The following is a 72,089-nucleotide window of genomic DNA, read 5'->3' on the forward strand; positions in this document are numbered from 1 at the left end:
TCCTGAACAAAATGGGGCTTTTCCCAGTCTAGCTAGATTCCTATGAGGTAAGAATTTAAAGGAGACATAGGATCTATACATAGCTTCTCTGCTGCAAGGATCGATAGTTGAGAAATTTAAGCAGACAGTAAATAGCTCAGCTGGTTCATTTCTCTGATGTTCTTGCAATAAAGACTTGGCTGACTGCCTTTTAAAATTTTTTTAAGGCTTTGTTGCATTCAGTTTGATATGAAACAGTAGCTTTTACCAAAGGAAGGTGTGGGGTGATTTTTTTTTCATTCGTAAAATATAACCACTGTGTTAGCTGTCAAATTGTAAACAAGCTAATGTTTCCCTAGCTGCACTGTTAGAGGTTCTCCTCACACATTAGGTCATCTACTGGCTGCAGTTCTAATATCGCTCACTGAAGGTAGGGCAACTCAACAGACACACAGCTTTATGATCATCCTAAGGCTCTGATTCCATTATTATTTGACTAGGCTGGTGTGAAGAGATAATATAAAAATCTGAGGTACCTTTACAGACAACAGGGTGAGGAAAATGCTATTTTAAAAAGGCAAGAGAAAAGGAAAAAAAACAAACAGGTGCCATGTACTGAGCCCAGACACATAAATGCTCAGTAAGTATGCGATTTCATTGTTGACACTGTTACTGACTCTAACAGAAGTGTGCTACTACATTATAGACTCTACAAAAATCACTTTTTACAAATACGTGAAATAAGTACTATGGTTGGTTCCATTTACAGATTAAAAAAACTGAGTCTAAGAAAGACCAAATGATTTAAGTTCACTCAGCTAGTCAGCGATCCAAACAAAATGGGAACTCCAGTCTGATTCCAAAGCAAAACTCTAACCTGGATCAGGCTGCTATTGACAATGAGATACTAATTCAGTATAAGTTGTTAGTTTCTTGCATAGCATAGAAAGTCAATTTGCAGTCACTTTGGGGTTAAATAATACACCCAAGAAAATTAGAGATCCAATACATCCAAGAAAATTAGAGATACCAAGGGAACACTTCAAGCAAAGATGGGCACAGTAAAGGACAGAAATGGTACGGACCTAACAGAAGCAGAAGATATTAAGTAGAGGTGGCAAGAATACACAGAAGAACTGTACAAAAATATCTTCATGATCCAGATAACCATGATGGTGTGGTAACTCACCTAGAGCCAGACATCCAGGAATGCGAAGTCAAATGGGCCTTAGGAAGCATCACTATGAACAGAGCTAGTGGAGGTGATGGAATTCCAGTTAAGCTATTTCAAATCCTAAAAGATGGTGCTGTGAAAGTGATGCACTCAATATGCCAGCAAATTTGGAAAACTCAAAAATGGACCCAGGACTGGAAAAGGTCAGTTATCATTCCAATCCCAAAGAAAGGCAATGCCAAAGAATGCTCAAATTACCACACGATTGCACTCATCTCACAAAGTAATGCTCAAAATTCTCCAAGCTAGGATTCAACATTACATGAACTGTGAAACTCCAGATGTTCAGGTTGGATTTAGAGAAGGCAGAGAAACCAGAGATCAAATTGCCAACATCCACTGGATCATCGAAAAAGTGAGAGTTGCAGAAAAACATCTATTTCTGTTTTATTGCCTATACCAAAGCCTTTAACTGTGTGGATCACAACAAACTGTGGAAAATTCTAGAGACGGGAATACCAGACCACCTGACCTGCCTCCTGAGAAATCTGTATGCAGATCAAGAAGCAACAGTTAGAACTGGACATGGAACAACAGACTGGTTCCAAATTGGGAAAGGAGTAAGTCAAGGCTACATATTGTCACCCTGCTTATTTAATTTATATGCAGGGTACATCATGTGAAATGTCAGGCTGGATGGAGCATAGGCTGGAATCAAGATTGACAGGAGAAATATCAATAACCTCAGATATGCAGATGACATCACCCTTGTGGCAGAAAGTGAAGAAGAACTAAAGAGCCTCTTGATGAAAGTGAAAGAGGAGAGTGAAAAAGTTGGCTTAAAGCTCAACATTCAGAAAACTAAGAACATGGCATCCAGTGCCATCACTTCATGCTAAATAGATGGGGAAACAGTGGAAACAGTGACTAACTTTACTTTTAGGGCATCCAAAATCACTGCAGATGGTAACTGTAGCCAATAAATTAAAAGACGCTTGCTCCTTGGAAGAAATGCTATGACCAATCTAGTCAGCATATTAAAATGCAGAGACATTACTTTGTCAACAAAGGTCCGTCTAGTCAAAGCTATGGTTTTTCCTAGTCATGTATGGATGTAAGAGTAGGACTATAAAGAAAGCTGAGCACCAAAGAATAGATGCTTTTGAAATGTGGTGTTGGAAAAGACTCTTAAGAGTCCATTGGACTGCAAGGAGATCCAACCAGTCCATCCTAAAGGAGATCAGTCCTGAATATTCATTGGAAGGACTGATGCTGAAGCTGAAACTCCAATAGTTTGGCCACCTGATGCAAAGAACTGACTCATTGTAAAAGACCCTGATGCTGGGAAAGATTGAAGGCAGGAGGAGAAGGGGACAACAGAGTATAACATGGTTGGACGGCATCATCGACTAGATGGACATGAATTTGAGCAAGCTCCAGAAATTGGTGATGGACAAGGAATCCTGGCATGCTTCACTTGTGGGGTTGCAAAGAGTTGGACATGACTGAGTGACTAAACTGAACTGAATACACCCAAACCTTACTTGCCTATTGTGGCAGCTCACAATAAAGTAACTGTATGTGTGTATATATATATATATATAATTTTTTAAATAAAAATGGGGTCACTTTTTATATTACATATGTAATTTTTCTTCTTATAACAGCATTTCAGTGCATTCTTTCAAGTTAGCACATACTGATCCACGTATTTTTCTCATAACTTCATTGCACTTCGTAGTAGAATAAACTATTTGCATCTGAACATTCCTCTATTAGACAGCATCCAGGTTGTTTCCAGATTTTACTTTGACAAACAATGCTAGTATAAAGAGTCTCTATATGTGTATACAAGATACACATACACACACACAGACACATACATACATATATTTTTATTTATTTATATGTATATGTGTTTGTGTGTGTATGCATACACACATAGACAAATACATTCGAGACTGTATTCCCATTGATAGCTTCCAAATGTAGAATGACTGGCCAAATAGGTACAGTTTTTTCTGAACTGTTTAATTACGTTTTATATCCATCACAAATGCATGTATGTTTCTCCATTCCTTCTCTACATCTGACTTATTCCTATTTTGGGGTTTTGACAATCTGGTTGTTAAAAAGTGACTTCAATATTATTTTTATATTTCCTGATTAGTCAAGATGTTCCCAGGTGGCTCTGTGATAAAGAATCCTCCTGTCAACGCAGGAGAGGCAGGTTTGATCCCTAGGTCAGGAAAATCCACTGGAGGAGATAATGGCAATCCACTCCAATATTCTTGCCTGGGGAATCACATGCACAGAGGAGCCTGGTGGGCTACAGTCTATGGGGTCGCAAAGAATCAACTGACCAACTGAGCACACAAAGATATTAAAGTATAGTTACATTTTACTATTTTCTACTAAGTCTTCATTATAAAGTTGTCCAGTTTTCTATTCAGCTGTGTTTTTGTTAAGCTGTATAAACTCACAGTGTGGTACTGTTAAGGGCTGTGAAGATCTGAGATTTTGTCCTATTTACAAGCAAACAGGTAGTCTACTGTAGTTCTGTGGATGCTGGAAGAAGACACAAGATACCTGGATCAGAGACAAAGGGCACTGTTTCTCATATCACAGGAGGCCTCATGAGTGTCAGCATATTTGTGTCAGTCCCCTGCCTCCAAATCCCTTCAGGGTGCCAGATGATGCCTGCACATACAGTGGGTTGTACTACAGGAAAGAAACCCGGCCATAAGCATGCCTGTTCTTTGCCTTGGAGGGAGACACTATATCTTCCAAGGATATTTGCTAGTCATACATCTTTGAAAAAATTAGTCCTGAACAAAACACAGTTAATGCCTCGTTCATAAGACTGGCAGAAACACAAAAGACCCAAGGAAAATAGGCTCCCAGCTATTAGTGGAATCAGCCTTTGATCAAGTATATTGCACACTTTTTGTCTCAATCACTACCTATAATAGCATTTGTATTTTGTCGATGTCTCTCCTCCTTCCTGTGGTCCTTGGTCTGCTATGCATACTATTTTCATGTTAGATTTAGAAGTGTTGTTCTTGTTCAGTCACTCAGTTGTGTCCAAATCTTTGCAACCCCATGGACTGCAGCACACCAGGCTTTATGTCCTTCATCATCTCCCAGAGTTTGCTCAAACTCATGAACATTGGGTCAGTAATGCCATCTAACCATCTCATCCTCTGCTGTCCCCTTCTCTTCCTGCCTATAATGTTTCCCAGCATCAGAGTCTTTTCCAATGAGTCAGCTCTTTGCATCAGGCGACCAAAGTATTGAAGATGCAGCTTCACCATCAATCCTTCCAATGAATATTCAGGGTTGATTTCCTTTAGGATTGACTGGTTGGATCTCATTGCAGTCAAAGGGAGAAGATTCTCAAGAGTCTTCTCAACACCACAATTCAAAAGCATCAATTCTTTAGCACTTAGCCGTCTTTATGGTCCAACTCACATCCATAGATGACTACTGGAAAAACCATAGCTTTGATTATATGGACCTTTGTCAGCAAAGCAATGTCTCTGCTTTTTAATACCCTGTCTAGGTTTGTCATAGCTTTCTTTCAAGGAGCAAATGTCTTTTAATTTCATGGCTACCATTACCATCCACAGTGATTTTGAAGCCCAAGAATATAAAGTCTGTCACTGTTTCCATTGTTTCCCCATCTATTTGCCATGAAGTGATGGGACCTGATGCCATAATTTTAGTTTTTTGAATGTTGACTTTTAAGTCAGCTTTTTTACTCTCCTCTTTCACCTTCATCAGGAGGCTCTTTAGCTCCTCTTCACTTTCTGCCATTAAGGTGGTGTCATCTGCATATTGAAACGATATCCCTAATTTTGGTACAAATTATTGCTTTCTTCCTGGTTTAAATGAAAACAGGTTATTTTCTAATTGCCACTTTATGAAAGCTGCCAATTTACATGTCCGTTATTTCTGTTTTTGTACTGATAAATGTGGAATAAAAGGCATAGAAAGGGAAGCCCATGTGGACTTTTGCCCCATCAAAATAAGGACTTAAGGTTACTAACTCCTTTCTATCAACTAAACTGCCACAAATTCAAACGATTAGCAATATTAGAATCATGCACAGAAGAAGAAATAGATACTGAAGCAGATCAATGTTTTGTGACACTTGAAGTGGTATTTGAAGTACAAAAACACAAAATTACAAATACATCACTCTGGCCTGTACAAATGTGAAGTTCTGAAGTGTTAGCCAATCTCGTTCAGATTCACAGTAAATCTGCTCTATCTGGTAAAAGATATGAAAAAGAAAGTTGAAACCAATCACAAGATGAAGTTTTTGCTTTTCTGGGCCATAGTACTGCTTTATGGCTCAGCTAAGTATGTAGCTTTGATCCCTCATGGAAAACTTTCCACAGTCTCTGCCCTTTCTGCCCTCATATTATGGTGAACTTCAGTCCACGGTGAATGAGGTTTTGTGGAGTATATTCACTGGGTGCAAAATAATCACATCAGATCCAGCAGGATTACCTTAGTACTGGGGGGCAGGGGGGACAGGAGTGGATCCTAAAGCATTTCCTCCTACAGGTGCCTTCCTGTGACCTCTCAACAGTTTGTAAGTGTGCTAAAAGCTGTGCTAAATGGATTTGGAAGGCAAGCAGAGAGTTTCAGAAGTACCAGAATATACGGAGTGACCTTTAGGAATGTGCATGAAATGAACTGGGATGAAGTATTTTCAGACAAGCTTAGTTCTTCCTGTATGTCTTTATGTCTCCATATATATATATATATATATATATATATATATGTATATGTACATGTATATATCTTAATACAACAACAGTTGGCCTAGCTGTCTCTTTTTCTCTGAGTTGCTCCAGTCACTTGGTTCATGTTTTACAGTTAGCTGTAAAACATAAATAATATTGGTTGAATGCCTAATATGTACATGGTATTCTATAAACCATAAACACATAAAAATTATTATAACACTCCCAATGGCAACCCACTTCAGTATTCTTGCCTGGAGAATCCCATGGACAGAGGAACCTGACTGGCTACAGTCCATAGAGTTGCACAGGGTCAGACATGACTAAAGCAACTTAGCATGCATGCCCAAGTTTTATAAAGCTTACAGTCTTCTTATAGAAATAAGGGCTTCCATGGTGGCTCAGTTGGGAAAGAATCCATCTGCAATGCAGGAGACCTGGGTTCAATCCCTGGGTTGGAAATATCTTCTGGAGAAGGGAATGGATACCTACTCCAGTATCCTGGCCTGGAGAATTCCATGGACTATATAGTTCAGTTCAGTTCAGTTCAGTTGCTCAGTCGTGTCCGACTCTTTGTGACCCCATGAATCACAGCATGCCAGGCCTCCCTGTCCATCACCAACTCCCAGAGTTCACTCAGACTCATGTCCATCGAGTCAGTGATGCCATCCAGCCATCTCATCCTCTGTTGTCCCCTTCTCCTCCTGCCCCCAATCCCTCCCAGCATCAGTCTTTTCCAATGAGTCAACTCTTCGCATGAGGTGGCCAAAGTGCTGGAGTTTCAGCTTTAGCATCACTCCTTCCAAAGAAATCCCAGGGCTGATCTCCTTCAGAATGGACTGGTTGGATCTCCTTGCAGCCCAAGGGACTCTCAAGAGTCTTCTCCAACACCACAGTTCAAAAGCATCAATTCTTTGGTGCTCAGCTTTCTTCATAGTCCAACTCTCACATCCATACATGACCACAGGAAAAACCATAGCCTTGACTAGACGGACCTTTGTTGGCAAAGTAATGTCTCTGCTTTTGAATATGCTATCTAGGTTGGTCATAACTTTCCTTCCAAGGAGTAAGCGTCTTTTAATCTCATAGCTTCAGTCACCATCTGCAGTGATTTTGGAGCCCAAAAAAATAAAGTCTGACACTGTTTCCACTGTTTCCCCATCTATTTCCCATGAAGTGATGGGACCGGATGCCATGATCTTCGTTTTCTGAATGTTGAGCTTTAAGCCAACTTTTTCACTCTCCTCTTTCACTTTCATCAAGAGGCTTTTGAGTTCCTCTTCACTTTCTGCCATAATGGTGGTATCATCTGCATATTTGAGGTTATTGATATTTCTCCTGGCAATATTGATTTCAGCTTGTGCTTCTTCCAGTCCAGCGTTTCTCATGATGTACTCTGCATATAAATTAAATAAGCAGGGTGACAATATACAGCCTTGATGAACTCCTTTTCCTATTTGGAACCAGTCTGTTGTTTCATGTCCAGTTCTAACTGTTGCTCCCTGACCTGCATACAGATTTCTCAAGAGGCAGGTCAGGTGGTCTGGTATTCACATCTCTTTCAGAATTGTCCACAGTTTATTGTGATCCACACAGTCAATGGCTTTGGCATAGTCAATAAAGCAGAAACAGATGTTTTTCTGGAACTCTCTTGCTTTTTCCATGATCCAGTGCATGTTGGCAATTTGATCTCTGGTTCCTCTGCCTTTTCTAAAACCAGCTTGAACATCTGGAAGTTCACGGTTCACATATTGCTGAAGCCTGGCTTGGAGAATTTTGAGCATTACTTTACTAGCGTGTGAGATGAGTGCAATTGTGCGGTAGTTTGAGCATTCTTTGGCATTGCCTTTATTTGGGATCGGAATGAAAACTGACCTCTTCCAGTCCTGTGGCCACTGCTGAGTTTTCCAAATTTGCTGGCATATTGAGTGCAGCACTTTCACAGCATCATCTTTCAGGATTTGGAATAGCTCAAGTGGAATTCCATCACCTCCACTAGCTTTGTTCGTAGTGATAATTTCTAAGGCCCACTTGACTGGTAACAAAGAGTCAGACACAACTGAGTGACTTTCATTTCACTTCACTTATAGAAATAAAACTAGTACACAGATATCTCCAGTATTGGTTAGACTATGCCTAGTGGCATGAGAGAGCAACAGACAGTTATTTACGTTTAAAGTAGAAATGTTTCTTAGAGGGAGTAGCATTTAAGGTGATACCTGAACAATGAGGTTGCCTACATTGTAGACACAGGGAAAGTGTTCCAGGCAGATTGAAAGGGCAAAGCCCTGGAGAACAGAAACTTGCCACAAACAGAAAGTAGTCCAACTTTACTTGGAAGATACAGGAAAATTAAAGAGAGTGAGCAAGAAAAGTGGTGGCATGACATCACTGAGATCTTTGCACTCCTGCCAAGTGTAAAAACATTAAGGCAGTATAGTCAATGAGGAGACATTCTTCAGGGGAATAGACTGAACAGAGAAGTAATGTTGGGAAGTTACCCTGAAAGAAGTATGTAGAATAAGGGAAAGAGATGGGAAAGTACTTTGAGGCCAAGTTAGGACTTCAATAGAGTACACAAAGCATCCTGTTAGGTATGGAGGTGAAAACGTCACTTTCAGATCTCCTTACAGGATTTAATGTCATGACAGAAATGAGAGGTCCAGGGAGAAAGAAGATGACAAGTTTCTGGGAATCTTGCAGCTTTGAGATCCGAAAGGGCAAATTATTTTATTTGTAGGATGTTATCATGTTGACTTATACATTCTCTCTCTCTCTTTTTTTTTATCATATTATATTAACCACTGCCCTAGTGCTCTCTCTCCCCCCTTCTGTGACTTCACATGTCAAGTGTGTCTGCTAGCTTACTTAGCTTTGATAGTCCAGTTCAGTTCAGTTGCTCAGTCATGTCTGACTCTTTGTGACCCCCTGAACCACAGCACGCCAGCCCTCCCTGTCCATCACCAACTCCCAGAGTCCACCCAAACCCATGTTCATTGAGTCAGTGATGCCGTCCAACCACCTCATCCTCTGTCGTCCCTTCTCCTCCTGCCCTCAATCTTTCCCAGCATCAGGGGCTTTTCAAATGAGTCAGCTCTTTGCATCAGGTGGTCAAAGTATTGGAGTTTCACCTTCAACATCAGTCTTTCCAATGAACACCCAGAACTGATCTCCTTTAGGATGGACTGGTTGGATCTCCTTGCAGTCCAAGGGACTCTCAAGAGTCTTCTCCAACACTACAGTTCAAAAGCACCAATTCTTCGGCACTCAGCTTTCTTTATAATAGCAGGTGGATTAAAGCCCCATAAACTCATAGACACTCTACAATTTCACCAAAGCAAAGGAAAGTCAATTAATTTTAAGGGATATGCAACTTCCTTAAAATATCAAAATAAGGAAGTACAAGTGACAAAACATGCAAACAAAGTTACCACTAAGTACCTCCGTGTGTGTGTGTGTGTGTGTGTGTGTGTGTGTGTGTGTGTGTAAAGAGCACCAAGGGATAGCTCCCCAGAGAGTAAGGGGAAAAAATCACAAATGCGGAGAGAATGATGAGGTGGTTGATGTCAGGTGGTGATGCTGTGCAGTATCTTCATGCCCAAAGAGAGTCAAAAGGCTGCAGAATTACCATGAGGTTTGGGAAGATAGCAGGGTATTACAGACAGAGACCTTGGTAGGGAGCATGGTTTACTGAGGGGTTTCGTATCAACTATGAATTTCTTGATCCCCTACTTTCACTTCCATCTTGCTCTTATTGTCATAGTCATTCTTACTTAGAAGTGATGGATTCAACTGGAAAGATAATTTAGCATGAAATATTATTCAACGCCATATTCCCATATGTGCTCAGAAGCTCAGTCATGTTCAGCTCTTTTGCAACCCCATGGACTGTAGCCCTCTAGGCTCCTCTGTCCATTGGATTCTCCCAGCAAGAATCCTGGAGTAGGGTGCCATTTGCTCCTCCAGGGGATTTTCCCAACCCAGCGATCAAATTTGTGTCTCTTACATATTGTGTGTTGACAGGGGGATTCTTTACCACCGTGACAAGCTCTCATATCCCTATGAAGTATATCTTTTCATGCATTTTTCATACCTCTCAGTTCTTTAAGGAAGAATTGTGTAATTTTGATTTTGCCTACAAAATATAAACAGATTCAGTTATAATTAGAGATAGAATGTGAGTCAAGGGTTCACAGTAATTTGTTTTTGTGCCAGGAAAGTAGATCACACACTGAGAAGTAGGTCTACCTGAAATAATTTAGAAAGGATTTAATATTTTGCAACTAAAACTGGCACATTTGTTCAAAATTTCACTGTGCCCCTTACCAGATAATGTGGTGGGAATAATCACTTAGGCTAGAAATCAGGATTCTAGGAGTGGTCTCTATATTACTGAGTTTGTGATATCCTGCAGAAGTGTTTTGAATATATAGTGTAGCAAAGTAAATATTAATATCCATAAACTGCAAAGGCATATATAAATGAAAGCTCTTATACTATTATTACAAAAGATTCCATAATTTCCTATGGCACTTGAATTCTGGTGTTGGTGAACTTTGGAGAAGGATATTAGAAATGGCTGTAATGCCTGAGGCATCCAGATCTTCTCTATGACCCAGCCCCTATTTACCAACCGCAAGATGACCATCCAGGGGCCAGCAAGCAGTTTTCCCTCACAAGAAACTAAGTCTGAAAACTGTTAGAAAATATATCCAAAGGACACACACAGGTTTTATCTGACCTAATGCTTACAGTTTAATGACGTTTTATGGGAAAAATTAAAAAATCATAAATACATAATTTGGCAGAAAAGAATGAACATGCACTTAGAATAAGGAAAGAAACAACAATCACAAATTTTAAAAGACTGACAAATAGCTCAAAAATACAAATTCTAGGATAATAATAAATATTTAATAAACATATAACATGCAATCTAAAGAGATTTTTCATAAAATTTTCAGTTTATACTTTTATTACCTTTTCATATAACCATAATTTTGTGATACCATTTTCCATAGAGAAAGCAAAATGACAATTTAGTTTTTAATATAATAGATTGAAAACTATTTTTAATTATTGAAAATTGAAATGTATAAAATATGGTTCTTCACAGTTCAGTTCAGTTCAGTTCAGTCGCTCAGTCATGTCCTACTCTTTGTGACCCCATGAGTCACAGCACGCCAGGCCTCCCCATCCACCACCAACTTCCGGAGTTCGCTCAAACTCATGTTCATTGAGTCGGAGATGCCATCCAGCCATCTCATCCTCTGTCGTCCCCTTCTCCTCCTGCCCCCAATCCCTCCCAGCATCAGAGTCTTTTCCAATGAGTCAACTCTTCGTACGAGGTGGCCAAAGTACTGGAGTTTCAGCTTTACCATCATTCCTTCCAAAGAAATCCCAGGGCTGATCTCTTTCAGAATGGACTGGTTGGATCTCCTTGCAGTCCAAGGGACTCTCAAGAGTCTTCTCCAACACCACAGTTCAAAAGCATCAATTCTTCCGCGCTCAGCCTTCTTCGCAGTCCAACTCTCACATCCATACATGACCACAGGAAAAACCATAGCCTTGACTAGACGGACCTTTGTTGGCAAAGTAATGTCTCTGCTTTTGAATATGCTATCTAGGTTGGTCATAACTTTCCTTCCAAGGAGTAAGCGTCTTTTAATTTCATGGCTGCAGTCACCATCTGCAGTGATTTTGGAGCCCAGAAAAATAAAGTCTGACACTGTTTCCACTGTTTCCCCATCTATTTCCCATGAAGTAATGGGACTGGATGCCATGATCTTAGTTTTCTGAATGCTGAACTTTAAGCCAACTTTTTCACTCTCCTCTTTCACTTTCATCAAGAGGCTTTTTAGTTCTTCTTTGCTTTCTGCCATAAGGGTGGTATCATCTGCATATCTGAGGTTGTTGATATTTCTCCCAGGATTCTTGATTCCCGTTTGTGTTTCTTCCAGTCCAGCATTTCTCATGATGTACTCTGCATATAAGTTAAATAAGTAAGGTGACAATATACAGCCTTGACATACTCCTTTTCCTATTTGGAACCAGTCTGTTGTTCCATGTCCAGTTCTAACTGTTGCTGCCTGACCTGCATATAGGTTTCCCAAGAGACAGGTCAGGTGGTCTGGTATTCCCATCTCTTTCAGAATTGTCCAGAGTTTATTATGACCCACACAGTCAATGGCTTTGGCATAGTCAATAAAGCAGAAATAGATGTTTTTCTGGAACTCTCTTACTTTTTCGATGATCCAGCAGATGTTGGCAGTTTGAGCTCTGGTTCCTCTGCCTTTTCTAAATCCAGCTTGAACATCAGGAAGTTCACAGTTCACATATTGCTGAAGCCTGGCTTGAAGAATTTTGAGCATTACTTTACTAGCATGTGAGATGAGTGCAATTATGCAGTAGTTTGAGCATTCTTTGGCATTGCCTTTCTTTGGGATTGGAATGAAAACTGACCTTTTCCAGTCCTTTGGCCACTGCTGAGTTTTCCAAATTTGCTGGCATATTCAGTGCAGCACTTTCACAGCATCATCTTTCAGGATTTGAAATAGCTCAAGTGGAATTCCATCACCTCCACTAGCTTTGTTCATAGTGATGCTTTCTAAAGCCCACTTGACTTCACATTCCAGGATGTCTGGCTCTAGGTGAGTGATCACACCATCGTGATTATCTTATCTTCACATTTACATGTACGTTTTTTGATATCTCAGGTTTGTGCTTTCCATACTAGCAATTCTAATAAATTTAATGGTCTCTTTAAAATATTATATGCATGGCATGTATGTGCACGCTAAGTTGCTTTAGTTGTGTCCAACTCTTTGTGACTCCATGGACTATAGCCCACCAGGCTCTTCTGTCCATGGGATTCTTCAGGCAAGAATATTGGAATGGGTTGCCATGCCTACCTCCAGGGGACCTTCCCAATCAAAGGATCAAAGCTATACCACTTATGCCTCTTGCATTGGCAGGTGGATTCTTTATCTCTAAAGCCACCTGGGAAGGCCAATATGCATAGTACATTTGTAATTATTGATACTTATTATTGAAAATATTTATAATGGGAGAGAAGCTTCTATTTAGACCTGATATCAGTACGAGCTGTATCTTCTGCTTACAATTGCACACATCAGCTTTTTGGAAGGATTTACTACAGATAACTCTGACCCTGTACATTTCTACCCTTGTTTCTCTTGTCTTCCCATATATATCCCACAACAGGATCTCTGGGATGAGTTCATATCAAAATATGACCTCCAGTCCTGCACATTTCTGAGAAGACATCAGGTGAGGTAGTACGGTGGAAAACTTCTAGAAGCAAGCCCTACTTTGATTCACAGATGTGATAGCATACTTCATAAATATATCTCCTAAACTACAAACAGAAATATGTCCACCAAAACTAAATGTATCCCTGAGTTTACTTCCCGTGTCTACATCCTCAAAATTTCTATAGTCACACAAATCTTGTCATACAGGACAGGATAGATTTAGGATCCTAGTAGGAGATAGAATTCTTCACTGAGAATAGTCAAAATGCCTTTGTCTGAAAATATTTAAAAACCATATGCCATATGAATACACTGCTAATGTCATCTTGGTCCTTGGAAGCAACCCAAGCAAAAGAGGGCTCTGAGCTTAAGATCAATTAGCCTCATAGTAAGTCTGTCTCTGAATCAATGATGTATGAAACCAAGGAACAAATATTCACTTTGTTGGCCTTTTTCATGAGTATCACAGGAGAATAATGTCAGGTGTAGATTAGTGATAGTCAAATTATACTTCTTCAGGCTTGAGCAAGGATTAGGGTGTGAAATCAAGCAGATACAAAAAAGAAACTTTAGCAGGAAAATAGGATGACAGAGTTGAGATTCTAATGAAGAGGTAGGAAGTATCAGATGAAAGAGATGGGAATATGAAAATGAGTATCAGTGTTCAGGATTACCAAATGAAACCACAGAAGCCACTACACCCAGAGATGCCCTCTCCATTGAAACCTAGTTTTCTGGTAACACCTGGATACAGCCAAAGGCATTCAATATAAGAACTTGTCCACTCCCAGAATATGAAAGAGAAGGTGTTAGTCTAAGCGGTTAAACAGTGACGTACATCTCTAATCACCCTGATTTGGTTGACACTCTAGTGGTTTTCAGAGGAGTTTCTCTCAGATGCGTTACTCTGAATGACTAATTCAGCTGAGGAAATTAGTGCTTATATGGGTCTATTAGTAATGGCACTGACTTACGTTAAGAATTTATAAGCATTTTCTTTTAGGACTATCAGACATTTTTGAGCTTGGGAATTTACAGTCACTGGGTATGGAGGGTTAGGGTTGGCACCATCAGAGAGAATCTTTTTATTACCAAAAAGTAAGCAATCTTCCCCAACCACCCTCCCCTGCCAAAAAACACCCTACATTTCCAGAAAAACATCGCCATGCTCTTTGAGTTTAATGTCAAATCTGGGAAGGGGATTCCAGTAGTGAAGTTTAGACTAGAGGCCCAATACTTAGTGTGGGTAGTCTAACTGCTCTTCTTAAAATAATCTTTCCTGGGAAAACTACAAAACTTTACAAGGTTCAGGTAGGAGTCAGAGAGCAACTGGAACTACACACCCCCTTTCCACTGAAACAATGTTGCTCAAAGGGATGACCCGAGGTTCACCTGTATTGGAACTTCTAAGGGTGCTGGTTTAAAATGAAAAAATCACCAGCTCACAGAGACTTAGGGAAATGCAAACTCTGCATATGGGTCTCACAAACATGCATGGCTGACAAGCATCCCAGTGAATTTTTACAACTTTTGCACCAACACCTGAAAAGTGGCAAAGGCTGCCATCAAGGATGAGGATGGATTGAAGGAAGGATCCTTAGCCACCATCAAACAGTTCAAGGAATTGCCTCAAATTACACGGCCAGAGTCACAGAGAATTCCAAAGTGGAGACATTCACATTTGAAATGTCTCTTCCCTCCTCCCTGAGTTATGCTTGCTGAAGATTAATGCCTTACTCTTTGCGACACCAATTTTACTTTGCTGTTTCCCATTATGGCTCCTTTGCTTTCATTCTCTCCCTCTTTTGACAGATACAACTTCATTTGGATGTTACTATGGTCCTCCTGTGCTTTCTGGACTCACTAGATTGAATGGAATCTCAAATCCCACCAACGCTCAGTGATATTCTCTCCCTCTGTGACATTCCTAAAACGTTACCATGTGATTTTGGCTTGATTGGCAATTGAAAGGGAACTCTGGGGTACTTCTCTCTTTTTAAACACTGCTAATCATCAAAACCATGGTCCTTATCACATACCAAACTATATGTCTCTATAATTAGCACCATTCCTCATAGGTCTGCCTTCTGGTAATATACTTCAGGCAATTGAGTTCCTCTTCCACATGACAGCTATGGCTATATTCTAACTGATGAGTCTTTAGCTTTGCATGTTTTATAATGTATTCTGTGCACATGAAATGAGAATTGTCTCAATTGCCATCCATATGATTATACATTCCTAACCATGCCCTCATTAGATAAAAACTCCAACAAAACTGTCCTCAGAAAAGTTTTTGTTTGTGCTGTTCAATGTGTGCATGCTCAATCACTTTAGTCATGTCTGAATCTTTGCCACCGCATGGTAGCCTACCAGGCTCCTCTGTCCATGGAATTCTCCAGGCAAGAATACTGGAGTGGATTGTCATGCCCTCCTCCAGGGAATCCTCCTGACCCAGTGATCAAACCTGCATCTCTGTGTCTCCTGCATTGCAGGCAGATTTGCTAGCTGAGCTGTCGTTGTTTCAATAGTGGTTCTCAAACCAGGGCAGTTTTCTCCCCCACCTCCCACTCTGACAATAGGGAACATTTGACAATGTCTAGAGACACTAATTGGAGAAGGAAATGGCAACCCACTCCAGTGTTCTTGCCTGGAGAATCCCATGGACAGAGAAGCCTGGTAGGCTGCAGTCCATGGGGTCGCATAGAGTCGGACACGACTGAAGTGACTTGGCAGGCAGAGACACTAATAGTGCCTACACCTGAGAGGGGCGCCACTGTCTTTTGTGGACAGATGCCAACACACAAACATCCTGCAATGCCCAGAATGTCGCCCCACCTTCCCCTTTCATCCCTACAACAAAGAATTGAAGAATTATCCAGACTAAACTGCCAAGTGTTGAGGCTAAGAAAACTTTGTTAGAAAACCTCAAGTCAATATAGAAAAATGTGTACAATGATTTACTTGCTGCTCACTCTTCCTTGAGATTCCTTTCAAAACAGGCAAAATTTTCACATTCCATGTCACCTTTCGCCTGGAAAATTGTTAAAACATATTTTTACAAGTTAGGATCATCACTGACAATGTTATAAGCTACTTACATGTTTATCTCAGTGGAAAAGGGGAAAATTCTGGTTCTTTGGACATATTCTGTTGAATGTTTTGTCTGTACATAGTCTCCAACTGGTCTGAGAGAATCATTTGCCCTTGACTTCTAAAACAAAACAAACAAAAAGAACAAAAATAAAATAAAACAAATGTCAGCACATGAGAATCTGACTTGGAGGTAAGATATTCAAAATCAGCCTTCTATAAACACTATCTTTAACTCTACTACAATAAAATAGACATTAAACACATTTAAATTGCCTACGAAGTAAAGATGAAGCCCACTTTAATTCATTTGCATTTTACAGTCATTCATGAGGTATTTAATGTGTGCTGGGTGCTGGGTCAGATGCTAATGATATGAGAGAAAACAAAATCTCTAACTTTGACAAAGAGTCTGCTGAGGGAGAGAGAAATATAAACTGTTCTCAGAGCAGATGACATTCCTGTTCCATCAAAAAGATGACTCAGAAGAGTCGTTCTTCATCTTCTGCCACCAAATCTTCCAACCCACCAGCATCTCTAAAACTGTATGCTCTGCCTGTGCGGTGACTCAGTGGATTCACTGTCCATGTTCTACATAGACCAACTTCTCTCACACACTGGGTCCCACCTCTGTCTAATCAATGACTTTCCTCAGGTAATTATCTCCTTTCTCTTTTCTCTCATTACATCATGTTTCGCTCCTCTTTTCTGTATCACTGATATCATCATAAAAGCATTCTGTACTATCTATAAGTCTCAGTCTCATCTCTATACCCTCACCTCCTTCTGATCTCCCTTCACCCTCTTAGCTCAAACTATCAGTGTCCTTTGATACAGATCATCTCTGTCTCCTCCTTAAAATACATATATATATATTTTTAACTCGGAATTTTGTACACCATATATTTCTGATTTTTTTCTTACCTATATGGTTGCTACTTCTCAGTCTTCTCTGCTGGAACTTCATCTCCCCAACCTTGAAATGCTATAGACCCCTTACTCTTAGATGATCCTATCCACTCCAATGGCCTTCAACACATTCTATGTGCTGATGACCCTCAGATTTCTATTTCCAGAATGAATCTTTCCTCTGAATTGTAATACTTTGTACTAGGATGTCTAATGGGCGTTTCAATCCTTGCAAATCTGAAACTGGGCCCTTGATTCACCTCCCTACCGCTTGCCAAACATGTTTTTCCTCTAGAGATTCTTATCACAGTAGTTACTGCCATAAAGCATCTTATGTCAAAAATCTGGTGTCATAACTTTTCTTCAAACCCATCAAATGAATATTGATAGAATTAGATTTGAATAGTAGCCTGCCCTAACCTAATGTCTCTCTCTTGGGTTCATCACCTGGTACTCCAAGAAGTCTCTGCTCTGGTAAATCAACAGCCAGTTCTCCCCATAGTAGCCAGAGAAAAATATTTTTAAATGAAAATTATATCACATCACCCAGGTCCTTATGACAAAACACAAAGAATAAATAAAGAGCCTCTTGATGAAAGTGAAAGAGGAGAGTAAAAAAGTTGGCTTAAAACTCAACAGTCAGAAACGAAGATCATGGCATCCAGTCCCATCACTTCATGGCAAATAGATGGGGAAACAATGGAAACAATGACAGACTTTATTTTCTTGGGCTCCAAAATCACTGCAGATGGTGACTGCAGCCATGAATTTAAAAGACGCTTGCTCCTTGAAAGAAAAGTTGTGGCCAACCTAGACAGCATATTAAAAAGCAGAGACGTTACTTTGCCAACAAAGATCCATCTAGTCGAAGTCATGGTTTTTCCAGTAGTCATGCACGGATGTGAGAGTTGGACTGTGAAGAAAGCTGAGTGCTGAAGAATTGATGCTTTTGAACTGTGGTATTGGAAAAGACTCCTTTGTACTGCAAGGAGGTCCAACCAGTCCATTCTAAAGGAGATCAGTCCTGGGTGTTCACTGGAGGGACTGATGCTAAAGCTGAAACTCCAATACTTTGGCCACCTGATGTGAAGAATTGACTCATTGGAAAAGACCCTGAAGCTGGGAAAGATTGAAGGCAGGAGAAGAAGGGGACAACAGAGGGTGAGATGGTTGATGGCATCACTGACTCGATGGACATGAGTTTGAGCAAGCTTTGGGAGCTGGTGATGGACAGGAAAGACCGGCATGCTGAGGTTCATGGGGTTGCAAAGAGTTGGACACGACTAAGCGGCTGAACTGAACCCAGCTCCTGGACACTGTGTGGTAGTTTTCCAACATTCAGAATAAAATCATAGTCTTTACCTTATCAGGCTCAATGTAAATTCTCACTTCCATTTCCTGTCATTTTCTCCTTGCTCATGACACTCTGTCAGCCTTTTTGCAAGTTTTACCTTTTTACCTCAGAATCTTTATAATCACTGTAACTACTTCCTGAAACAATTTTTCTCCAGGAAATCACATGGCTCATTCCTTACTATGTTCATGTACTACCCAAATATCATTTCCTAAGAGACAACCCTCTTAATATCAACTCTTCTCTAACCCCATGCTATGCTATGCTATGCTAAGTCACTTCAGTCATGTCCGACTCTGTGGGACCCCACAGACAGAAGCCCACCAGGCTCCCCCGTCCCTGGGATTCTCCAGGCAAGAACACTGGAGTGGGTTGCCATTTCCTTCTCCAATGCATGAAAGTGAAAAGTGAAAGTGAAAGTGAAGTCATATCCGACTCTTAGCGACCCTATGGATTGCAGCCTACCAGGCTCCTCTGTCCATGGGATTTTCCAAGCAAGAGTACTGGAGTGGGGTGCCATTGCCTTCTCCATACCTTGTTATAATTTTTCTAGCATTTATCACCACCTGATTTGCATTCTAATTTACTTGTTTGTATATTTACTGTTTATTCCACTATTATATAAATGCCATAGCCACAGGATTTTTGTTTTGTTCTCAACTCTATCCCTGGAGAAGGAAATGGCAACCCACTCCAGTGTTCTTGCCTGGAGGATCTCAGGGACGGGGGAGCCTGGTGGCTGCCGTCTATGGGGTCACACAGAGTCGGACACGACTGAAGTGACTTAGCATAGCATAGCAACTCTATCCCTAGAGCTAAGAACTGTCCTTGGAGTATCTTGGGCACTCAAATATTCATTTAACTACTGAATGAACTAGTCTCCATATTCAGCGAGATAGCACCTGGTACACGCTTTCCTAACTTTTGTAAACTTTGTTCATTTCTCTTATTTACCAAGCTTATACTTTTGGAAGCAGTATACTAACCCTATGTTGTTTATAGGTAACTGGAAATAAGCATTCATTTGTAATACTTTCTATATTTGGGCACATCTTACCCTGAGGTGGAAATCAAACAATATATGATACAGTGAATACAACATTCCACAGCACATCAATTAAGTACAAATAAGTGATTAAAATAATTACCAAGACAATCACATTATTTTAAATAATCTAATTTTTAATAATTTTAGTAATTAGGAAAAATATATTTAGTAATTAGGAAAAATTATATTTATATATATTAGAAGTTTGTATATTTAAGGGATGAAACAAGATGACCCAAGATTCCATTCTAGAGATGGGTGCAATTTGAGCTCTTCAAAAAGGAGGGCATGGGAACCCACCTAGTATTCTTGCTTGGACAATTCCATGGACAGAGGAGCCTGGTGGGCTACAATCACAAACAATTGGACAGGACTGAGCAACTGACACTTTCACTTTCAAAGAAAATTGTAGTATATCTTGTGGCTGGTCTTAGATATTTGATACCAGAATCAATGTCTGTGTTTCATGAATTAGGTTTTGATGTGTTCCCTGACATCTAGGATTTGAAGTTCGATGAGCTAACAATACTAAAACTTTGCTTTCTTAGTGACAAATGAAACATGTACTTGAAAAGTAGCCTAATAACTGTGTAACCTAAAAAAAAAAAAATCTGAATAATGGTATCGAGTCATAACCTGCAGAGATAAAGAGATTGATGTTCCCACTGTTCCTGAGCAGACTTAGATTAATTGTCAAACTTCCAATGAAGGAGTGAAGAGCTGCTTGCCTCAATCTTGTTGAGAATAAAGATTCTGACACTTCTTATTTCACATTACAAAGGTAAATAAACATACTTAATGCAATATATTAAAGCACAGGGTTGGGAGGAAAGAGGAACAGGCTTCTAATTTTTGCTCACCCCCTAAGAAGTAGTATGGCCTTGAGCCCCAATTTCCCCATTTTTATCATTAATAACAGGTGAGGGGAGTGAGATAAAATAATTCTTTGTGTCTTCTACTTGAGGCCAATTTGCAATATAAACCACAAAGCCACTTATTGGCAGTTCTACAGATTATACTGAATGTAAGATCATTTTTGTGCCTTTTAACATGGACAAAGATATAAAATATATCCATGGCATAAAATTTTTCCATAAAGTCAATTAGAACAATAGGAAAAACCCCCAAAATCAGTTCCTTCAAAACTCAAAAATTAACCAATGGTCTGTAATAATCCAAGGAACATTCATTCAATAAAATTGGCTCAATTTTGGTAAAAAGCAGTGAGCTTTGTGGTGTCTTAACTTGCCCTGTCCCCATCTGCTCTTACTACCTCTGTGATATCTTTGAAAACCAGCAGCTTTGCAGTCTACTGTGAAAATCTTCAGTTTAGCAGTCACTTGGTGGAGCAGAATGAATTCAGGGCTCCCCACAAGTCAGAGAATTACTGTTAGTTGATCTGCCTGACAGCTGCCTGAAAACCACCACTTAAAGGACTTGTATTTATTTCACCTGATTCAGAACTTACTCAATGAGAAAAGCCCTTTGGGAGGGGTGGTATTTGTCTAAAATGATTAGGGGCAATTGTTTAAGACTGCAGCTGCCTGAAGTAGTGATAACAGTTGGAGAAATCAAGAGGCTTACCAGAAAATATAAAAGGAAACACTAGAAATTAGATGTCCATATGGGGCTTTTAAAAGTTCTGACATTTTCTTGGAAAAGAAGGCCACTCATGTGTGCAGGGCTGCACTCAGGAAAGACTGTATTCAGGACTGTGTAAGTACTGAGGAAAGCCTCAAAAAAGTCCTAAGCTCTTACTGATAGCTCTGCGTAATCAGGAAATGAAAGTTGAGATATAGTGTAAATTGCCAGAGCATTTGTGTCCAAACATGCACACAAATCCCCTTAGAAAACACTGGGAGAATTATTGATTCATTATATTTGAGGAAATCTCTATCCAATCATCAGCTGACCACTGAGGTAACTGAACAGAGACATCAGAGGCTACAAGTGACAAAGAGTACAGAATTGGTTCAGTTCAAACAGAAAGACAATTCTTTGTGAAGATGACAAGAGTGAGTGGGATGTGATTTCCAGAGCAACCACATATTCCTAAAGATGTCCAGTTTTCAATAAAAAAATCATGAGACATGAAATGAAACACTAAAGTATATTGCATATGCAGGAGAGATTAATAGAAACTGTCCCTAAAGAAGCCCAGATGTTACTTAATAGAAAAAGATATTAAACCATTCATTATAAATATGTTGAAAGAACTAAAGGAAACAATGTCTGAAAAATGAATGGATATAAGAGGAAAGATGTCCCAAATAGAAAATAACAAAAACAGATGTAATTTTTTTTTTAAGAGTGAAATAGAAATACTGGCATTAAAGTCAAACAATTTAAGTGAGAAAAAAAAAAAGTACCAGAAAGTATCAACAGCAGCTATGAGCTGAACAAAGGAAAAATTAGCAAACCTGAAGATAGATCAGTTAAGACTATGTAGTCTGAGGCATCGAAAATAAAAAAGAATGAAGAAAAATGAGCAGAAACTCAGGCTTGTGGGATAACACATAAAAAATGAGAGTTCTGAAGGCGTGAAGAGAAAGAAAGGGGCAGAAAGAATATGTGAAGAATCAATGACATACAACTCCTGAAATGATAAAAAATATTCATCTACCTATCCAAGAAGCTCAATAAATTCCAAGCAATAAACTCAAAGAGATCCACAGCTGCACACATAACAGTAAACATTTTGGAAGCCTAAGACAATAATTTTCAGTGTAGCAAGAAAGACATGACCAAACATGTACAAGGGACAATCAATAACATTAACAGATGATTTTTCATCTTCAGCTATGAAGTCCAAAAGGCAGTGTGATGACATTTTCAAAGTGTGGAAATCAATAATTCCATACTCAGCAAAACTATTCTTCAAGAATGAAGACGTTAAGATATATTATGGACAAATAAAAACAGAATTAATTGATAACAGATGTGTCCCACAAGAATTAACACAAGGAGTATTTCAAACTGAAATAAAAGGACACTAGCAAGAAATTCGGAGAAGGCAATGGCAACCCACTCCAGTACTCTTGCCTGGAAAATCCCATGGACTGAGGAGCCTGGTAGGCTGCAGTCCATGGAGTTGCTAAGAGTTGGGCACAACTGAGCGACTTCACTTTCACTTTTCACTTTCATGCATTGGAGAAGGAAATGGCAACCCACTCCAGTATTCTTGCCTGGAGAATTCCAAGGACAGAGGAGCCAAGTGGGCTGCCGTTTATGGGGTCGAACAGAGTCGGACACGACTGAAGCTACTTAGCAGCAGCAGCAAGAAATTTGAATCCACAAAAATAAGAAAAGAGAAGTTAACTATATAGATATAGATAAAAGAGACTAAGTATCTTTTATATTCTCTTACCTTGTTTAACAACAGTTGAATAAAGCAATAATTATAAAACTATGTTGATGCTTGTAATGCACAAATATGTAATATAAAAATACTAATGTATAAAGATTATAATAATAGCATAAATGAAGGAGAGGAAATATAGATATGTTGGTGCAAAATTCCTGCCTTCAATTGAATTTAAGCAGGTATGAATTTGAACTAGATCATTGGTGTCAACATGTTTGATTGTAACACTCAGGGGTACTTGGGGATTACATATAATCAAAAATATATTAAAATAAATGAAGTGAAGTGAAGTCACTCAGTCATGTCCTTACTCTTTGTGACCCCATTGACTGTAGCCTAACCGGCTTCTCTGTCCATAAAATAAATGAGGGAATGAAAATGAAATATTAGAAAATATTTAACACAAAAGAATGGATGAGCGAAGGGAGAAAAAACATACAAATGACATATAAAAACTCAAAAAACAAGTTAGCAAAGTGGATAAGAAACAATCTCCAGCTACATGCTGTTTAAAAGAAACACACTTTTAAAAGACAAGTTAAAATTATGAAAATTAAAAGGATGGAAAAATATATACCATGCAAATAGCAAAAGAGGTATCATGGCTATGTTAATATCAAACAAAAAAAACTTAAAGACAAAAGTTGTTACTACAAAAAAAGGAAGATATTTTATAATAAGATAGTCAATATATTAGGAAGGCATAATTATAACCAATATATATCAGACAACAGAAACTCAAAATATGTTAACAAAAATGTATGAATTTAATAAGAGAAATAGACAATTCGACAGGAATAGAGAATTCAAGACTCCATTTCAAGTAAGTCTTCTACTACATGATTATATCAGAAGAAATAAGGAATATAAAACTTGAACAACACCGCAAATCAACTAAACTTAATGGGTGTATATGTATTTAAAATATTCCACATAACTACAAAACAGTACACATTTTTCTCAAGCCCACATGGCTATACTCCAGTAAAGAATGTTTATGAGGCCATAAAAAAGCCATAATAAATGTAAACTGCTGAGAATTATTCAAAATATGTTAATTAAAATCTGACTACAAAAATAGAATCAAACTAGAAATCATTATCCAATGAGAACTTAGAAAAGTCACAAATATTTGAAAATTAACACTCAGTGGGTCAAAGAGAGAATCACAATTAGAAACTATGTAGGTATGATTGAAAACAAAAACATAACATACTAAATTAAGAGCAGATTGTGAAAGCAGCATTTAGTGGAAAACTTACAGCTGTAATAGTCATATTTAAAAATACGAAAGGTGTAAAACAAAGTATATACATTGTATAGTCCTTCGGTTTCTGTTATTTGTCAAGGATTTATAAACCAAATTCATTGTTCTTCATAAATCTGACTTCATTTCAGTTATTGACCCTTCATTTGAGAGAGTACCAGCAATTGTGATTAACTCTGTTAACTCTCAGAGAAGGCAATGCCACCCCACTCCAGTACTTTTGCCTGGAGAATCCCATGAACGGAGGAGCCTGGTGGGCTGCAGTCCATGGGGTCACTAGAGTTGGACACGACTGAGAGACTTCCCTTTCACTTTTCACTTTCATGCATTGGAGAAGGAAATGGCAACCCACTCCAGTGTTCTTGCCTGGAGAATCCCGGGGATGGGGGAGCCTGGTGGGCTGCCGTCTATGGGGTCACACAAGAGTTGGACATTACTGAAGTGACAGCAGCAGCAGTACAAGAGTTAACAGCTGCTGCTGCTGCTGCTAAGTCGCTTCAGTTGTGTTCGACTCTATGTGACCCCATAGACGGCAGCCCACCAGGCTCCCCCGTCCCCGGGATTCTCCAGGCAAGAACACTGGAGTGGATTGCCATTTCCTTCTCCAATGCATGAAAGTGAAAAGTGAAAGGAAAGTCACTCAATCGTGTCCGACTCAGTGACCCCATAGACTGCAGCCTACCAGGCTTCTCCGTCCATGGGATTTTCCAGGCAAGAGTACTGGAGTGGGGTGCTACTGCCTTCTCCAAACTCTTGTACTAATTCCTGAATAAAGCATAGACTCATCAGATCAATTTTTTTTATCATGAATGTTTGTGATCATGTTATAATTCAACAATTTCATATGCAAGTGCTAGCTAGCTTCACTGCTCAAAATTTAGAAGAAGAATAAAAAATTTTAAATGAATTTTTAAAAGCAAAACTGACACATGTATTGTATAATTGTAAGCATGCCTATAGGGATGACCACTTTTTATTTACTGCACTACACTCATAAGAACCCTTTTGGTTAGCTGTCTTAAAATTTAAATCAAGACTATTTATTTGAAATATATGTATAGTATCTTCCCATTCTATTTCACTGCAAATATTGAGATTTGTCTTCTCTACCTACTTAAATGATATTTCAGTTTGATTCTCAAATACTTTGACATGGTGAATAATCATACCTGAGAAATTGTACTTCATTCTTTCAATAATATAAGCTGTTTTCCAAACCCCATTTAGCAGATTAAAATTAGCACACTTTCAGTTATTTAATGTTAAAAATTTGTGTACTTACATGAGGTCTTTTATGGTCATAGGTGATGCAAGAATCAATTCTACTCCTGTATCAGTCACAGTTACTATATATATTGCCATGATGAATATGTGGAGGAAAAAATATTCAGGTTTATACACTTGTACAATTTTGTATATTCTGATTCTGTAAAAATTGATTTATTTTTTATAGGAAGGAAAAAGCCGGCTGTGATAAAGCAGCAAGAAGACCAAGGGTTTTATCATCAGTGCTCAAGGGCATTGAAACTTTGCTAGCTTACCAATTCACATGGCTGACTTAATATACTAGAGTAATAAATTTTTAAAAGCCATTCTTTTCTGTAGCTTTGGTATTAAAGTGCCAATACTATGAATAATAAAGGGAGAATCATAAAGGAGAAACCAGGAAGTTCCGGTTGTGTTTGTGTTACCTAAAGGAGCAGTGGGGAGGCAGATGTGACCAGCCAACTATCACTTGGATAGTTGATTTAGAATCATCCATGCTTGCATTTTGTGTTTTTCATACATAAGTGTATTACAAAAGGTGAACTATTTTACTATTTACTTAAATAATACCATCCCAGATATACTAGAAATTTCTCTAATAGATATAACTGTGTTGCATCTATCAAAGAAAAGAAGAAAAACCTTAAATCAATAACCTAAATTTACATCTTAAGAATCTAGAAAAGGCAGAGGAAACAAAATCCAAAGCAAGCAGAAGGAATGAGGCAATAAAACTTAGAGCAGAGATAAACAAAATAGACAATAATGAAATAACAGAGAAAGATCACCAAAACCAAAAATTTCTTCTTTGAAAAATCAAAATTAACAGTTAACACATTACATAACAAATGAAATGTAGAAGTTCTCATTAAGAAATAGCTACCGACAGATTCAAGAGGAAAGAGGAAACCTCAATTGATGTATTAACAAGTAAAGAGATTAAATAAGATAAAAAATATATCACAAAGAAAGCCTGAGCCCAGATGGCTTTAGCAATGACTACCAAACGTGTAAGCAATAACTAAAATGAATCCTTCATAACTTCTTCTCAAAAGTAGAAAAAAAGGGACTACGCCACAATTCCCTTTTATAAGGCCAGTACTACAATGATAACAAAAACAAAGACATAACAAGAAAACTATAGACCAGTATCTGTTATAGATGCAACAATTCTCAAAATACTAACAAACTGAATTCAGACACATGAAAAAGATTATACATGATGACCTAATGGGATTTATCCTTGGGAGGCAACACTGGGCTGACATTCAAGAACTATTAATGTAAGTCACCACGGCAAAAGACTAAAAGACAAAAGTATATGATAATTTCAGTTAGTAGAAAACATACCAATAAGTATTCAAGATCTAAATAAATGGTAAGATATCCCATTTTCACAGATCAGAATTAATACTGCAAAGAAGGCTGCTGCTGCTGCTGCTGCTGCTAAGTTGCTTCAGTCGTGTCTGACTCTGTGGGACCCCATAGACGGCAGCCCACCAGGCTCCCCCGTCCCTGGGATTCTCCAGGCAAGAACACTGGAGTGGGTTGCCATTTCCTCCTCCAATGCATGAAAGTAAAAACTGAAAGTGAAGTTGCTCAGTTGTCTCTGACTCTTAGTGACCCCATGGACTACGGCCTACCAGGCTCCTCGGTCCATGGGATTTTCCAGGCAAGAGTACTGGAGTGGGGTGCCATTGCCTTCTCCAAAGAAGGCAATACCTGCCAAATACAGATTCAACACACTGCTAAGTCATATCAGTCGTGTCCGACTCTGTGAGATCCCATAGACGGCAGCCCACCAGGCTCCCCCATCCCTGGGATTCTCCAGGCAAGAACATTGGAGTGGGTTGCCATTTCCTTCTCCAATGCATCAAAGTGAAAAGTGAAAGTGAAGCCGCTCAGTCATGTCCGACTCCTAGCGACCCCATGGACTGCAGCCTACCAGGCTCCTCCGTCCATGGAAGTTTCCAGGTAAGAGTACTGGAGTGGGTCACCAGTGCCTTCTCCGATTCAACACAATCCCCCACCCCCCCCCCCCCGCAAAATTCCACCTGGCTTATTTATAGACATTGACAAGTTGATCCTAAAATTCACATAGAAATTCAAGGGTCAAAGGTAGCCAAAACCATCTTGAAAAATAGAAAAAAATGGAGAAATCACATATCCTGATTTCAAACCTGACTCTAGAATAACTTCCAGTTTTTGGTTCTGCATGTAAAGAACTTGAAGTCACCATTCAATGCTAATGAGTAAAATGCGAACCAGAATGAAAAATCAGTAACTCTCCTATGATCTATAAGAAAGGGCAGGACACAACGGCTGCTCTCAAGACAGGAGAGATGAACAGGGAAGTACAGAGATTTGTGGCTTGTTAGAACAGAATCTGATGAGTAATAACTACCACAGGAACCAGTGTTGGGGTAGGACAAGCTGAACGATAACTTACGAACTGCTTGAACAAGTGAAGAAGTCTCAGAGTTAAAAACTCCGGAAGCAGAGAGTCATGGGGAGAGATGCGGGTGCTCCACGATATGATGAGGTTTATCTTCAGTAAGTCAACCAGATACCCACAATAAATATAAGAGAAAAAAAAGTATTCTGTCTTGCTTCTGGAAGGGTGAGGGAAAAAGGGAAATATTTTTAAATAGGCCAAAGCACTGTGCTGTTCTTAACAAGGCCTGCCTTCAGGGAAAACTACTTAACCAAAGTCTATATTACTGGGGTTTTATCAGAGTCTAACTGAACCAGGAAAGGAAAACACCCAACTTACACTCACTATTGCTGTCCTGTCCCATCTAAGCTGTGAAAAGAAATTGAGAAACACATGTTAAATTCACAGTTCAAAGGCACAGACATTAAAAGACTGACCTACTCAAAGACTAGAGAATGTTTTCCCTATTCCCATATCTCACCACCATATTAGTAAAGGCTTATTTAGAGAGGTTTCTTTTACCCAGTACATAATGCCTAGCTTGGAGAAGGCAATGGCACCTTGCCTAGCTGCTGCTTCTGCTGCTAAGTCGCTTCAGTCATGTCCGACTCTGTGCGACCCCATAGATGGCAGCCCACCAGGCTCCCCCATCCCTGGGATTCTCCAGGCAAGAACACTGGAGTGGGTTGCCATTTCCTTCTCCAATGCATGAAAGTGAAAAGTGAAAGTGAAGTCACTCAGTCGTGTCCGACTCCTAGCGACCCCATGGACTTCGGCCTACCAGGCTCCTCCGTCCATGGGATTTTCCAGGCAAGAGTACTGGAGTGGGGTGCTACTGCCTCGCTACTCAGAAACAATTTTAAGACACACCGAAAGGCAAACAACAACAAGAAAAAATAATTTAAAGAGACAGTGTCATAGAGAAGAACAAATCTGACCCCATCATGGATGTTTCTTTTACTTTAACCTTTGTATTCTATTGCTTTTGGTGCAAGTTAAAAATGTTGCCTCAATATGTAAGGAAATTTGGAAAACTCAGCAGTGGCCACTGAACTGGAAAAGGTCAGTTTTTATTCCAATCCCAAAGAAGGGCAAAATGTCAAAGAATGTTCAAAGTACCACACAACTGCTCTCACTTCACATGCTAGCAAGGTAATGCTCAAGATCCTTTAGGCTAGGCTCCAACACAGTATGCAAACTGACAACCTCCAGATGTACAAGCTGAAATTAGAAAGGGAAGAGATAGCAGAGATCAAATTGCCAACATCCACTGGATCATAGAAAAAGCAAGCGAATTCCGAAAAACCATCTACTTCTGCTTCATTGACTACACTAAAGCCTTTGACTGTGTAGATCACAACAAACTGTGAAAATTCTTAAAGAGATAGGAATACCAGACCACCTTACTTGCCTCCTGAGAAACCTGCAAGCAGGTTAGAAGCAACAGTTAGAACAGAAACCTGTAAGAAGCAACAGTTAGAACCAGACATGGAACAATATACTGGTTGAAAATTGGGAAAGGAGTACTTCAAGCCTGTATATTGTCATCCTGCTTATTTAATGTATATGCAGAGTTCATTATAGGAAAGGCCAGGCTGGATGAAGCACAAGGTGGAATCAAGATTGTTGGGAGAAATATCAATAACCTCAGATATGTAGATGATACCACCCTAATGGCAGAAAGTGAAGAGCAACTAAAGAACCTCTTGATGAATGGGAGAGAGGAGAGTGAAACAGCTGGCTTAAAACTCGACATTCAAAAAAACAAGATCATGGCAACCAGTCCCATAACTTCATGGCAAGTAGACAGGGAAAAAAAGGAAACAATGATAGATTTTATTTTCTTGGGCTCCAAAATCACTGCAGATGATGACTGCAGCCTTGAAATTAAAAGAGGATTGCTCCTTAGAAGAAAAGCTATGAAAAACCTAGACAGGGTATTAAAAAGCAGAGACATCATTTTGCTGCCAAAGGTCCCTATAGTCAAAGATATGGTTTTTCCAGTAGAGAAACTGAAGAATTGATGCTTTTGAACTGGTACTGCAAAAGACTCTTAAGAGTCTCTTGGACTGCAAGGAAATTAAACCAGTCAATCCTAAAGGAAATAAACCTTGAATATTCATTGGAAGGACTGATGCTGATACTTAAGCTCCAATACTTTGGCTGTTGTTGCTGCTGCTGCTAAGTCACTTCAGTCGTGTCCGACCCTGTGCAACCCCATAGATGGCAGCCCACCAGGCTCCCCCGTCCCTGGGACTCTCCAGGCAAGAACACTGGAGTGGGTTGCTATTTCCTTCTCCAGTGCATGAAAGAGAAAAGTGAAAGTTAAGACATTCAGTTGTGTCCGACTCTTAGCAATCCCATGGACTGTAGCCTACCAGGCTCCTCGGTCCATGGGATTTTCCAGGCAAGAGTACTGCAGTGGGGTGCCATCGCCTTCTCCCATACTTTGGCTACCTGATGTGAAAACCCAACTCATTGGAAAAGACCCTGATGCTGGGAAAGATTGAGGGCAGGAGGCAAAGAGGATGACAGGATGAGATGGTTGGATGGCATCATTGACTCAATGGACATAAGTTTGAGCAAACTCCAGAAAATAATGAATAACAGGGAATCCTGGTGTACTACAGTCCATGGAGTTGCAAAGAGTCAGACACAACTGAGTGACTGAACAATAAGAATGTTGCCTATAGCCTGAAATATATAGGATAGCCAAAGCTCTGACCCTTAAAGATATAACATGATCCCATTCAAATAGACACAAAAAGTTTCATAACAGGGAATAACGTTTGTCTTGGAGGTTTATAGGAACATTGTGACTGGACCTACATGGACAGAGGCAAGAATGAAGGATTCTGGAACAAAGAAGTTTGCAACAACCAATTGCACCCATCCTCTCTTACTATTAAAGAAAAGCCTGAATTGTAACTCAGGTAAGATGGTTCTTTGGGACCCTGGTCTACCATCTTCTCTGTCTACTAGCTTTCAGAATTAAGTTGTTCTTCCTTGCCCCAGCAACGAATCTCTTGATTTATTGGCATGTCATGCAGTGAGTGGTACAAGCCTAGACTCAGTAACAGTGGCAAGCACTAGAACCAGGCATTGCAGGGCTGGTGGAATGATCAAACTGGAATTTTAAACAACTGTGATTAATATACTAAAGACCCTAGTGGATAATGTATACAGAAGGCAAGAAAATATGGGCAATGTAAGCAGAGAGAATGAAGACACTAAGTACACACCAAAAAGAAAGTCTAGTGATTGAAAAGAAAAACAAACAAACAAAAAACTGCAGCAGAAAAGAAGAATGTCTATAATGGACTTAGTACTCTGCACATGACTAAAGAAAGACTCTCTCAACTAAAAAGTATATATCAATAGGATCCTCAAAGAAAAAAGAAAAGGCAGGAAAAAAGAAAACCCACAATAGATTGTCCAAGGACTATGGGACAGTGGAATGTCTAACAAAAAGTGTGACATAATTTTTAATGGGATGACCAGAGAAGAAGAGAGAAAAGGAGTATTTGAAGCAAGTTTACTTTCAACATTAAAAAATCAATTAATGTAATTCATCACATCAACAGACTAAAAACTGAAAACCATATGATCTTATTAATAGATGTGGAAAAACAATCAACAAAATCTAACACCCATTAATGATTAAAAAAAAACCCTCCAAATTAACAAGGAATAGAGGAGAATTTTCTCAATTTGATAAAAACCATCTACAAAAATCCTACAGCTAACATCGTATCAATGGTGAAAGACTAGAAGTCTTCCCATTATGATAGGGTACAGGACAAGGAGGTCTCCTTTCATGGCTCCTTTTAACATTGAACCAGAAGTTTTTACTAATGCAACGATGTAAGAAAAGGAAATAAAAGGTATACAGATAGAGAAAGAAGACACAAACTGTCTTATTTCACAGATGGCATAGATAGAAAATACAAAATAACTGACAAAAAACCCTTGGGAGGAATAAGCAGTTATAGCAAGACTGCAGGATACAAGGTTAATATAGAGAAATCAGTTGCTATGCACCAACAAACAAGCAGAAATTGAATTTAAAACAATATCATTTATATTAGCACCCAGAATAAAGTACTTAGATATAAATATAAATATATATGTGTGATTTATATGAGGAAAATTACAAAACTCTAATGAATGAAATCAAAGAAGAATTAATTGGTAAGACATTCCATGTTCATGGATAGGAAGAATCAATATGGTCAAGATGTTGGTTGTACCCAACTTGTCTATAAATTCAGTGAAATCCCAATAAAAATCCCAGCAAGTAATTTTATAAATAATGACACACCAAATTTAAAGTTTCAGTGTGGAGGCAAAAAAAAAAAAAAAACTCAGAACCAACGCAGTCTGGAAAGAAAAGAACAAAGTTAGAGAACTGACACTACCCAATTTCAAGACATATTATAAAGCTACAGTAATGCAGACAGTTTGGCACTGGTGAAAGGACAAATGTATCAGTGGAAAAAGAATTTAAAAGAGTCCAGAAATATACCCTATAAATGCAATCTATTGATATTTGACAAAAGAGCAAATGTGATAAAATGAAATAATGATAGTCTCTTCAACAAATTATGCTAGCAGTCATATTTTATATGTGAATATAGAGACAGATATTACTGCCTTCACAAAAATTAATTCAGAATGGATCATATACCTAAATGTAAAATTCTAACCTAAAAAAACCCTCAGATGACAACATAGGAGGAAATCTGGATGAACTTTGTTTTATTATACAAAAAAAGATACTTTGCATGGAAAAAAAAAAACTAATTTATAAGCTGGTCTTCATTAAAACTAAACTTCTTTCTCCGTTAAAAAAAAAAACTGAAAGAATGAGAAGACAAATCAAATACTGAGAGGAAGTACACCTGCCAACACATGTTATATCTTTTTGATTACAGCCATTCAAACAGATGAAGCCAGATATAGAAAAGCAAATACTGTATTATACCACTTATACGTGCACTCTGAAAAAAGAAATCAAACTCACTTGGAGACAGCAGATTGGTGGCTGACACAGGTAGGGGTAGGGGTGGGCAAAATGAGTAAAGGGGATCAAAAGATCCAAACTTCCAGTTATAAGATAAATATGTCCTGGGAATGTAATAGATATCATGGTGACTATAGCTGACAATTCTCTTCCGTATATTTGAAAGTTTCAAAGGGAATAAATCTTAAAATTATTTTTTTTTTGTGATGAGAACTTTTTAACTCTTTGGGAAAAGAAAAGAAAGAAAAACAGCAAGACACTTTTGAGTGAAAATTGTGAAATAGTGTGAACAGCTACTAGCCATTTAACTCTGGCTCTTAGAAGTTTTCTGAAATATATGGAAACTCCCAACATGAGAAATAGTTGTAATTAACCACTGACAGAGGAAAACACAGACAATGGAAGTAATCAACTCTGTCTACTAAATAAAGCAGTTAAAACTACTAGAATCATCATAGACACTATTAGACTGAGCAACATTAAGTAAGAATGGAACTAATGTTTCCAGGAGTGAAGAAGCAAACCTCTAGATTCGATCCTCATTGTTTACTTTTTGGGAATAATTCAGGTACTTCTGCAAATGTGTTAACTCCTTCTCATAACAGGAGACAGCATGATTTGAAAGAAAAAGTGAGTATTAGAAGTGCCCTCTCCCCCTACTCAAGTTCCAATTCTCAAAAACTTGCCCTGAGGCAAGTCACTTAACCTCTCAGAGGCTTAGATTTTTCATCTGCAAAATACATTTTATTATTGAACAATATGTGAGGATTAAATGAGACTTTTAGGGTATGTTAGCAGAACCTGGCATACAGTAAAGATTAAATAAATGCATGTCAAACAGATTAATGTGTTAAATAAATGGCCTGTGATTTGGGATATTTTTCAAGATATAGAACTTATTTTAGAAATTCCAGTTCTTACACCAGTTCTTACACTAAACTCTAGTGATCTGAAAGAGTACAGGCTTAATGCAGAGATGTCCAAAGTAGTTTACCTATTGGGAGAACCTAGTTCAGTGACCTGTAAAAGCATTCCACACTCCTTGCTGAGCATTAATGGATTTTATATCTGTACCTTCATATGGAAAAGGTTCTTGAGAATGTCAGGTCTGCAGTGCACAGTCTCCTTCTTGAGGACAAAATGTCCATGTACAGTGCTAAGTTAAGGATTCTCCACAATAATGCTGTTTCTTCTTAAAAAGAGAGGAACAAAGAGAGTATTTACCTATCTTAAATTGGTCTTTTTTGAAATATGCTCAAAGCTTCAGCAGGTCTGTCAGAAGCTGACCTATGTCCACTTGAGGTTTTTTTCATTATGTGACTGTCTATTTCAATCTCCCAGCTATATTAATATTTCAAATAAAAATAATACAGAGAATGAAAAATTGCCACTTGCAGCAACACGGATGAACCTAGAGATTATTAAGTAAGTCAGACAAGGACAAATATGATATCACTTACATGTAGAATCTAAAAAAAGTTATACAAATCAACTTATTTACAAAACAGAAACAGTCTTACTAGAAAACAAATTTATGATTACCAAAGGCGGAGAGATAAACTAGGAGTTTGGGATTAACAGATACAAACCATTATAAAGAAAATAGATAATCAGCAAGAATTTAGAGTTTGATCAATATGATAACCTATAATGGAATAACCTCTAATGGAAAAGAATCTGAAGCTGTATACTTGAAACTAGCATAATACAAACAATTGCTAAATTTTTTAAAAAACAGAAAGAAAAGCTCTAATTTAATGTAATTTATTTTTGAAATTATTTCAAAATGACCAAATATATCAAAGAAAGCTACGTGAATGAAAGAGAAGAGGTATTTTAAAATATAGAGGTGCTAATCAGAGGGAACAAGGTCAACTAATAGAAGTCAGTTAAAAGTTAAGCTTAGCAAAGTTTAACCTAATTTTCATCCAGTCCTAGATATAATATGATCCTGAATTGCAAGTCATTTCAGTTTAACAAATGTAGTGCTTACTATGTACATGGCACTACTGCTAGCTACCTGACTTCTCTTATTCCCTACTCTGAGTATTGTTAGATGTGGTCCTTTTAAAAATCCATTACTACTTTCTAAAGGAAAAAAAAAATAAACAAATGGGACCTCAGTTCAGTTCAGTCACTCAGTAGTGTCCAACTCTTTGCGACCCCATGAATTGCAGCACACCAGGCCTCCCTGTCCATCACAATTCCCAGAGTTCACCCAAACTCATGTCCATCGAGTCAGTGATGCCATCCAGCCATCAACAGATGAATGGATAAAAAATGTGGTATATTTATAGCATATATTCCATATAACGGAATATCACTCAATCATAAAAAGAATGAATTTTGTCATTTGTAACAACATGGATTGATTTGAAGGGTATTATGACATCACCAACTCAATGGACATGAGTTTGGGTGGACTCCGGGAGTTGGTGATGAATAGGGAGGCCTGGTGTGCTGCAGTTCATGGGGCTGCAAAGAGTTGGACACAACTGAGTGAACTGAACTGAACTGATGCCAAGAGAAATAAGTCAGAGAAAGACAAGTACTGTATGATACCACTTATATGTGGAATCTAAAAGACAAACTAGTGAATATAATTAAAAAAAAAAAAAGAGAGAGAGAGGGAGAGAGACTCACAGATATAAAGAACAGAGTGTGGTTACCAGTAGGGAGAAGGAAAAGGGCAGATGCAAGACAAGGCTAGAGAATTAAGAGGTACAAACTAGTGGATTGGCCAAAAAGTCCACTCAGGCTTTTTATAGCATTGTAGGAAAAGCTGAATGAACTTCTTGGCCAACCTAATATTATGTATAAAACAAATGAGCTACAGGGATATATTGTACAGCATAGGGAATACAGTCAATACTCTCTAGTAACTATAACTGGAGTACATAACCTTTAAAAATTGTGAATCACTAGGTTGTACACCTGAAGCTTATGTAATATTGTACATCAGCTACACCTCAATAACTTTTTTAATTTAAAAAAACACTACTGCTTTTGACTTGCCTCTCAGAGTATTAAAGACAATGAATCATGGTTTAAAACAAACAAAAAAAAACTTTTGGGTTTCAAAAAATAACTTCAGATGGCTAACAAACACATGAAAAGATGCTCAACATCACTCATTATCAGAGAAATGCAAATCAAAACCACTGTGAGGTACCATTTCATGCCAGTCAGAATGGCTGCGATCCAAAGTCTACAAGCAATAAATGCTGGAGAGGGTGTGGAGAAAAGGGAACCCTCTTACACTTTGGTGGGAATGCAAACTAGTACAGCCACTATGGAGAACAGTGTGGAGATTCCTTAAAAAACTGGAAATAGAACTGCCTTATGATCCAGCAATCTCACTGCTGGGCATACACACTGAGGAAACCAGAAGGGAAAGAGACACGTGTACCCCAATGTTCATCACAGCACTGTTTATAATAGCCAGGACATGGAAACAACCTAGATGCCCATCAGTAGATGAACTGATAAGAAATCTGTGGTACATATACACAATGGAGTATAACTTGGCCATTAAAAAGAATACATTTGAATCAGTTCTAATGAGGTGGATGAAACTGGAGCCTATTATACAGAGTGAAGTAAGCCAGAAAGAAAAACACCAATACAGTATACTAATGCATATATATGGAATTTAGAAAGATGGTAACAATAACCCTGTATACAAGACAGCAAAAGAGACACTGATGTATAGAACAGTCTTTTGGACTCTGTGGGAGAGGGAGAGGGTGGGATGATTTGGGAGAATGGCATTGAAATACGTATAATATCATATATGAAACGAGTTGCCAGTCCAGGTTCGATGCACGATACTGGTTGCTTGGGGCTGGTGCACTGGGACGACCCAGAGGGATGGTATGGGGAGGGAGGAGGGAGGAGGGTTCAGGATGGGGAACACATGTATACCTGTGGCGGATTCATTTTGATATATGGCAAAACCAATACAATATTGTAAAGTTAAATAAAATAAAATTTAAAAAAAATTAAAAATTAAAATAACTTCAAGTAAATGATAAAAACTATATCTGATAAAGGACATCATATAAGTCATATCTTATAAAGCAGTTTGTATCCATAAAATACAGAGGACTCTTAAAACACTAAAAAAGACAGCCTAATTAACATAGGCAAAAGGTTTACACTAACATTTCTCCAAAGTAGACATATAAATGGCCAATGAGCATATGAACAAATGTTCATCATTTATCACTTCAGTTCAGTTCATTTCAGTCGCTCAGTCATGTCCAACTCTTTGCAACCCCATGAATCACAGCACGCCAGGCCTCCCTGTCCATCACCAACTCCCTGAGTTCACTCAGACTCACGTCCATCGAGTGAGTGATGCCATCCAGCCATCTCATCCTCTGTCGTCCCCTTCTCCTCTTGCCCCCAATCCCTCCCAGCATCAGAGTCTTTTCCCATGAGTCAACTCTTCACATGAGGTGGCCAAAGTACTGGAGTTCCAGCTTTAGCGTCATTTCTTCCAAAGAATACCCAGGACTGATCTCCTTTAGGATGGACTGGTTGGATCTCCTTGTAGTCTAAGGGACTCTCAAGAGTCTTCTCCAAAACCACAGTTTAAAAGCATCAATTCTTTGGCACTCAGCTTTCTTCACGGTCCAACTCTCACATCCATACATGACCACAGGAAAAACCATAGCCTTGACTAGACAGACTTTGTTGGCAAAGTAATATCTCTGCTTTTTAATATGCTATCTAGGTTGGTCATAGCTTTCCTTCCAAGGAGTAAACGTCTTTTGATTTCATGGCTGCAATCACCATCTGCAGTGATTTTGGAGCCCCAAAAAACAAAATCTGACACTGTTTCCACTGTTAGGAAATACAAAAAGAAATATAATGAGATACAAGGTCACAATCAGTAAAATGACTAACATACAAAAGATAGAGAATATCCAGTGTTGGCAAGGATATGGAGAAATTGGAACCCTCAATAAATCTCTATAATGTAAAATGGTACAACAAGTTTGGTGGTTACTTAAAATGCTGAACAAAAAGTTACTTATTATCTAGCAATTCCAAGAGAATGGGAAAACAGAAAAATACCTCTACACAAAAATTTATACATGAAGGTTCTTAGCAACATTATTCCCAAGAGCCAAAAGGTGGTAGCAATCCAAATGTCTACCAATTGGTGAATGGATAAACAAAATTGTATATACATAAACACAGTATCATTCAGTCATAAAAATAAATGAAGTTCTGGTATACATGCCATAGTGTAGATAAACTTTTAAAATGTGCTAAATGAAAAAAGTCAGACAGAAATGGGCATACGCCTATGATTCCATTTATATGAAATTTCAGAATAGACAAAGACACAGAAATAGAAAATAGAATAGCTTTTGCCAGGGCCTGGGATAAACAAGTAATGGGTTATTGTTAATGGATACACGAGTTCTTTTTTAGGGTGATTAAATGTTTTAAAGTTAGTGGCAATGGTTGTTCAACTCTGTGAATATCTGAGTTACATGCTTCAAAAACATGAATTTTATGGTATGAGAATTATATTTCAATAAAGCTATTATTATGGAAAGCAGTCTGAGTCATTTTTTTTTAACTTTTTAAAAAAATTTTTATTTTATTTTTAAACTTTACATAATTGTATTAGTTTTGCCAAATATCAAAATGAATCCGCCACAGGTATACATGTGTTCCCCATCCCGAACCCTCCTCCCTCCTCCCTCCCCATACCATCCCTCTGGGTCGTCCCAGTGCACTAGCCCCAAGCATCCAGTATCGTGCATCAAACCTGGACTGCATCTCATTTCATACATGATATTTTACATGTTTCAATGCCATTCTCCCAAATCTTCCCACCCTTTCCCTCTCCCATAGAGTCCATAAGACTGTTCTATACATCAGTGTCTCTTTTGCTGTCTCGTATACAGGGTTATTGTTACCATCTTTCTAAATTCCATATATATGTGTTATTATACTGTATTGGTGTTTTTCCTTCTGGCTTACTTCACTCTGTATAATAGGCTCCAGTTTCATCCAGTTTCATCCACCTCATTAGAACTGATTGAAATGTATTCTTTTTAATGGCTGAGTAATACTCCATTGTGTATATGTACCACTGCTTTCTTATCCATTCATCTGCTGATGGACATCTAGGTTGCTTCCATGTCCTGGCTATTATAAACAGTGCTGCGATGAACATTGGGGTACACGTGTCTCTTTCCCTTCTGGTTTCCTCAGTGTGTATGCCCAGCAGTGAGATTGCTGGATCATAAAGCAGTTCTATTTCCAGTTTTTTAAGGAATCTCCACACTGTTCTCCATAGTGGCTATACTAGTTTGCATTCCCACCAACAGTGTAAGAGGGTTCCCTTTTCTCCACACCCTCTCCAGCATTTATTATTTGTAGACTTTTGGATCACAGCCATTCTGACTGGCATGAAATGGTACCTCATAGTGGTTTTGATTTGCATTTCTCTGATAATGAGTCATCTTTCATTTCAGGTATACTCTGTTAAAAAAATGGACATTTTCACTTGTAACCGCACAAATACATGAACACCCAAGTTCATGGTTTATGAAGATTTGGAAATGTGGATATCTGACTTTTCCTAATTGATGAAAAAAATATTCTGGTGTTAAAAATCAGCCAGTCATTTCTGTGTGCATCTATAGATCCCTGGACTGTCATAAAACTTATTTGACTATTTCTGGTATTCACCCAACATACTCTCATGCATATGGATCATTCCTGGAAAGGCTTCCTATACCTTCAAAACTAAGATGACATTAATAAGTTATATTGAATTTTATTAGGCCAAGGTTCTTGTTCAGTGGCTCAGTCATATCCAACTCTTTGTGACCCCATGGACTGCAGCACATCAGGCTTCCCTGCCCTTCACTGTTCCCCAAAGTTTGCCCAGACTCATGTTTATTGAGTTGATGATGTCATGCAACCATCTCATCCTCTGTTGCCCCCTTCTCCTCCTGTCCTCGATCTTTACCAGCAAAAGGGTTTTTCCCAAAGAGTCAGCTCTTAACATTAGGTAGTCAAAGTTTTGGAGCTTCACTATTCAGGACTGATTTCCTTTAGGATTGACTGATTTCATCTCCTTGTGGCCCAAGGGACTCTCAAGAGTCTTCTCCAGCACCACAATTCAGTTCAGTCTCTCAGTCGTGTCCGACTCTTTGTGACCTCATGAATCACAGCATGCCAGGCCTCCCTGTCCATCAGCAACTCCCAGAGTTCACTCAAACTCATGTCCATAGAGTCAGTGATGCCATCCAGCCATCTCATCCTCTGTCGTCCCCTTCTCCTCCTGTCCCCAATCCCTCCCAGCATCAGAGTCTTTTCCAATGAGTCAACTCTTTGAATGAGGTGGCCAAAGTATTGGAGTTTCAGCTTCAGCATCATTCCTTCCAATGAACACCCAGGACTGATCTCCTTTAGGATGGACTGGTTGGACCTCCTTGCAGTCCAAGGGACTCTCAAGAGTCTTCTCCAGCTCCACAGTTCAAAAGTATCAATTCTTCGGTGCTCACCTTTCTTCGCAGTCCAACTCTCACATCCATACATGACCATTGGAAAAACCATAGCCTTGACTAGATGGACCTTTGTTAGCAAAGTAATATCTCTGCTTTTCAATATGCTATCTAGGTTGGTCATAACTTTCCTTCCAAGGAGTAAGCGTCCTTTAATTTCATGGCTGCAATCACCATCTGCCCATCTGTAATTTTGGAGCCCCAAAAAATAAAGTCTGACACTGTTTCCACTGTTTCCCTATCTCTTTGCCATGAAGTGATGGGACCAGATGCCATGATCTTCGTTTTCTGAATGTTGAGCTTTAAGCCAACTTTTTCACTCTTCTCTTTCACTTTCATCAAGAAGCTTTTTAGTTCCTCATCATTTTCTGCCATAAGGGTGGTGTCATCTGCATATCTGAGGTTATTGATATTTCTCCCAGCAATCTTGATTCCAGCTTGTGCTTCTTCCAGCCCAGCATTTCTCATGATGTACTCTGCATAGAAGTTAAATAAGCAGGGTGACAATATACAGCCTTGACGTACTCCTTTTCCTATTTGGAACCAGTCTGTTGTTCCATGTCCAGTTCTAACTGTTGCTTCCTGACCTGCATACAGATTTCTCAAGAGGCAGGTCAGGTGGTCTGGTATTCCCATCTCTTTCAGAATTTTCCACAGTTTATTGTGATCCACACAGTTAGAAAGCATCAATTCTTTGGTGCTCAACCTTCTTTATGGTCCGACTCTCACATCCATACATGACTACTGGAAAAACCTTAGCTTTGACTAGATGGACATTTGTTGGCAACGTAACATCTCTGCTTTTTAATATGCTGTCTAGGTTAGTCATAGCTTTTCTTCCAAGATGCCAGCGTCTTTTAGTTTCATGGCTGCAGTCACCATCTGAAGTGATTTTGGAGCCCAGGGAAATAAAGTCTGTGATTATTTCCATTTTTTTCCCATCTATTTGCTATGAAGTGATGGGACCAGATGACATGATCTTAGTTTTCTGAATGTTGAGCTTTAAGCCAACTTTTTCACTCTCCTTTTTCACCTTCATCAAAAGGCTCTTTAGTTCTTCTTCACTTTCTGCCATTAGGGTGGTATCATCTGCATGTCTGTGGTTACTGACATTTCTTCCAGCAATCTTGATTCTACCTTGAGCTATATCAAGTTTGGCATTTTGCATAATGTACTTTGCATATAAGTTAAATAAGCAGGGTGTCAATATACAGGTTTGATTTACTCTTTTCCCCCTTTTGAACCAGTCCATTGTTCCATGTAGGGCATCCCTGGTGATCAGATGGTAAAGTTTGCCTACAATATTGGAGACCTGAGTTCAGTCCCTGGGTTGGGAAGATCTGCTGAAGAAGGAAACGGCAACGCACTCCAGTGTTCTTGCCTGGGAAATCCCATGGATGGAAGAGCATGGTAGGCTACAGTCCATGGGGTTGCAAAAGTTGGCTACGACTGAACAACTAACACACGTTGTTCCATGTATGGTTCTAACTGTTGCTTCTCGACCTGCATGCAGGTTTCTCAGGAGGCAGGTAAGGTGGTCTGCTATTAGCTCAATGCCATTTTATGAAAATTTTAAGTATTTAAACTTTGTCAGCCAAAAGCATATCTTTATATCATTTAACATATGCCACTAGTTATATAGCTATGAGAGGTGAAAAAAGCTGAAATTAAAATATTTGCACTGTTATTCCTTCCCCCCAAATTAACTCAATCTGGACAGCATTATCACTTCTGCCGAGCAGTAAATTCATCCACTTTTATAGGTCATGCTTATTTTTCTCTTCTACAAATTTCTTATCTATTTCACACAGGCTCTCTCTGAGAAACCACTAGTATGAAATGAGCAACAGATGTGTGAATTTTCTAACACCTCTTTCTGTCCATATTTTCTTTTAAATTTTCCCTTGTTCAATTACCACTTGGAGTTCAAGTCATTTTCTAGTCAATAGCTTTTTGTAGCTTTTGACTGAACCAAGAAATAAGGAGACCCTGTAAGGATAATCAAGTCATGACTGGCCATTGACAAAAGAGTCAATTATAGTCAGAAATATACCAGTTTGTTTTACTTGACAATTAAACTAGTGGAAGAAAACTAGCTTGTAAATACTGGGATTGACATAGTACACACTGAAGACAACAAATTAAATTGTCAGTTTCTTACGAGAAAATAGTACACAACTAATTAAAATATTTAGGATCTTGTGATGCATGTCATATAATCAGCAATGTATAGCGGAATAATTTAAAATATTTTAATATTAACTCTAAAGAACTATTATAGGTGTTAGAATAAACTATCAACTTTATTCTAGTACTTCAATCATGTTCCATAATATTAAGACTTGTCATCATTATATGAGTGGCAAATCATAAACTTTATTATAATAAAGATCACTTTGGGAAATTTTTATATATAAAGTTTTTATGAATAGGATTATTATAAAAGTAAATCCATTTAGGGATAGTATCATTAGCTAACCCTTTATAAAAGGAAAGTAAAATACTAAAATTATAAATATCACAGTAATCCAAGTCCATGCCCCAACCAGTAATGCTGAAGAAGCTAAAGTTGAACAGTTCTATGAAGACCTACAAGACCTTCTAGAACTAACACCCAAAAAAGATGTCCTTTTCATTATAGGGGACTGGAATGCAAAAGTAAGAAGTCAAGAAACACCTGGAGTAACAGGCAAATTTGGCCTTGGAATATAGAATGAAGCAGGGCAAAGTCTAATAGAGTTTTGCCAGGAAAATGCACTGGTCATAACAAACACCCTCTTCCAACAACATAAGAGAAGACTCTACACATGGACATCACCAGATGGTCAACACCAAAATCAGATTGATTATATTCTTTGCAGCCTAAGATGGAGAAGCTCTATACAGTCAGCAAAAACAAGACCAGGAACTGACTGTGGCTCAGACCATGAACTCCTTATTGCCAAATTCAGACTTAAATTGAAGAAAGTAGGGAAAACCACTAGACCATTCAGGTATTACCTAAATCAAATCCCTTGGGATTATACAGTGGAAGTGAGAAATAGATTTAAAGGCCTAGATCTGATAGATAGAGTGCCTGATGAACTATGGAATGAGGTTCGTGACATTGTACAGGAGACAGGGATCAAGACCATCCCAATGGAAAAGAAATGCAAAAAAGCAAAATGGCTGTCTGGGGAGGCCTTACAAATAGCTGTGAAAAGAAGAGAAGCGAAAAGCAAAGGAGCAAAGGAAAGATATAAACATCTGAATGCAGAGTTCCAAAGAATAGCAAGAAGAGATAAGAAAGCCTTCTTCAGCAATCAATGCAAAGAAATAGAGGAAAACAACAGAATGGGAAAGATTAGAGATCTCTTCAAGAAAATCAGAGATACCAAAGGAACATTTCATGCAAAGATGGGCTCGATAACGGACAGAAATGGTATGGACCTAACAGAAGCAGAAGATATTAAGAAGAGATGGCAAGAATACACAGAAGAACTGTACAAAAAAGATCTTCACGACCCAGATAATCACGATGGTGTGATTACTGACCCAGAGCCAGACATCCTGGAATGTGAAGTCAAGTGGGCCTTGGAAAGCATCACTACGAACAAAGCTAGTGGAGGTGATGGAATTCCAGTTGAGCTATTCCAAATCCTGAAAGATGATGCTGTGAAAGTGCTGCACTCAATATGCCAGCAAATTTGGAAAACTCAGCAGTGGCCACAGGCCTGGAAAAGGTCAGTTTTCATTCCAATCCCAAAGAAAGGCAATGCCAAACAATGCTCAAACTACCGCACAATTGCACTCATCTCACACGCTAGTAAAGTAATGCTCAAAATTCTCCAAGTCAGGCTTCAGCAATATGTGAACTGTGAACTTCCTGATGTTCAAGCTGGTTTTAGAAAAGGCAGAGGAACCAGAGATCAAATTGTCAACATCCTCTGGATCATGGATAAACCAAGAGAATTTCAGAAAAACATCTATTTCTGCTTTATTGACTATGCCAAAGCCTTTGACTGTGTGGATCACAGTAAACTGTGGAAAATTCTGAAAGAGATGGGGATACCAGACCACCTGATCTGCCTCTTGAGAAATTTGTATGCAGGTCTGGAAGCAGCAGTTAGAACTGGACATGGAACAACAGACTGGTTCCAAATAGGAAAAGGAGTACGTCAAGGCTGTATATTGTCACCCTGTTTATTTAACTTATATGCAGGATACATCATGAGAAACGCTGGACTGGAAGAAACACAAGCTGGAATCAAGATTGCCGAGAGAAATATCAATAACCTCAGATATGCAGATGACATTACCCTTATGGCAGAAAGTGAAGAGGAACTAAAAAACCTCTTGATGAAAGTGAAAGAGGAGAGTGAAAAAGTTGGCTTAAAGCTCAACATTCAGAAACGAAGATCATGGCATCTGGTCCCATCACTTCATGGGAAATAGATGGGGAAACAGTGTCAGACTTTGTTTTTTGGGGGCTCCAAAATCACTGCAGGTGGTGACTGCAGGCATGAAATGAAAAGACGCTTACTCCTTGGAAGATAAGTTATGACCAACCTAGATAGCATATTCAAAAGCAGAGACATTACTTTGCCAACAAAGGTCTGTCTAGTCAAGGCTGTGGTTTTTCCTGTGGTCATGTATGGATGTGAGAGTTGGACTGTGAAGAAGGCTGAGCACCGAAGAATTGATGCTTTTGAACTGTGGTGTTGGAGAAGACTCTTGAGAGTCCCTTGGACTGCAAGGAGATCCAACCAGTCCATTCTGAAGGAGATCAGCCCTGGGATTTCTTTGGAAGGAATGATGCTCAAGCTGAAACTCCAATACTTTGGCTACCTCATGTGAAGAGTTGACTCATTGGAAAAAACTCCGAGGCTGGGAGGGATTGGGGGCAGGAGGAGAAGGGGACGACAGAGGATGAGATGGCTGAATGGCATCACTGACTCAATGGACATGAGTCGCAGTGAACTCCAGGAGTTGGTGATGGACAGGGAGGCCTGGCGTGCTGCGATTCATGGGGTTGCAAAGAGTTGGACACGACTGAGCGACTGATCTGATCTGATGACCTTAATTTCAATATACAATCCACTATGTAAGTCAATGCCTTTAAATATAGTTCATCTATATCATTCATTGTAAATGAAATCAATTGACTTATTAGTTGGATATCCTGATTTCCTCCATGTCTAATTATTGAGACTCCTATCTTTTTCCAATAACTAAGACTGAGGGCTTTTGTGTATGAAGAGTAAAATTCCTTTTTTGACCCTTTGAAGTGTTTGAAAGACAAAAATAATTGACTGCCAAAAAAGGGATTTAAGTTGACATTACAATTTTAAGGTTGACCAGCTGCATGCTAGCATGCTTGGAAAGTATACCACAACAATCTGAATATCTTTTTCCCCTATGCGCAGTGCCTTTTAGTTAATTAAGGGTGAGGGGTGTCAAACTAAAACTCTGGCTTTAAAAAAATGCAACAATAAACTCATCAGAAAAGTGAACACTTCAATAAACAAAAGTCAAAATTTAGAACAATAAAGGCAAATATTATCCACAAAAGTATGGTTTTTTTCCTATAAAATTTTTCCACAATTTTAATTTATCTATGATTAAAAATTGGGATTTTAACAAAAATTTTTGAATATCTGGATTTTGCTTAAAAAATTCCTACCTGGCAACTATAGTCCCATTTTTCACACATAGCAAGAAAATAGAAATGAGTAAAACATGCTTTTTTAGATGTGGGCACATCAGAAGCATCTCTAATTCAAAGGACATGAACTTGGGCGAACTCCAGGAGATGGTGGGCGATAGGGAGGCCTGGCTTGCTGCAGTCCATGGGGTCTCAGAGAGTCAGACACGACTTGCAACTGAACAGCAACAACATCAGAAGAATTGTTTTCAGTCTGTTTATAGGATTTACAGCATTCATAATTTCTTAGCTTTCCTGATTCATATGACCTATACCTCTAAGCATCTAAATTTATGCCTCGCCTACCAAAATAGAAATAATGTTTCTATTAAAAGAATAAACAAATGATTTGGTTTCAAAAAGTTTAAAATCCTAAAAGTATATCTTCAATGCATTTATTTTGACATAAAAAATGATTCTGATCACTTTTTAGAAGTACTGTACACATTTCTGGTCATACGTCTAGCTTTCAAAGCACAGTGGAAAGGAAGCCTTAAAGCCTTAGGTACATTGTACTATCTGCTTGCTAAAAACCATCTCTAGAATCCATACTATGGCTGATGACAAAACACACATGGAAATGACTGGGGTTAGAGAAGACAGAAAGGGAAGCAGTCCTTTCAGATTGAGTTCAGTTCAGTCACTCAGTTGTGTCCAACTCTTTGCGATCTCATGAATCGCAGCACGCCAGGCCTCCCTGTCCATCACCAACTCCCCGAGTTCACTCAGACTCACGTCCATCGAGTCAGTGATGCCATTCAGCCATCTCATCCTCTGTCATTCCCTTCTCCTCTGGTCCCCAATCCCTTCCAGCATCAGAGTCTTTTCCAATGAGTCAACTCTTCACATGAGGTAGCCAAAGTACTGGAGTTTCAGCTTTAGCATCATTCCTTCCAAAGAAATCCCAGGGCTGATCTCCTTCAGAATGGACTGGTTGGATCTCCTTGCAGTCCAAGGGACTCTCAAGAGTCTTCTCCAACACCACAGTTCAAAAGCATCAATTCTTCGGCGCTCAGCTTTCTTCACAGTCCAACTCTCACATCCATACATGACCACAGGAAAGACCATAGCCTTGACTAGACAAACTTTTGTTGGCAAAGTAATATCTCTGCTTTTCAATATGCTATCTAGGTTGGTCATAACTTATCTTCCAAGGAGTAAGCGTCTTTTAATTTCATGGCTGCAGTCACCATCTGTAGTGATTTTGGAGCCCCAAAAAATAAAGTCTGACATTAGTCATATACAATATTTGCCCAAAGTCAAAACTACCTATTTCAAGATCTAACCTGGAACATAAACTACTCATAGCATTAATATATTAAATATTGACGTAAACATTGACAAGATGACGTGCTGGAAGTTTAATAAAATTTTTCCCAGAACTAAGTTCTTTTCAAAAAGACATAAACACAGTCTACTGACCTGCCATTCAGAATATCAGATGGTATAAGCTGAATATTATTAAAATGTCTTGTAAAAAATATACACTCTTGAACCAAACAATTGTACATGTAGCATAGAACTTCATATCACAAGAAACAATCACTGATTTATCCAAAGATTTATATACAAGGAAGTTCTCATAACCTTATTTATAATAACAAAAAGGCGGGGACAATATACCACCTAATTCATCAATAGAGTATTGGTTGATACTTGGTACACTGGAAATGTGAAGTGTAGATAATTAATTAATGCCACAGTACCAATTCACAATATCAAATGAAGTAAGCAGGTCCAAAGCAGTATGTGTACCAAGATCCCAGTTTCATAATAGACCTGAAAGAAATAAAAATGAAAGCATGTGTATCAAAATACTTTATATACCTAAAATTAGATTTTAGGTATAGTGGATTGAATAGAGTCCCCTCAAAAGCCATATACATGTGAAACCACAGAATGTGGCTTTATTTGGAAATAGAGCCTTTGCATGTATTATTGGAGAAGGAAATGGCAACCCACTCCAGTTATCTTGCCTGGAGAATCCTATGGAGAGAGGAGCCTGGCAGGCCGTGATCCATAGGGTTGCAGAGAGTCAGACTCTACTGAAGTGACTAAGCACTCACGCATATGTAATTAGCTAAGATGAGGCCAGACTGGATTAGGGTGGGCAATAAATCCAATGACTAGTGCCCTTATAAAAAGAGATGATACACAAAGACAAAGCAGAAGAAGGCCATGTGAAGACAAAGGCAGATTGGGGTGATACAGTCACAAAGGAACGCCAATGATTGCTGGGAGCTTCCAGAAGCTAGGAAGAAGCAAGGCAGGATTCTTCCCCAGAGTGTTCAGAGGAAGTACAGCCTTGTTGACACCTTGATTTTGGATTTCTTGTCTACAGAACTGTGAGAGAACACATTGTTTTGTTGTTTTAAGTCACCAAATTTGAGGTCATGTGTTCAGGCAGCCCTGGGAAACTAAAACAGTAAGTGATATTTATTTTCCTCTTCATGTGTATGGTTTTTATTCTATTTTATAAATTAATATAACTTTCATAATAATACAAGTCAAAGATATATTGTGACCTAATAATTAAATATCTAATAACTGATAATTATATATTCTTTTGAACTGAAAGTTCTAATCCATATATTTTGCAGAGAAAAATCTGTCTTCAAACATACTCTATAATACTAATGAGTATCTGAAGCCCCAGTACTATCTTCTACATTTACAAGATTTGGGGATAAGCGAAGAAATCTAAGAACGAACAAACATCACTAAAATGTATTTATAATAAAATCAAAGTAAACTAAGCCACTCTGTAAAAGCAATAAAGAACTTCTGGAACAGCAATCATGTTTGGTTCATATAATATTGATTTGGTTTTAGTAAACAGAGTGATTTCTCAGGTGGGCATTGAGAGAATTCAATATGGAACAAATAAGATAAAATACACTTGGATACAAGACAGACACAATACAAATAAACTTTAGAACTGGAAACCTTAGAAATTTCACCTAGTACATCTTCCAAAATTTCAAGAATCCTTCAAACAACATTCCTGACAGGAGATAATTCATTCAAGGGAATGAAATTTTCCAAGTACCCATCACTTGCCAAGAATAAATAACAACGTCATCCAGTAAAAGTTCCAAAGGTAGAAACTCACTTTGTCAGAAAGCTGTCTATTGTGTGCTTCCACAATTCTAGTTGTTAGAAAATTCTTATGTTGAGATAAACTCTTCTTTCTGGGATAACTAAAATATTTTTATTCTCCTTTTATACTCTTTCTTCATTTTTCCATTCATTATTCATAGACAACTTGGATCATAACTTGAAATTATACATTTAAAGCGTTTTAGAAGGGAAATAAAGAGATTACTAACTTCTCACCAATGACAACATTCCCTTTACAGCATTCTTCACCCAACTGCTACACCCTCTGGTTTTGAACACAACTTAAAAAGAACAAGTTCCCTCATCTGTAAGCAGGGAGATCTATTTTAGGCATGTTTTATGTAGAGCTGAACTTTGCCTTTCTATGAATTTCACTGATTGGTTCTATTCCTTCCTGACGGAGCACAGTCAACTCATCCATGTGAAAGCTAGCCAAACATTAGAAAATCAGCATCAGCTCTCCCTTAGGTCTCTGCTTGACTCAGCAAAACATGCCTGGTTACCCTTCCTGGTTTCAAGAATCTTCAGTATTCACCCTCCTTCACAGTTTTCTGAATAAATCTGATACATCCATGTGTCTATCTACAGCCTAGTGCCTGGTACTCAATATGTTTCAGGTGTGATATGTCCACTGGGAGTGATAGCACTAACGTGGCCACTGTGTCAGAAATCCTATCAACCATAGTTAGGGGCAATAATACATTTCCTATTGACTGTTTAGCTAAAATCCTGGAGTATTTTTCACTAGAATCCCCTTCATTCTTGTTTCCCCCCATTTCTATAAACAGGTAGGTTTTTTTTAATAGAATAACTAAAAGGCAGAACTTGGTATTTATCCCTACTGAATATCATTGTATTAGTTCCTTCCTTTCTTGCTGGTTTTTCAACATCTCTCTGATCCTTAATTCTTCAATCCAAATGATATTCTTTAGAGACTTGCACCATTCACAAATTTAACAAGGTCTTCCCCGTCTTCCCTTAGGCAGAGAGTTTTAAACATTTTAACTAAAATTCTGAAGTTCCTCCAGAGCTCAACTATTAGTCATAATGCTGCTGCTTCTACTACTGATGATAGACAATGAGTACCTCTTTCTACCAAACATTGTCCTAAGTACTTTATTTATATTATCACATCTAATACTCATAAAAACCCTGTGAGATAATGACGACTGCTCCTGCTCATTTTACAGATAAAAGCATGGCTAGTGGAGCGACAGAGCCAGAGTTGGTTACAAGCTGGTGCAGCTATCTCAGGTCTTCACGGCCTCCATCCATTCTGACTGGACAATGCCCTCATTACCAGTTGCTAAATATTTATAAAATAACTATTGTGTGGAGCCAGGATTTGGAATCCAGCTCTCTGATTCCACAGTCCATCATTGTAAGCAGATTCCATTCTGGTTCCACATTAATGGATAAAGGTAAGGCCAAATAATCCCATCTCCCAAGTGTGATTCAACTATAGATGCTCTAATTTTATCTCACTGAGCATTTTCCCTAAGCATTTGATGATAAGTTAACTTTAAAAAATATCTGCTGCCAGAAGATTTAAAGAACTAAAGGATAAAGAAAAACACAGTAAATGACTGAACATAAAATGCATATAGCTCATCCTATACCACTATAAATTAATATCAAATATGTCATTTAAAATAATACTGAAAGTACATGCAATACACTGTGTGTGTCTGTGTGTGTGTGTGTGTGTGTGAGAGAAAGCATTTCTTCTCCCTTGTGGTTTGTAACTTTTATTAGATGGGTTACAGATACACAAAAAGTCAACATTGTATAGGATCACCTCTGATGAATTGTATACCTAAATTTGTCCTTTACTTCCAAGGACATGAGACAATAGAAAAATTCCTTGTTGAAATCAGATGAACTCTGATTATAATTCTCAAGTTCAAGAATTTGATCTTGAATAAATTTCTTGTTGCCTCTGAGTCTCAGTTATGCATTTGTGAAACTGGGAGAATAGTACCTATCTCAGATTATTGCAAGAACAAAATGAACTAATTGTGAAGTAATTGGAACAATTACTGACAGGCAGTTGGTACTAAATATATATTAGTAAATTTTTATAAGGAATGTGGTGTGGCAGAATTATCAAAGCTAAAGGATGAACAAGGCGTATCTTCCTGTATGAATTATACGTGAATTGGGGAGTTATTTATATAGTAAAACAAATAGTTTATTATTAATAATATAAAAAATCATTTGTTTGAATATTCAAGACAAAATGGGGGACCTGGAAATCCCTTCATGAAGCAGATCTCTTCTGTCGGAACACATTAGTAGTAACTTCTGATAAGTACTAGAGTGGGAATTCTCTGACAGCAGTTTAATAACAATCTCAAAAAAGGGGGAAACCTTTTCAGTCTAATAATAAAAGGAACTATTTAAGAGTGATAAATTCTACTATATAGTTTTGGAATTACTTGTGGCACATATTGTCAGAATACAGTTCTCCATTGGTCCCTAATATTCTTGCATGTTTTGGGAACCAAGACACTGAAAAGCTTTTCTGAATTAGTTTTTCAAGAATGTTTATTCAGCAACAGCCTTGGGAAATAGAGATAGGGTATGTTTGTCTGCTCTCCAACATGCATGTCTCCCTCTAGGGCAAATACTGATCAAAATTCTTTCTATTAGAAAATATTGGGGTTTTCTAAACTTGGGGTTGCTGCTAAGTCGCTTCAGTCATGTCCGACTCTGTGCGACCCCATAAATGGCAGCCCACTAGGCTCCCCCGTCCCTGGGATTCTCCAGGCAGAAACACTGGAGAGGGTTGCCATTTCCTTTTCCAATGCATGAAAGTGAAAAGTGAAAGTGAAGTCACTCAGTCGTGTCCGACTCTCAGCGACCCCATGGACTGCAGCCCACCAGGCTCCTCCATCCATGGGATTTTCCAGGCAAGAATACTGCAATGGAGTGCCATTGCCTTCTCCAAGTTTGGGGTTACTATCCTGTAAAATAAGGATGTTACATGTGCAAATATCACCTGGCCCTTGTCATGTTGCCCTGTGGGAACTGGGGCTTGTAAAATCAGCTTAAGAAAACTGCTGACATTCTGTCGACTACTATTGCTTTAAGTATTCAACTATACATTTTCTCTGATCCAGAAGTCTTGTGTCTTTTGCCAGTGTCCATGAAATTGTGACAAGCTAACTCATTAGCTTCCAAGTAGGATAAAATCTTAGATTCATCCGTTATTGATATATGGGTATATATTGCAAATAAGCTTGAAATATAAATGATAAACAAGAAGACCTATTTAACCATATGAAGACAATGGGCTAATAGCCTAAAAAAAAACTTCTGAAAATAAGAAAAAGATGAATATCTAAAAATATCGGCTAAACATATGAATATACATTTATTTAAAAAGTAAATATAAATGTAACATGCTAAATATATACAAAATTTTAATAATAAATAAATATATATATAAGTGCAGAAAAATTTAAACTTGGAAAAAACTTTTAAATTCAATGATAATATTGAATTTAATATAAATGTTCAGAAAATGTCTCCATCATTACCAGCTGGTAGGAGTATAAATTGTGAAACATTTTTTGTAGGAATACTTGTAATATATGTCACAGTCCCTAAAAAGAATGTGTACTTTGACACTATCATCCCACTTGAGAAATATATCCTATAGACATAATTATATATTTCATCATTTTTCGTAATTTCTCACAATAGGAAACAGTATAGATTTCCAATGACAAATTAATTTTTAACTTTTAATTACTATATAGAAATATAGTATAATAAAACATGGTACTGATAATTTAAATACACACATAAATGTGAAAGAAGAAGGCATTTATGTATTTTGAAGCAGAAAAAGAAACACCACTTGGGACTTCCCTGGCAATCCTGTGGTTAAGGCTCACCCTTCCACTGCTGATGGGGTGGGTTCAATCTCCAGTGTGGAAACTAAGATCCCACATGTTGTGTGGCCAAAAAAATAAATAAATAACATCTTCAAAAAATGAAAGAAACACTACAGGAAAATTTCTATAGTAGAATCTCAATTTTGACAAAGAATTTTTTATGTATAATGTCTTATAAGGAATTTGAAAGCCTATAACCAAAATTGTTAATAGTCTTTATCTAAATGCTAGGACTCAAAGTAGCTTTAATTAGGCTTTTTTCTGTCTGATGTCTTTGTAACTTTTAGGAACTTCTACAATTCTAATAAAAGACAAAGTTACCTTTCAACACTCTGCTTTGTCTGTCTTGGCCCTTGTATCATGATGTCTTTACCAAGTGGTCTGAATCCATCTGTTAACATGGATTTTTTAGTTCTCAATACACAGTCTTCAGTGTTACTTGTCTGAACAATCTGCAGTTTGCCTTCTCCCACAGTTTAAAAACTACATGAGTCTTTCTCATTTTCTCTTCCTTGGAGTCATAGAGTATAAGTGTACACCCTCAGATGTATAACAGCTCTTCAAATATTTAAAGGCCTTGTCTATTTTCCCTAACCTGTTTCCATCTTCTCTAATTAAAACCTATGGCTTTGTCAATCATTCCTTATATGACATAATGCTAGACCCTTCTCCATCTCAGTCACCTGTTCTCACATTTCCTGAAACTCTGTGGTCAATGTCTTTTGAATACTTCAGAGAAAATATCCCTCCATATCCAGTTTCCAAATACAGAGTCCAAAGACCACAGTTTCCATCCCTTGTACATTTCTCTTAAAACGCCTCTTTTTGCAACCTTTTAAAAGTAGTCATATCACTCAACTGATGCACATTGAACTTTTCACTTACTGATACTATCTTCATAAAAATACTGCCAAATTATATATCCATGGCTTTGCATTTCTTAATTGACTTTGTACATATGCATTTGAATTTGTGTATCCATACCTAAGTAAATCTAGGAGTTCACATATCTCCCTATTATATTTCATTTTACTGACTCTGGCTCTTATCCCAACAGAAAAAAGGAATACATCTTTTAAGCTTAATAAATCTAGATGGATTTTGTGTGCCTCTGTGCACTTTTGTGTATTTCTTATATACATGCATCTTTACTAAATGTAATCAAGAGGCTTGTTTTTCCTTACAGAGTAAGTTGTCCCCTTGAGAGGATCCTAAGTGAAGCATACTGGAAATTTAAAAGGATGGACAGATCACTTTAACAAGAAACAGCCTCAAGCCTTTGAAGTTTCACAAACTCAGAAGCGGGTTAGTATAAATGAGTAAACAGGTTCATGCTGGAGAGCACTTGTGCATCCACTCAGGGCAATTCTTGACCTCTGCCACAGGGGAACGTGGCTTATAACTGACTTTTCATGAGAATCCAGAAAGCTGAGTTTTTATGTGGAATCGTCCAATTTTCATATTGTTTCATTTAATTAAAAAAGTTAACGAGCTCTGTTTTCCAAATTAGATATATCCACAAGCCAAATGTATTCTGTGTGGCTAACATGTGACCTCTGAATAGGTAGAAGCTAAGAGAAGGAAATGAGAGTCTTAGCATCGTTAGCATGCCCCACTACTGATCGCATGCCAAGATTGGTAATTTCATAATTTGGCATTTATTAACCAAGAATTCTAGGACTTCCCTGGTAGCTCCACTGTTGAAAAATCTGCCTGTAATGCAGGGGACTCTGGATCCGGAAGATCTGCTGGAAAAGGGATAGGCTAACCACTCCAGTATTCTTGGGCTTCCCTGGTGACCTAGCTAGTAAAAAATCCATTTGCAATGTGGGAGACCTGGGTTCAATCCCTAGGTTGGGAAGATCCCCTGGAGAAGGGAAAGGCTACCCACTCCAGTATTCTGGCCTGGATAATTCCATGGACTGTATAGTCCATGGGGTCGAAAAGAGTTGGACATGACTGAGTGACTTTTGGGAGAAGGCAATGGCACCCCACTCCAGTACTCTTGCCTGGAAAATCCCACGGACAGAGGAGCCTGGTAGGCTGCAGTCCATGGGGTCGCTAATAGTCGGACAAGACTGAGCGACTTCACTTTCACTTTTCACTTTCATGCATTGGAGAAGGAAATGGCAACCCACTCCAGTGTTCTTACCTGGAGAATCCCAGGGATGAGGGAGCCTGGTGGGCTGCCGTCTATGGGGTAGCACAGAGTCGGACACGACTGAAACGACTTAGCAGTAGCAATAGCAGAGCAACTTTTACTTTCACTTTTCTTTCTGGATTCTTAACTGAGCATTAATTCCAAAAGAACTTACTGAACTCTTTCTATAGTTTTTAATATTATCAGTTAAAAAGTCAACATAATTAACAGTAGCATCTACCTAGAATATATAATAATTTCAAGAAAGTCCAATTCACAGTTTCAAGTATGAGTCCTCCTAAAAGCCTTCATAAATATCTTAGGATCAGGATTTAGCATGAAAAATGTTTACTTAGTATCTCCTAATTACCATAAGGAATATTAGACTCATAATATGAGTATTTCATAATCAAGAGATATTTCAGTGCTTTAGAATTTTTCGTGGGACTTTCTGGGAACCTCACTTTGTTAAATATAACTAGTTATACAACCCTTGACACAATGTCAAAATTCCAAGAGCAAAAACGCTCTCTTCTTTGACCCATAGCAACTGTACAATTCTATTTCATGCCTGACAGCTGATTCTCACAAGGCCTCTGACATGCCTAACATAATCCATGACAGCTGATTCTAGCAAACAGCAATCAGAGCAGACAAATGATTTTTTTTGACTACTTGTCTGAAAGAAGCAAGAATAAATAATATATTTGATCTGATCATATATAGAGACAGCCTTTTAATAGATCCAAATCTGGAATTATTAAGTAAATTTTTACTTGATAAATTAACATGCACAAGAAATGTACAAGAGTAATTTGATGCTTTATATTCCAATACCATTGTTTAGCTTTTTCTCCATCCTTCTCAAGCAGTCATTCTTTAAAATAAAGGGAATTCTGTTTAACATGCAGGTTCAGAGGTCAAAAACTCAAGTTTCAGTCTTAATCTAGAAGTGGCCCAGGAATCTTCGTTTCATTAGACTCTCTAGGGGATTAGGAAACAAAACATTTACAATGTATATTTTGAGAGGCACTACCTAATCCTATCAATCCACTAAGTGTTACTCATATTAAAACTGTGCCCACCCTCAATAATACAACCCCCTGATTTGCAAATTACATACTATTCATATCACTTTCAGAAAACGTAATATAAAGACTGGACAACACATAGGTACCAAATTGTCTAGTGATGACAGTCTCTACTAGATTATCTCCAACTCCTCTCATCTCAGAAACTGTCTCCAAAAAATTGGCCAAACTTTGACTTTTTTTCGTATAAGAGATTTTTAATAATGTATAGAGATACACAATGAAGGTTACTACTCTCTCCTAAATGAGTGACTTTAAAGCTAGCCCAGCTTCAGCTCCCAGCATACCTGATGGTGCAAGCTGCTCAATTCTGTCAGCCTCCATGGCCAAATGACACATTGCCAAGAATCCAAGAAAGATAGGTCTAAAATGTATTTGTAAGAGTTTTGGCCCTAAACTAAAAGACCAATAGAGCAAGATCAGACTTCATGCATGAGTTTGTCTGGCACATAGTATTCACCAGCTGTGGACAGTGAAATTTGATGGAGTATCCAGGCCCGTTTGATTGACTTTCTCAAAAGAAGTTTCAACACTGGGAATTGGTAATAAGCACCTCTAAGTGGAAATGTGGGCTTATCTGCTGGTAAATAGAAAAAAGAACCAATTTTGTAGGTAAGGACATGAACACTGAGCATTACAAATTTCTCTGAAAAATACATAACCCAGTTGTGATACTAGCCATTTTACCTACTCAAGTATTGCTGCTGCTGCTGCTAAGTTGCTTCAGTCGTGTCCAACTCTGTGCGACCCCACAGAAGCAGCCCACTAGGCTCCCCCGTCCCTGGGATTCTCCAGGCAAGAACACTGGAGTGGGTTGCCATTTTCTTCTCCAATGCATGAAAGTGAAAAGTGAAAGTGAAGTCGCTCAGTCGTGTCCGACTGTTAGCGACCCCATGGACTGCAGCCTACCAGGCTCCTCCATCCATGAGATTTTCCAGGCAAAAACACTGGAGTGGGGTGCCATTGCCTAGGTTGGTATAAAAGCAATTGTGGTTTTACGTTGTTGAAATCTGCCATTTTATATTGGAATACATTCTTAAATAAATGTGGTTGTGCTATACACAATTTTAATGTGCATTTCTTTGTTTATGGTTTTTGCCAATGGCCTTATTACTTGCTGTTTATTTTCTATGTATTTATGGAAATGATATTAGACAAAAAGCAAATTCAAGTGATTTTCTTATTCAAGTTCAGAATGGTCATAAAGCCACGGAGACAACTTGTAATATCAGCAATGCATTTGGCCCAGGAAAGGCTAATGAATGTACAGCACAGGGGTGGTTCAAGAAGCTTTGCAAAGGAGATGAGAGTCTTGAAGATGAGGAGCACAGTGACCAGCCATTGGAAGTTGACAACAGCCAAGAGCAACATTGAAGCTGATCCTCCTACAACTAAACAAGAAGTTGCCCAAGAACTCAGCATTAATCATTCTATAGTCTTTTGGCATTTGAAGCAAGTTAGAAAGGTGAAAAGGCTCAGTAAGTAGGGGCCTCATGAGCTGACTGGAAATCAAAGAAAAAAAAATCATCTTTGTGAAGTGTAATCTTACTCTACGCAACAACAATGGACCATTTCTCAATCAGATTGTGATGTGTGATGAAAAGTGGATTTTATATGACAACCAGCAATGATCAGCTCAGAGGCTGGACCAAGAAGAAGCTCCAAAGCACTTCCGAAAGCCAAACTTTCACCAAGAAAAGGGTCATGGTCACTGTTGGTGGTCTGCAGCCAGCCTGAGCCACTACAGTTTTCTGAATCCTGGTGAAAGCATTATATCTGAGAGGAATGCTCAGTAAGAAGATGAGACGCACTGAAAACTGCAATGCCTGCAGCAAGCATTGGTCAACAGAAAGGGTCCACTTCTCCATGGCAATGCCCGACCGCACACCACACAACCAATGCTTCGAAAGTTTAATGGATTGGACTACAAAGTTTTGCCTCATCTACCATATGCACCTGACCTCTCTCGAACCAGCTACCACTTCTTCAAGCATCTCAACAGCATTTTTGCAGGGAAAATGTTTTCACAACCATCAGGTCACAGAAAAATGCTTTCCAAGAATCTCAAAACAAGGATTTTTATGCTACACAAATAAACAAACTTAGTTCTCATTGGCAGAAATGTGTTGATTGTAATGGTTCCTATTTTGATTAATAAAGATGTGTTTAAGCCTAGTTATAATGATTTAAAATTCAGGATCTGAAACCACTATTACTTTTGCATCAACTTAATACTTTTACAAGAGTGCCCACTATCACTCCTCTTATTAAACATTGTACTGGAAGTCCTAGCTAGAGACATAAAGCAAGAAAATAAAGGCAATCAAATCAGAAAGGAAGAAATAAAGTTGCCTTTGTTTGAAGATGATATGCTCTTATATATAGAAGATCCTAAAGACTCTACTAGAAAACTGTTGGAATTAATAAACTCAGCTGAGTTGCATAATATAAAATCAATATACAGAAATCAATTATAGTTCTATAAACTAGCAATGAAATATCTGACAAAGAAAATAATCTCACTCTAAAAAGCAAAAAAGACAATAAAATACTTAAGAATAAATTTACCCAAGGAAGTGAAAAATCTATACAATAAAAACTATAAGACTTTGATTTTTAAAAAATTAAAGATGCAAACAAATGGAAAGATATCCCATGTTCCTGGATCACAAAAGCTTGGACTTCCATTTTTTTTTTAACATAAAGAATGGGATTATATTCAAAAATGGCAAAATATTTCTCCTCTGATACTCTATTTCATTCCAATGCAGATTGCCTTGCAGTATTATTTAAATATTTCATTAGCATATTTCACCAACAAAACTGTAAGTTTCATGATGATATTGTCTTATACTTGTTTTCTTTATCACATCTGAAAGCACATGTTCTTTTCATTCACAGAATTTGGTAGATGGTTAAAAGTTATTCTCCTCCTTGGCACACACAACTAAATTCTATTTTCTGTCCCCACCCCCACCTTGATCATGTGACCAAATTGTGAACAACAGAATGTGAACTGAAGTTAAGTTCTGGAAAAGAGCTGAGTTGTAAGATGAATGGTACTTCTGTTCCTGAGTTGTTGCCCATAAAGAGCTACCTAGATTGCTGCGTAATACAGGAACAACCATGCTGAGCTATAGAATGAGTAAGAAACCAACTTTTTATCATGTAAACACTCTGAAATGTGGAGATTTTAAAATATGAGCATTTAGGTACCCATTAATATTACTAACACTTATCTCAATTGCAATTATATACTATTTATTTACTTATCTCCCTAAGTAGTCTAAAAGCTCCCTTGAGCCTGAAACTGTGCCTACTTTTGCTCACCAGCAAGTATCTAGCTCCTGGCTCTGTGCCTCATATGTAGCAATGTCTCAGTAAATCCCATGGAATGTACAAATAACGGAAAACATGTTCAACTGGTGTAAGTTAATAAATGCTTGTTTCTTATTTTAATTTTTTGTTTTTTATTGTGTTAACTCCCAAAGAAAGGCAATGCCAAATAATGCTCAAACTACCACACAATTGCACTCATCTCACACACTAGTAAAGTAATGCTCAAAATTCTCCAAGCCAGGCTTCAGTAATACGTGAACTGTGAACTTTCAGATGTTCAAGCTGGTTTTAGAAAAGGCAGAGGAACCAGAGATCAAATTGCCAACATCCGCTGGATCATGGAAAAAGCAAGAGAGCTCCAGAAAAACATGGATTTCTGCTGTACTGCCTATGCCAAAGCCTTTGACTGTGTGGATCACAATAAACTGTGGAAATTTCTGAAAGAGATGGGAATACCAGACCACCTGACCTGCTTCTTGAGAAACCTATATGCAGGTCCAGAAGCAACAGTTAGAACTGGACGTGGAACAACAGACTGATTCCAAATAGGAAAAGGAGTACGTCAAGGCTGTATATTGTCACCCTGCTTATTTAACTTATATGCAGAGTACATCATGAGAAACGCTGGGCTGGAAGAAGCACAAGCTGGAATCAAGATTGCCGGGAGAAATATCAATAACCTCAGATATGCAGATGACACCACCCTTATGGCAGAAAGTGAAGAGAAACTAAAAAGCCTCTTGATGAAAGTGAAAGTGGAGAGTGAAAAAGTTGGCTTAAAGCTCAACATTCAGAAAACTAAGATCATGGCATCCAGTCCCATCACTTCATGGGAAATTGATGGGGAAACAGTGTCAGACTATTTTGGGGGGCTCCAAAATCACTGCAGATGGTGACTGCAGCCATGAAATTAAAAGACACTTACTCCTTGGAAGGAAAGTTATGACCAACCTAGATAGCATATTCAAAAGCAGAGACATTACTTTGCCAACAAAGGTCCGTCTAGTCACGGCTATGGTTTTTCCTATGGTCATGTATGGATGTGAGAGTTGGACTGTGAAGAAAGCTGAGAGCAGAAGAATTGATGCTTTTGAACTGTGGTGTTGGAGAAGACTCTTGAGAGTCCCTTGGACTGCAAGGAGATCCAACCAGTCCATTCTAAAGGAGATCAGCCCTGGGATTTCTTTGGGAGGAATGATGCAAAAGCTGAAACTCCAGTACTTTGGCCACATCATGCAAAGAGTTGACTCATTGGAAAAGACTCTGATGCTGGGAGGGATTGGGGGCAGGAGGAGAAGGGGCCGACAGAGGATGAGATGGCTGGATGGCATCACTGACTCGATGGACATGAGTCTCAGTGAACTCCGGGAGTTGGTGATGGACAGGGAGGCCTGGGGTGCTGCAATTCATGGGGTCCCAAAGAGTCAGACACGACTGAGCGACTGAACTGAACTGCACTGAACTGAACTATAACAATGTTGTGTTAGTTGATGGTGTACAAAGTGATTCAGTTATACATATATGTATATGTGTGTGTGTGTGTGTGTGTGTGTATATATATATATATATATATATATATATATTCTTTTTCAGTTTCTTTTCCCACATAGATGATTACGAGGTATTGAGTAGAGTTCCTACTGTATAATAATACAGTAGGTCCCTGTTGATTGTATGTTGTATATATAGTAGTATGTGTATGTTAATCCCAACCTCTTACTTTTCCCTTTCCCCCACTTTTCCCTTGGTAACCAGAAGTTTGTTTTCAAACTCTGTGTGTCTGTTTCTGTTTTGTAAATAAGTTCCTTTGTATCAGTTTTTTAGATTTCATACATAAGTAATATCATATGATATTTGTCTTTGATTTACTTCACTTAGTGTGGTAACCTCTAGGTCCATCCATGTTGCTGCAAATGGCATTATTTCATTGTTTTTCATGGTTGAGTAATATTCCACTGTCTACATGTACCACATGTTCTCTACCCATTCATCTGTTGATAGACATTTAGGCTGCTTCCATGCATTGGCTATCGTGAATAGTGCTACAGGGAACATTGGGAGTGCGTGTATCTTTTCAAAATATGATATTCTCCAGATATGAATCGCTGGATCATGTGACTGTTCTATTTTTAGTTTTTAAGGAACCTCCATACTGTTTTCCATAGCAGCTGTACCAATTTATGTTCCCATTAGCAGTGTAGAAAGGTTCCCAGTAAATGCTTATTGAATTGAAGTACAGAAGCAGAGAAAGAAATTCCAAAGTAAAATTTAGAAACTACATTTCACTTCTCATTCTGTCTTTCCTCTTCTGACCCAAAATGTTTCAAAATACTTAGAAATGTATCTTGGTAGGTTTTGTAAGTGCTTGAATAAATTCCACCCTATCATGGCTACTTCATCAGTAGTCTATGACATTTCCTGTTCTCACACCACTCCTATGTAACTTTTTCTTCTTTTACTGAGTGTGATTGTGTGGCCATGGGACATATTCTAGCAGTCAGCCAATATTGCACCTGTATTGGCGCCATTTAACTGCTATGCTAATTTTGCCTGATGTGTTCTGATTTCCAATAACTTTCATTCAGCCAGACAGTTCCAGATGCCTGCCTAACACAACTTGCATCATTATATGAGCCCCTGTATAGATCAGATTAGATCAACAATCCCAGCACACAATGTTGAAAGGTAGTCTCTTTTGGTCTTCTGACTGTAAAGCCAAATCAATGCCAAAAGGCATCTTTCATGTTACTGCACTTACTGTCAGTAAGTGCCAAAAAAACCATCTTAACAGGGTTAGGAGAAGCACTGAAGTACTTAAAGTTTGTGTGCTGCCAGGACAACAGGGTATATTGCATCTGTTGCCTGGGATACACATCTACAACATTCAACAAATAAACTATAGAATTTAGTGTTTGAGAAAAGCCAAGAACATGAATATCAAGCAAATAGTTGAGGAATTGCCTTAGAAGGCAAGCACAATCCAAGTGCTCACAAAAGGAACAGAGGTCAAGGTACCAGTGAAATAGCAGTTCAGTATATCAGATTTTCATAGGGAGAAATCTATAATGATCTCTTACTTTTTAAAATGTTATTTGACCCAGTAGTAATCTTCTCTAGACGGCGCTTGTTCAGCAGGACTGCACTTGTTCACTGAGGTGAAAGAATAGTTTGACCATAAGTAATAATTTTCCAGTGACCTGAAAAGGTCATGTAACTACACATATTCACAGTTTGGGATTTTGGGAAGATTCCTTTCCTTAGCATATTCTGTTTGTACTTGAAAGGAGCCAGATGCTTGGAAATCCTCATCAAGAGATAAATTATATTTACCTTCCTTTTCAATCTGGGCTGGCTTATGACTATTTTAACCAAAAGTGCACAGTGGAAGTCACGCTATTCCAGCCTTAGACCTCATCTTTAGGATGACTGGCAGTTCCCACATTGATCTCTTGGAGACCCGAGCCTCCTTGTAAGAGGTTTGAAATCCCACTGAAGAGACTACATGAAGAGGTCCTACAACTACATGGAGAAAAAGAGGAGGCCAGCTGAGCCCAGACTTTCAACTGCTACCATCAAAACACCAAACCTGTGAGTAAAGAAGTCTTGATTCCTTCAGAATGTCCAAGACAGCAACTGGGTACCACCAGGGGACCCCACATAATACCATATGAAGCAGAAGAATCAGACAGCTAAGCCGTGATAGAATCCTGACATACAAACTTCTTATATATAAAGGTACTATGTTTTGAAGAATTTTTCTGTACAGCAACACAGTAGATAACTGAAACACATGGACATCAAACACAAATTTGGTGGTGTGGCTTTTATATGAATTTAGGATCTATACATTGATGATTACACAGGAAAATTACTCCATCAGGAGAATGAGGAAAGAATCTGGATAGACAGTTACTTGCTGCAGCGGTAGGTCACATCAGAGTTGGCCACCAGAAACAGCCCTCCAAACAGTCAGCTCAGTCACCATTCCTTAGCTTCTACTGACTGGCCAAGGGGATTTTATTCCAAAAGCCATAAAATTAAATTAGAATTCACTGCTTAAGCATAATGACTTCCCATTGTTTATGCGGGTTATCATTTACAACCAACTGGCATTTAATCAACCACTATTTTTTCTCAGGACCAGAGACCACAACATTGTGCTTTTTCTCTTCCTCCCTGTTGAGCTAAGTAGCTCCATCCCAGTTATGAAGGGATATCAAATTGTTTATGAAAAAAATCAGCATGTAGTATTGTTTTCAAACATATTTATGATTTCACACCAACCTAGGAATGATTTAATTCAATTCATTGATGTCCTCAATTTTACATTTACATATATAATAATATCAAAATCTCCTGGAGGAAAAAGAATTAAAGGAATACAACCATATTCTGATATAAACTTACCTATGGAACTACTTCTGTCTCCAGATTCACATTCTTCCCTAAACTGGAGAATGTTGAGAATATGCATGTAATTGCCTCACCCAAGTGAACAACACGTATTCTCACCTAAAGCCTCCCAAGTCCACACTCTTGCCCCTACCACTCTTTCGCCCAGATTCCCTCCCTCCCTCTGTATTTCTGCCTCTTAAAATCAGCCAGAACCAGCTAAATACAAGGTCTGCTATGCCCACCCATGGGCTTATCTGCCCTGAACACGTCCTTGTAATTCTGAGGAATACTGCTCACTTTCTATCCAAGCTCTGTCCTCCTCCTCACTCTGACCCCCAAATATCTAAACAACTCCCTCAAAACAAATCACATTTCTTGTTTTAAAATAACCCGGGTTTATTTCTGTCATCACTTGCAATCACACAAGTCCCAGGTTCTTCCTTTGGAAGCTTTTCCTATCTCAAAGGGAAAACTGTCATCTCTGAATGACTATAGTTATATGTTTATTCCAGTCTCAAAGTTCTTATTTCAAGTTAACATGTAATAAGTTAATGTTCCTTGTGGTAGGTACCTGATTGATTTTACTTTCCCCAAGTCTTCCTTGCACTTAGTATGTTTTTATTTAGCAAATGATGTTAAATAATATAAAATCTGTCAAAATTTAACAAGTGAACTGTGGATGCTCTCCTCTTTCCGTTAACAAACTGTAATGGCAGTTGAAATGCAAAGTTGGTAATGTACTAGTTGGTTATTATGAAAATTACCTATGCAACCCCCCTCTCCTTCTATCATGACTTAATAGTACTAATGCTGGGGGAAAGGGAAAAGTTCTGCCTATTGAATAAATGTTAATAATAGGTTTGCAGTGTCTGTATAATTTGAACCATGAAATAACCAATATCATTTAACTATATTATGACAAGCCCAATTAATTTATTTACTTAAAATAATTCATTGGCTTCATAATTTCTTCAGAGCTCAAAAGATAAAAGTTTTGAAAATGTATAAAGCTTGATGGTGTTTCAGGTACATCACTAGTTTAATAAAGCAGGTACAATAAGAAGGGTATTTGCATATATGGGCAATCTCAGTTCAGAGAAATGCACATTTTATTTTACATGTGCTGGTGGCTGTCATGGTCGCGCTACAGCTGTTAGAAATTACAGGTTTTCAGTAACAAGCGTCAGCCGTCGCTGTAATTATTATTATTTTATCAAACAATTGCAGGGAGTATTTTAGGCTGACAAAAGCCTTCTAGGTCTTTGTTTATTCACTGCACCGTTTGCTCTGCCCTCCACACCGACTGAGTTAAAGTTCTCTTACTCCTGATTTAAAACCTATTATTAGAGAAAGCAAAGGTTCCCATCTTTAGCACAACGGAAGATTGGTGCTTGCATGGAGAGAACACTGGTCTGGGAATGTAAATAAGAGCACACAACCTGAGAAGCCTTATTTAGTGGGTTCCCAGCAACATTCCCAGATAGGGACCACAGACCACCCTGCAATGTCAAGAAATAAGAATTGAAGCAACAGGCAAATGCCAGTTTAAATGGATTTATAATCTCAGATGCAAGACTAGCAGCTCAAGGTGGTTAAGTTTTCTATCTAAGCAGCAGGCACAGCAAAAGTTCTACCTCCATGCCCATATGTTGCCCTCTACTAGGGAAATATTAGTGTAATGAAAATTTTTTTGTAGACAAGAGAGGCTTCTCCTTTAAGCATCAGTCAAGGTAGAGAACTCAGTGATCTAGGAGAAAGGGACATCAGAAACCAGCTGCTGCACAAAGGAACTGCCAGCTGGCCACTGGATGTTCGAGTGGAACATTCTAGTGTACATTATAATCTCTATAATTAGCCAGCTTTTATAATTGTGTATATGCATTAAGATTACACATATTTTGGTGCCCAATTATGCCAAGGGCAGAGTAGGAGGATAATGGAGGTTTTATTCCTTATCCCCCTACCTAGGAAGAGAGATGCTTCACCTCTGCTTACTGAATAAAATAGAAAAATGCTAAAGCCCTTAGTCCATGTTGTGCAAAGAACTTCAAAGGTTTCAATGAATGGTGTGTAGTTTCTGTGGAGCGGATGCCATGGGAGAAGAATGACATCATCCCTAGAAGGCCATAGAACAGTACGCTTAGGTGAAGCTGGATGCCACTCGTTGGCTTGTAGAATCTCGAATTCATGAACAACAAGACAAATTGCAGTCCTGCCATGATCTTTTGAAATGCGAAGCACATTTTCTACATGTGTAAATTAGGTACTTTTTTCTAGTAGAACTCCGAGTTATAGTATTAAAGTTAATAAAGGTTTATAAAGATTTTGTGTAACAAACACAGCACTCGAGAACAAACAATCCATTCAGATGCTGAAATGCTATAATACATTTGCCAAAGCTCAAATATCATTAAAGTATTGTATTAAAATGTAATGTGCATCATTATATTTCAAGCTTATGTTTGCTGTTACTATTTGCTTCTCTTAAGAGCTTCCCACTTAATCCTATTACCATACTCAAAGTATAAAGTTCAATTTGAGGCTCAGTTGCTGCACGAGCCAAAGCTGAGCCTACTTAAAAATCACATAATTGCCCTTAAGTTGGAAAGGATGGTTCTCAGGAAAATCATAATTTAACTCCACTAGTCCTAAGAAAATTTTTATAAGAAGAGTCCAATTTGGGTCACTGATCTGTCTTTTAGGTGCCAAATTGAAAGGCTATTCTACAAGGTCATAGCTGAATATTTAACCAAGTCAAATTTTCTCCTTTTATTTTCACAGTCCAATGGTCTCACCATTAATTTCTCCTGCAAATTAACCTTGACATTTCTCCAAATGATTCTATTCTAAAATTAGCAATTATTCTCCTTCTTCGTGTTTTTTTTTTTAATTCCAAAATCTTTTAAAAGACATAGAAAATAAAAATTCACATATCACAAAAGTAGACATCAATATCATTTTCAGGAAAATATTCTAGCAAGGAGGAAATGCACCCTTTCTAAAAAGCATCTGGAAAGAAAGGTATGGGGGAAAATGACACTTTCAAAAGTAAGAATTGAACTAAAAAATGATGCAAAAAAATAACATAAGCTTTAAAGACATTGCAGTCAGCCATGGGAAGGAGTTAAGCTGTATATTACTCAATTTATATAAAGAAAAACGCCACAAATGTCCAAAGTGTCTCCAGATATAAAATGTTTATTGTTGGCAGTTTGATGAGATTCAAAGTCCGTGGAGAGGTATTGCATAACCAATTTGTTATATCAAGGTAAATCTGAAATAAGTACTCAAATCTGCCCAGAGCACTAGGAATAAAAATCAGATTCTTTCCTCTTTTTTGAGTCAGAGGACAGGCATCATGCATCATTTTCTCAAGTCTCCCTACACAGATAGTTAACACACAGAGATATTCCTAAACAAAAGATGGCAAACGCACATCATGGCTGTCTTCTAGTCACCTAGTCCTAACTCTGTGTAGAAATAAGAAATTAAAACCACCAGAGAGAAGTAAAGAGATCTGCTCCAGACAACATCAGAAGGTAACACCAAGATAAAAATTTTATTTCCTCCCCATATTTCTCTGAACAAAAGTTTTTGAGAAGGAAAAACAATGTTTCCCAAAATTGGGAAAGTTTGGATTGCACTAAATGCTGACTGACGTTATTTTCTTAGGTGTGATACAATACTGAAAATTATGTGCAAAAATGCCTTTATACTTAGGACACGTACCCTAAAGTAATCAGGGATAGATTCTAGGGAAAAGAAATAGGAAGCAAGAAAGGAAAAAAGATAAAGCAAATATAGCCAAATGCTAACTTTTTTGAAGATGTGACAATCTTCAGAGCAAAAAAGTCAAATAAATATTGCACAAATAGAAAACTGTAATGGATGTTGTGGATCTAAATTCTTGTGAAACAATTTCTAGTTATAAGTAAGCTCCTGATCACTCCTTTTTAATTAGTATATTCATCATAAAGCATGGTTTCTGGCATATATCTTTCAAATAACCACATTAGCTTTCAATCTGATGTATATCTTTCAAAACACCACTTTAACCTTTTGATGGTATGCCTGGCGAGATCTGAATGGGGATAGCTCTCACCTTTGTGGGGCAGAATTGTGAACCCATTTGTTCTATCAGAGTTGATCTAAAATTGCACATAGAAACAGAAGTGCTGACAGGGGTCAGAGGCTCAGGGGAGGACTGCTACATTGGGATTGAAGTAAAAGTCATTGATCTCTCAGGAAAACTCTAAATGAGGAATGGAAAACGTAATGCTTGCTAGACAGGATGAGGTGAAGGGGCCAAGTCAGAGGAAGAGCACAAGTTCTATAAAATACTTGGTTTTTTAGCCACAAATACATGAGTGAGTGATAGTTGCTCGGTTGTGTCTGACCCTTTGTGACCCCGTGGACTGTAGCCTGCCAGGTTCTTCTGTCCATGGGATTCTTCAGGCAAGAATACTGGAGTGGATAGCCATTCCCTTCTCCAGGGAATCTTCCTGACCCAAGGATTGAACTCATGTCTCCTGCCTTGCAGACAGATTTTTTTACTGTCTGAGTCACCAGGGAAGCCATGATTACACTATTCTTTTAGGCAAAATTATTATAATATTAGGTTTTCTTTGGAAAAAAAAAAAAAAAGAACCTGGGGTCTTGAATGAGATGTACATAAATGCATAATTTGGGGATGATTTAAGTGTTTGAAATATTGAGGCTTTTGTATGAAGGAAAGTTTTCTTTCATGCCTCAAGTTCTATAACCATTTTCACATAGGCCCTGGCCACTTTTGTTACGTTTATTCTGAAATATTGTCAAAACTATTGTTGATGTCATTTCTATAATGATTAATTTTTGCCATTATATTTTTAGTTGGTTATTATCTTTGCAAGTAAGTTGTAAGAGATTAAACTCAGTAAAAGGAGAGAGAAATCCGGAGATATCTGATAGCTTGTTCCTCCCCCTACATAAGCACAGAAATCATAATATACCTTACTCTTCAACTTTGAAGAGTTGTTTTTTCTAGGAATAAACAAAACATAAATATCAAATGAAAAAGAATGTGATTAAATTCTAAGTACAGAGGTAATGTTTTTATGTTACAAATAAATAGTATGCTTAACTCTATAAAAGAAATCCCACGTTTAACTTGAAGTATGGAGCATTTTAGTGACAAATTCTTACACCTGAACTTAGTTCATCTCAACATTATTTCCTTAATTTACCTATCAAATCTTGTCAAAAGCCATGTAGTCATTCTGACCCCATAACTTAACCTTCATTAGACAGTCATACCTCATTTTATTTCACTTTAATTGCCAGTCATGAGGGACTTGCCATTGCTTCAATCAATGTGCTGTGACTATGAGAACTCAGTTATTTCTAGAAGTTGGTAATTGATAAGATTTTTCCATTGCAGTGGTTGACATCATCCTTCTGTTTTTTGGCCCTGGATTTTTATTATTATTATTTTTAGGTAAACATTTCAGGCAAAGCTCTGCTGCTGCTGCTGTTGCTAAGTCGCTTCAGTCGTGTCTGACTCTGTGTGACCCCATAGATGGCAGCCCACCAGGCTCCCCTGTCCCTGGGATTCTCCAGGTAAGAACACTGGAGTGGGTTGCCATTTCCTTCCCCAAAGCATGAAAGTGAAAAGTGAAAGTGAAGTCGCTCAGTCGTGTCCGACTCTTATCGACCCCATGGACTGCAGCCCACCAGGCTCCTCCGTCCATGGGATTTTCCAGGCAGGAGTACTGGAGTAGGGTGCCATTGCCTTCTCTAGTCAGCTGCTATTTCATTTCTAAGAACATAATGGTCTATTAGTCATCGACACAGTTTCTCTCAAGTCAAGGCATCCTGGTTGCTACTCTGACTTTACTGCCTATTTTACATCTTGCTGCCCTTAAATAAATTCTGTCATTTGATCCTTTTCTATTTTAGAAGGCTATTTATTCAACTAACACTGAAGAGCCTAGTTAAATGGCAATGACCCCTACTGTCAACACTGGCTTGACAGTAGGAGATAACAACCCCCTGTAAGCTTTTCAGAAATGCAAACACTCACCAGGTCTTTATTTCTTGATGTCTTAATGAAGGAAGTTTCTCCCCGGCCCTGGTGAGGAATCTAGTCAGCTAGAGGGTACTCCCTTCTCATATAGTAAACCTAGTCTAAAATCTTCCCTTCTCAAGCCTTCAAATCCCTTTCTTAATATTCTGCCAAGGCAGTGCTAGCATCTCTCTCCAGTTAACTGCACACCATTGTGTCCATGCCTCAAGGAGCCGTCCCAGCAGCATATTAGGGCCAACTCCAAGTGCCCTTGCCAGAATATTAGACCATGAGTCATAGAAGAATTCTGCCAATACAGTCCTCCCTTCCAAGCCTTGTATCTCCCTGCTCTGGTCCAATTCCCTCAACATCGTCTCCCACATATGTTACCATAGTTCCAGCTGGAACACATTAGCCAAACCTTATAGTCCTTTGGGTCAGTCTATTGTTTCCTGGTCTGTGCTATCCTCTGATTTTAATTAATGATATTGAGTCAATTGTTGGGGGAAGGGACAATGTTGCCAATAAGCATCATTTGTGAGGTAGCTATCACTCCAGGATAGTTTGTAGGTCTCCAAGCAAAGGGAAGCAGCTCACTTCTAGAAAGGCTGAGGAAGCTGCTGTTCCTCACTTGAAGGGCTTGGGAAAATAGGGGGCTTATCAGGTTACATTTGGGGCAGTCAGTAACAGCCACAGCAAAAAGGTGGACTGAAAAGCTATAAGGCAGAATGTAAGTATCTGAAAAACTGATGAAGCATTTACGGTAGGTTTTGGTTGTGAGGAGGTAAGCTATCAATATACTACCAAGGATTTAATGAAAGAACACCCCACAGTAAGTGGCAATAAACACAATCAAGTGTGAAGGAACAGGAGGCAGACCCTACTAGTGAACTGGCTGTAACTAAAGTCAAAGTCAGAGCAAATAGCAGACAATGCAAAAAGGCAATCCTTGTTCAAAACACTAGTAGAATCTTTCCTATTTAGTACTCAGTAAATCACTAGAGAGCAAATCTGAATTAAGAATTAGCAAAAGCCTCATCAGAGAGCAGCTTGATAACTTGACATTTAAAGATTAGGAAATTGCACAGAAATATGCATTTAGGGGCTTTGAAATAGCTCTGACTTTCCCCCAAATTTAAAATCCAGGTTAAAACAGAAAAAAAAAAAGGTGGCCATTTCAGAAAAATAAATAGATTTACAATCTATACATCTAGATTTCAACTGATGTATCCTTAATTAAATGGTTCAATTGTAGAAACGTTTTTTATCATTTATTTTAAAAAATAATTATCCAAAGAGGAAGGAGTTGGTTCTAGTAGGATGGCAAAGCACCCTAATGCCCATCCTTTCCTCTTATTGAAACTAAAAATTCTGTATAAAACACAAAAATCAACATCTAACTACCTAGTTGGGCTTCCCTGATGGCCCAGCTGGTAAAGAATCCGCCTGCAATGCAGGAGACCTGGATTCGATCCCTGGGTTGGGAAGAACCCCTGGAAAAGGTAGCACCTACCCACTTCAGTATTCTGGCCTAGAGAATTCCATGGACTGTATAGTCCATGGGGTTGCTACCTAGTCAACTACCTGGTTGAAAATTCTACAATAAACAGAGGGAGATCATTCAGGAGAATGAAAACCTTAGAGAAATGACCAATCTGTTATTTTCTTTCCCAGCTTTACCTTTGTAACTGGGAAGGGTTAATTTTGAATTTATGTGGGATCTGCTTCTGTGACTTTAACCCCATCTTTCCACTTTTGTTATTATAAGCATACATAGTGACCTGCCTCAGGGAGATAACCTGACCCTGCCCACCTGTGAAGGACTGTGTGTGCATGCATGCTAAATTGCTTCAGTTATGTCCTACTCTGTGCTACCCTATGGACTGTAGCCCACCAGTT

The sequence above is a fragment of the Bos indicus x Bos taurus genome, chromosome 2 (genome assembly GCF_003369695.1).
Source record: "Bos indicus x Bos taurus breed Angus x Brahman F1 hybrid chromosome 2, Bos_hybrid_MaternalHap_v2.0, whole genome shotgun sequence".
In the NCBI taxonomy this organism is placed as follows: domain Eukaryota; kingdom Metazoa; phylum Chordata; class Mammalia; order Artiodactyla; family Bovidae; genus Bos; species Bos indicus x Bos taurus.